The 60,039-nt window shown below is 34.0% G+C and overlaps 4 protein-coding genes across 6 annotated transcripts; 2 read left to right on the top strand and 2 right to left on the bottom strand.

The window, feature by feature from the left end:
- The first annotated feature begins 7,869 nt into the window (after window positions 1-7,869).
- Window positions 7,870-10,104, top strand: LOC114751904 (josephin-like protein). 3 transcript variants are annotated; one of them, XM_028940598.1, is made up of 4 exons: window positions 7,870-7,958; window positions 8,836-9,009; window positions 9,391-9,820; window positions 9,931-10,104. In XM_028940598.1, the coding sequence occupies exons 2-4, from the start codon at window positions 8,911-8,913 to the stop codon at window positions 9,939-9,941; spliced, it is 540 nt and encodes a 179-aa protein (XP_028796431.1). In that variant the 5' UTR covers window positions 7,870-7,958; window positions 8,836-8,910; the 3' UTR covers window positions 9,942-10,104. The 3 variants fall into 3 exon arrangements, with proteins under 3 accessions (XP_028796431.1, XP_028796429.1, XP_028796430.1); XM_028940596.1 differs by having other exon boundaries at window positions 9,391-10,104; XM_028940597.1 differs by lacking the exon at window positions 7,870-7,958 and adding an exon at window positions 8,078-8,110 and having other exon boundaries at window positions 9,391-10,104.
- Window positions 10,105-11,074: 970 nt separating this feature from the next.
- Window positions 11,075-11,743, bottom strand: LOC114751905 (uncharacterized). The gene has a single exon (XM_028940599.1). It carries the CDS (start codon window positions 11,551-11,553, stop codon window positions 11,281-11,283), a length of 273 nt encoding a protein of 90 aa, XP_028796432.1. The 5' UTR covers window positions 11,554-11,743; the 3' UTR covers window positions 11,075-11,280.
- Window positions 11,744-29,168: 17,425 nt separating this feature from the next.
- Window positions 29,169-33,544, bottom strand: LOC114751903 (exosome complex exonuclease RRP46 homolog). The gene is made up of 8 exons (XM_028940595.1): window positions 33,439-33,544; window positions 32,987-33,100; window positions 32,660-32,760; window positions 32,122-32,142; window positions 31,200-31,272; window positions 31,048-31,115; window positions 30,262-30,394; window positions 29,169-29,565 (listed from the first exon to the last, which is right to left on the bottom strand). The coding sequence occupies exons 1-8, from the start codon at window positions 33,542-33,544 to the stop codon at window positions 29,450-29,452; spliced, it is 732 nt and encodes a 243-aa protein (XP_028796428.1). The 3' UTR covers window positions 29,169-29,449.
- A 14,980-nt stretch (window positions 33,545-48,524) lies between these two features.
- On the top strand, window positions 48,525-50,123 carry LOC114751902 (probable inorganic phosphate transporter 1-7). The gene has a single exon (XM_028940594.1). It carries the CDS (start codon window positions 48,525-48,527, stop codon window positions 50,121-50,123), a length of 1,599 nt encoding a protein of 532 aa, XP_028796427.1.
- The last annotated feature ends 9,916 nt before the right edge of the window (window positions 50,124-60,039 follow it).

The following is a 60,039-nucleotide window of genomic DNA, read 5'->3' as shown; positions in this document are numbered from 1 at the left end:
TTGCTTTAGCTCTAGGTTTTGTTTAAATCATCAACTTCATTTTTGCTGGTCTGGAAAATTAGCTTAAATATTCTTTTCTGGTCTATCTATAAGAATTACTGGAGAAAACTAACTTAGAGTGGCCAACAAAAAGAAGGGCATATTATATGAGAGATCAATCTAGATTTCTCCTTGACTATTTGATTAATTATTCCTAGTGATTTTCACTCTCTTAGTAATGAAATGATGAAACAATAATTTTTTCAAGAATTCAAACCTGATAATTAGTGACTTCAAGAATTATGTGGTTAAATAGCCACTTCTATAATGTTGCATCTTGTGAGGCTCGTCTTCATGAGAAAGTTCGCCATGTTCATATTGGCATAAAATTCTCAGGTTGAATTACTCGTCTAGGTTTTTTTAGAATGTTCAGTTTCTGATCTGGACCAAAAAATGGCTTCATTCTCCTTTGAATCATCATGTTTCCCCCTAACATTGATGGAAGCTCTTGAATCCATTGCTTTAGCATTCATACGTGTTTCTGCAGAAGAATCCTGGTTCACCAATGTTTGGGATTCCACTTCTTTCTCTTTACTCCATGGAACCTGTTCAATTAACCCAGGTGCATCAACTAAATTTCATTGCTTTGGAGTTCTTTGATACAAAATGAGGTTGTGAAAATTGTTGATAACAATGATAACAAGAGAGATAAAAGTTTTTAATGGATAAAATTATTAAAAGCCTATCTATTTTTTCTCTTCTATCTAGTTTGGTAGATCAATAACATTTCTTTCGGTGAATGAAAACATGTGTAAAAATTCAAAACAAAGGACATTGTACTAACCTTTTCTTAATTGATGGATGTCAGGTGTCGCAATACCCAGATGAAATAGTATAGAACACAGATCAATAACCTTTTCTCCCGTGGGAATGTTTGCACTGCTTGTTCCGGCTGCTACTTTTGTTAAATCAATGGGCTTCTTTTTTGCCAAATGAGCAGAATTATCTTGAGCATCTTTCTTGGCTTCAATGTCTGACATAGCTCATCAGCATGACTTGTCTAGTAAACAAAAGGTTTTGTGTTTAGTTAATAATCTTTTTTGGAGCATGAACATGAGGAAGAGAGGTTTTAGAGGGAAAAAATTGGCATTCTAAGTTGGACTAAACTCTATTAAAGACTGATGACATGTTTCTTCATCATTGAGGTTAATTGCACTCTTAGATATCATTGAAAAAAGCTAAAGTTCTTACAAATTATTCGAAGCATGCAATCTGATGTTCACCTATCTATGTTGCACGTGATTGACATGTACTCTCTGCTTGAGAGGCAGCAGAATTTCTGATATTTTATTTTTGGGTCAAGGTGCAAATTTGCTCTGAAAGTTTTCATTTAGGAGCACTGGGTATCCAGAAGTTTTTTGAGAGAAAATTTATCCAGAAAGTTTAAAATTGTAGTAATATTGCCTCTCTTGTCAAAAAACTTTTGGGAAAATTTATTCCCAGAAAACTTCCGGATACCTAGTGTTGTTAGGTAAAAGTTTTTGGATAAATTTTTTTTTTTTCTATCAGTTAGTACATTATATCATGTCGATTTCTAACCTGTGAATGGTGTTCACCGCTTGGAGTTGTTTTTGCCATATCCTGCATCTTAGATTGTGGAACTTCCTCTGTGGGTTCTTCTTTGGTAACACAGCCTTTGGTGGAAAGGACAAATTTGATTGATCAGAGATATCAGCCATTGATTTTTGATGCGCAGTCTTGTTATCTATGTGATCTTTGTCCATTGTTGCTGAGTCATTCATATCTATAGCATCATCTTCTTCCTCTTCGTGTAATTCTCATAAGGTTACCCCATTCCTGTTAGAAAAAGAAAAAGAAAAGAAAAAGACATTCTTATCACCCTTGTTACCTTCTATGAGTTTTTAAAGCTGATATTTGGCTGCGGCATATGTCAACTTTTTTAAAATGTCACATCTCAACATATTTGGATTGATAAAATTTGGAGGTTCTGCCCTCTTTCCTTAAAGGGAAGGAAATATTTGCATTGAGCACATATTGTGTCTGTGTTAGTTCATTGCTTCATCTAAATTTAACCTCATTGAAAGCTGAATCACATAGAAGAAGAAAAAATCATGTACCTCTAATCTTTCTGAGTTTGCTTGGGAAGATGGAACATCTAAAGAATTCAAAGGCTGAGCTGTTTCGTTTTGCACCACGGTTTCTCTCCTATCACCAAAAAGGTCCTGATCATAACTTACCGCACAAGTCGGCGTGTCTCCAGGTAACTCACATGTCGATGACACTGAACTCACATCAGCTGAATTTTCTTCATCTATCTCTTGCAAGGGACATGGTGAGAGAACATCCTTATTGGAGTTAATGATTGCTTTTGGAGTACCCTCAAAATCACCAATTCCATGTACATCTCTCACATGGACTGAGTTTCCCCAGATATCTTCACTTCCAGATGAATAGTCTTTCTCATTATCCCCATCATATACTGAAGATTCTTCTTCTGAGCTAAAATGGAGTCGTTAAGTGCTTTGTTGGTGAACCAACTTCTGAAACCTCTACTTGTAAGTCAGAAGCTATGGATTGTGTTGGAGTTTTACGAATTTGCCTCCCAGCGTAGAACATATTTTCATGGTTCTTCTCAATGGGAGCAGCAAGAGATTTGAACAGAGATTCATTTATACTAGTGCTATTAGATATTGGAAATTGGAGTAATTTTTCTGGAGGCATATGTTGAACTCTTGGTTCTGGCTTCTCTGAAAGTCCATCTCTTTGAAAACTTGAGACATTCTGATCAGTTCCTGCAGACCCATTATTCCTATCAGGTTCCTTGGAATTGCTTTGTGGTTTGGGAGATTTCAAACCACTTCCATCACTGTCAAAATTGCCACTTTTGGAGAACAATTGCTCAATTAACCTGTCATGGCTTCCCTTTCCCTTATCTGCAACATTAAAGAGTACTTGAGTTTCATAAAAAATTACTGTTTTTTTCTTGTTTAGGCTTAAATGATTTAACTCAAAGTAAGATCACTGTCAAGTAAGCTGAATTGAGCTGCATTTGATAAAGAACAAGGACGAAGAAGAAGTGGTTGTTACCTGGAAATCTTCTAAATCTGCCTAAATTAAAGCTTTGATGCCTGGAGATTGCCTTGTCTTTCTGGTTCCCTAGAGTGGATTCTTGATGGAAAGTAGGTTTCTCCTGAGACGAATTATAGAGAAAGTTAAAAGTCCTTGAGGGTCGAATTATGGATGGTGCAGAATCAGGCAATTCTCTTCCATCAACTCCAAATCTCCTTAAACCTTTAAAACTGTTGTTTCTTGTTACAAGCACAGGAGCAAGATGATGAGTTGGATTCACACCTTTCTCAAGCTGCATCTTCAATTCTTGTCTTGCTCTACTGTTGGCAATGAGACTCTCCATCCTACATTTTCTTTCTAACTCTGAAAATCCGAGATCCATGGAATCTTTCTTATCATTCTTTGGCCAGCCTACTACATCTTTAATCCTATCATCATCATCCTTTTGCCCTTCATTCTCATCTTCCTTAATTCCTTCCATGATACCAAAATGCACCAAGTCACTCATTGAAGGCTCAGAGCGCAAGGTTTGCCGACTAGGACTCGCAGATTTCTTGGCAGGCAAGCAATGATCAGAAGAACCATCTCTAGATCTGTCAAGAGAGTTATGGCCTTTGTTCTCTGAATTTATCTCAGAAACAGCATTGTCAAATTCAGTATTACCGCCATGCAAACCCCATTTCTTGTCTCTGCAACTTTTTCTTCTACTCGTGTTATAATGTGAGGAATAGGTATAGTATCTGTCAAGAACAAAGTCACTTCTGCAATACTTGCCGGCGAGCCTCGAATGCTTCAAGTCACTCCTTCTCCTCTCTCTTTTGACATATGTCAGCTGGGGTTGCTCAGAACTCCAGAATATTCTGATGAAAATGGCAGTGACTACAATAAATGGGGACAAGTAAACCAGGAAGCTGTAAATGTAAGAGAGGAATATGTAGAGGATGAAGGAGACTGAGAAAACACCAGACACTACTGGATGCTTCTGAACAAATGCGTAGCTTGTGTTGCAAAAAGCCACAATCATTTTGCACAAACGAAGTGAAATTTCCTTTGCATTCAAACCCATCTTTTCTTGTCTATCCTCTAAATGTGAAAAGTGAAACTTAAATTGATCTGAGGCTGATGGGTTGTTTTCTGGCACATCCTAACAATAGAAAACTCAACAAGTTAGCCTTTATCCGATTGGGAACAAGTAACTGTGATTATATATGTTTGTCAACAGTTATCTCCATTGATAATATGAGTAAAAAAAAAAAAGGTTTTCTACCATGGGAAGACATTGAAATGCAGAGTAATGCAGCTTTTTTGTGGTTTTCTTTCCTGGGTTCTTGGAATTTTCCGGGAAAGTGTAGAATTTTAGAAGGAATCAACGCAGAGAGAGAGATAAAGTTGGACTTCCCCAAATTTTGGCGAGTAGTAAGAAAAAAATTGATAAAGCGGTTTGATCTTTTCCTCAACAAATGGCTAGCCATTGAACAATGTCTATTCATCTTTTTTTGGAAACTTTTGCTTGGCTCACAGTTTCATTTGATCCTTTAATTCAGGAGTTTTTACCATGTATTTACCTACCAGTTGTAATTAACTTAAAAAAGGGACAACATATAACATAACCAATATGCCCTGTCTCAAGCTATATAAATAAATAACTATGCAATAATTAAAATCATATTTCAATCTGAATACTGAACACAAATGTTTTATTTATTGACAAAACCTATTTGCCTTAAACCTATTTTGATGATCTCTACCCTCGAGAGGATTAGTCTCGAGTTATTGGTTGGGGATACAGCCTAATTTCTACTGAAAAAAAAATCTATTTGCTTTAAATTTGCGAATTTTTTTGGGAAAATCACTAACAGGTCCCACAAAAGGCAATTTATTACTTTGAGGTCCCATGAAATGTCAAAATCACTGACAAGTCCCAAGGGACCTCAGAGTAATATTTTCGTTTTGTAAAATGACATTATTGCCCCTCATATTCCATATTCACATTTACTCTGTCATTACGATTTACAACCTCAGCAGCGACTATTAACAACCTAATGAGAGGGCGTTAACAACCCTAGCAGTATCCGTTAACAACTTACTTTATAGAATATATAACCTCCGCATAAGAGTAAATTATAACCAAATAGTAATACAACAACTTTAATACTAAAATGGGAAGCTTTTTGATATCATTAAGAATTTTAACCAAACCCAGTAGGATTATAGCAACATTTTAATGCGAAGATCCATTTACAACCTCAATGGTGAGTATTAATAACCCAAAGAGAGCTGTTGACAATCTAGGCAGTATCTATTAACAATTGACTTTATAGGATAATATAACATCTAACAACTATATAAGATTAACTTTAAGACTATTTACTTATAGTTTAGTTAGTTATAGCTAGAAGTTATATTATCCGATAAAGTTAGTTGTTAACAGACATTGCTAAGGTTGTTAACAATTCTCTTTAGGTTATTAATACTTACTGTTGAGGTTGTAAATGGATTTTCGCATTAAAATGTTGCTATAATCCTATTGGGTTTGGTTAAAATTCTTAATGATATCAAAAAACTTCACATTTTAGTGTTAAAGTTGTTGTATTATACTATTTGGTTATAATTTACTCTTACGCGGAGGTTATATAATTCTATAAAGTAAGTTGTTAACCGATACTGCTTAGGTTGTTAATGCCTTCTCATTCGGTTGTTAATAGTCGCTATTGAGGTTGTAAATGGATCTTCGCATTAAAATATTACTATAATCCTATTGGATTTAGTTAAAATTCTTAATGATATCAAAAAGCTTCCCATTTTAGTGTTAAAGTTGTTGTATTATACTATTTGGTTATAATTTACTCTTATGCAGAGGTTATATAATTCTATAAAGTAAGTTGTTAACGACTACTGCTTAGGTTGTTAATGCCCTCTCATTCAGTTGTTAACAATCGCTGTTGAGATTGTAAATGGATATTCGCATTAAAATATTACTATAATCCTATTGGATCTAGTTAAAATTCTTAATGATATCAAAAAATCTTCTCATTTTAGTGTTAAAGTTGTTGTATTATATTTTGGTTATAATTTACTCTTATGTAGAGGTTATATAATTCTATAAAGTAAGTTGTTAACGGATACTACTAGTGTTGTTAACGCCCTCTCATTAGGTTGTTAATAGTCGCTGCTGAGGTTGTAAATCGTAATGACAGAGCAAATGTGAATCTGGAATATGAGAGGCAGTAATGTCATTTTACAAAACGAAAATATTACTCTGAGGTCCCTTGGGACCTGTCAGTGATTTTGACATTTCATGGGACCTCATAGTAATAAATTGCCTTCTGTGGGATCTGTTAGTGATTTTCCCATTTTTTATCCATAATAATCATGCCTCATTTGTGTTTTTAATTTATAATAATATTGCGATGTATAATTAACATGATGTTTGATTGCCAAAAACTAAAAAGAAAAAACGACATGATGGTTTTATGTACGTAGAATTAAAAATATTACTGAAGCTCGTATTTTGGTTACGTTAATATTTTAGAATGATACCTTAAATATACATTCACAATTTATCTATATTTAGACTTAAATTTTAATAGTTAAATAAAAGATAATTTAATACTTACATGTGTTAAAACATTAGATAATATGTGTGCGTGTGTATTTATTTTTTGACTAGCAGTGCGCGTATGTATTTAAAGTCACTTAATTTAATGAATATAAATAATTTTTTATAAGGTACCGGAAATATCGCTCGTCAATAACAAGGAAGTCCTTCAATACAATGATCCACCGATCTAATCTTAAATATGTATTAGAGCCAAGATCTAGTTAATTAATTTGGAGGGATTAAAAAAGTTATACAAATTGTTTTAAAATATTATATTTATTATTTTTTTAAAACTAATTTACTTGGCTTATAAACAAACATACTTTTCTAGTCCTATTAAGAGCTTAATTGTATTCATAACTCACTTCGTTAAATTCTTAGCATGAATATACTATTTTTTCTTTATTTATTATCATATGGGTAGTTATTTTTTTAAGAAAAATGTAAAGTGGAATAAAATTAAAAAGTTGTTATATTTTAGTAGAGAGTTAATGCATTTTAAGATTTTTCTTGATCTATATAAAATATGTTGAAAGTACTTTAGAAATAAATATAATCTAATAATACATATAGGTACTTTAAAGAGATCGTATAACATATATTATAATTAAGTAATTTTTTAAAATTTTTAATTTCTTCAAATCAATCAATCTTATATTACCTCTGGTCTTTAATATAAGATATTATTTGACTTTTATTTTGATCCTCAATATAAGATCTCAATTCATTTTGTCTCTCATATTTATGTTTTTTTCCAAGATAATCCTTCTAACAATGATAGTTGTAACTAATACATTTTATTAGTAATGATATTTTAAGAAAGACAAAACTTATTTATTACAAATAACTAACTTAACTTATTTTCTTAATTTTCTCAAATTGATTAACTAGTTCTTATAATTTGTGGAAGAAGTCATACATATTATTCATAGTAAATTTTCTTATACACTCTTCGTCATATAACATAAAATGTAATAAAGATAAAAATAATTTTCTAAGTAAATATATTTTTACATCCATAATTAAAAATAATTAATACCAGCATTTAATTTTTAGAGATTTAAAAAAAAAAAAAAACAAAAGAGTGAGCAGTCGGCTTATAGTTATCTTTCTTCTTTTATTTTCACCTTTAAATTTGACAAAAGTGACTTCTCTTTTCACCTTTTGCTGCTTCATATTGAGAAACCATTTTGGGGATTCAGCTCGCCCTAGATTTTCAGTCTCTTGATACTCTGTATCCAGAATTTGGGTATTTTCATTCCTAGACCCTAGTCGATCATTCACTGGGGTGAGTTATTCTCTTGTTCAACGGCATCAGTTTTCCCGAATTTGTTTCCCATTGGATTTTCTTGCTTCTTTGCCAAATGGCCTGAGATTGAGTAGCTTTTGAGCTTTTTGCATCGGCAACTTGAAATGATCTTATCATCCTATCCAATTGAGGTCTTACTTGTTGTTTAGTTTCACTCGGATTCTTCATTGCGTCTATAAAGCTGATGATGTATGAAATAGAAAATTCAACTTTGCCGGGCTCTTGCACTTTCGAGCCAAGTTTTGTGGTTCTTGAATTTCCCCATGATTATCAGAATGCTGGAGAGGTCTTAATAGTTGTTTAGTTTTACTTGGATTCTTTATTGCATCTTTGATTTTGATGACGTATGGAATGGAAAATTGAACTTTCCCGAGCTTTTGCATACTTTCGGAGCCAAGTTTTGTGGCTCTTGAATTTCCCCATGGTTATCAGAAGCTGGAAAGGTCTCATTAGTTGTTTAGTTTTACCTGGGTTCTTTATTGCATCTTTCATTTTGATGACGTATGAAATGGAAAATTGAACTTTCCCGAGCTCTTGCATACCTTCGAAGCCAAGTTTTGTGGTTCTTGGATTTCCCCATGGTTATGAGAATGCTGAAGCCGAACGTCATTTCTTCCTGAGTTCATTCATTAACCTTAGAATCACTTGCATATTCGTACAAATCTCTGTTTTCTGGGTGGATTAGAAGTGATTTGTTCATAGCTGGCAAAAAAAAGAAAAAAAGAAGAAATGATTTGTTCATAGCCATTATGTTTAACTTCAAATCTAACTGTATGGTAATGTATTTTGCTTTGTTGAGTAGCATAACGTATCGTTTCAATAATTTAAATATTCTCTTTTAAATGGCTATCTGCAGATTCCAGTTTTGAAGCCCATAATATAGATTTTTGCAATTCTTCCTTTCAAGTTTCTTGATTTCTCTGAGAACCGCATGGTGGATACTGGAATGGCAAGCGAAGATTCCCAAATATATCATGAAACTCAAAGGCTGCAGTATTGCCTAATTCATTGCCTGAACAATCTTTTTCAGGTGCCTATTTTGTGCTCCCTTTCATATCTATAGTAACTCTTTTAGTTTCGTTGATTGTTTCATGAGAAGTAGCCGCAATCAAATCAAATGTAACCTTTATTCTTGAATTTTAAATGGATAGAAGTTTATCAGAAACTCTTCACTGAGTTGCCCTAAGGTAAGATGATCCAGTTTGTTAAAGATTTCCTAGGATCAGTTGGGAAGTATGTATTAGAACGCAGTTGATTTTCTTTTTCCTCATAGCAATTCCTAGTGAAAAGAATTTCGTTATTTTAGAAATTTCTGTAATTTTATTTCTTCTTCTTCTTCTTCTTTTTTGTTTTTTGTTTTTTTTGTTTTGTGTTTTTGTTTTGTTTTGGGGAATTGCTTCTCTTCCATCAGGAAAAGGATGCCTTTACTCGGGGAGGCTTGAATGCAATTTCTGAAAAACTTACGTCCGATGATCCTGAACGAGCAGACTGGACGCCATTATCAGTTGTTTTTAAGCCCCATCATAACGTCCTGACTGGAAACTACGACATAAATGTTCTGATTGCGGCCTTGGAAGAGAGAGGGAAGAGTGTAGTCTGGCATGATCGTCGTAATGGAGCTTCCTCCATTGATCTCAATGCACCTGATGAAACTTTAATGGGGATTGTGCTTAATGTCCCAGTTAAGAGGATTCTTGGCCTTTGGAAAAGCAGACACTGGGTTGCATTGAGGAGGATTGATGGGGTGTGGTATAACTTGGACAGTGATCTTGCTTCACCAGAACCTTTCAAAGATACAGATGAAGTTTGGGGGTATTTGGATGCTGTCATTGCTTATGGTGGTGAGGTTTTGCTTGTCATGAATGAGAAACAGTCCTGAAACCCTTCACCCTTTTTGGCTTTAGTTGTTTTAATGCAAGCTTGACTGTAGATTGTGTTCATTTGTGTACAGTACCAGCTTGATGATGGGTTTTTGGAGTATACAGCTACACAACTAAAAGAAAAATCTTAGCCCTGTTAATAACAGGAAATCATCAGGGCAATTTTGTTTGTGAAAGATATTTCAATAATAAGCAATAGAGGGTTCCCAGAAGGTTAGCCCTGGTGAATGCTTTGACTTGAATTGTCTCTCATCACTGGCAAGGTGTTTTGACTGGTTCTCTTGAAGAATAAATTTCAGGGATTTGTGTGATTCATAATATTAGATATCGTTGTTAATGTACATAGAACTTGATAACGGATCGCTGACAATTGAGATTTGTATATCATCTTCAGGCAGATATGATGCAATCATGGAATTTGACTGTAATCCACACATTGTGGTTGTTGATATTTGAATGAAAATCCTTCCAATAATCCTTTGTCAAGTAGTGACCATCTTCCTATTGCAATTTTCTTGCCATTCTACGTGTTCACTTTAGGCTATAATCATATAGCTGCTCTTGAGGAATGTGTATTGAATTTGATCCGCATATCACATTCCGCAAGCCACAATCCACAGCATGGTGTCTTGAGTTCTAAATCTTGAGCTACTTACAAACAGATTAACTGAGTGATTAAGTTATGGTTCTATATACATAAGCCACCAAAAGTTACTCTGCAATCTGTTTAAACCATTTATCTAAGCAAAGAGAAATGTTATCTTATCTTAATCGATTGATGAACAATTTACAAGGTCGAAAGCATTGTATGTATCCATTTCATATTTATATTTATTTGACTAATGCATTTAGTTTCATGTTGAAAATCCCTATAACCATTAGGGATACCAAAACTAAACACACTCTTTCTAAGCATTCCAAATACCCCTTAATATAAAAGATAGTTAGTGAGTTAGTTTTGATAAAAATGTAAACTTTTAATCTACTTTATTTTTTATATTTATTTTTTTCTAAATTAATTTATCAAACTCATAAAATAATATATAATCTAATATTACAGGAGATCAGGTCAAATTTGTTAAAATGAAGCAAGTTAATTAACTTTCTTAATTTATCCAAATTAATTAAAGAATTTCCACATGCACTAACCGGAGGAGCTGGATCCTCTGCACATAGTTAATTAGCACTGTTTAGCTTCTCTGTTAGTGCTCTAAATGAACTGCAGTTTTTGCTATTACACATTGTCATTTGAACATATTTAACAGAGACCAGTTTAAATTTCAATTTACTGTCTGAAAAGAAGACCAAAATCAGCATGCAGCAATATCCTTAAAAGAATAAACATAAGTTGGGGATGCAAAAATAATGGTCAAAAGCATAATACAGAGGAACAATAAAGCAGGCAATTTGAGGCCTTGTCATCATTTCTTGGCAAACAATCCTCCAAAGCCACCATTCTTCTTTTGGGGCATGGCGACAGAGTTTCTCCCGCCACCGCTGGTGGTGCCTCTACTCTTTTCCTCCACCTTGTTGAGTATAGGATCAGTCTCAAGCAGCTGGTCTTCCTTCTGCAAGCCTCCCAAAATCCAATCCAGAAGACCTTTCTCCTCTTTGCCGCCGCCTGCGCCCTTTGCAGCCGCCGTCGCAAACACTCTCGTGGTGGCCGGAGCAAATGACATGATCACAGAAGCCATGTTTTAATGCCCCGAGCTAAGCTTTGAACTACAAAACCTGCTTTCTCAGAGAAATTACAAAAATGGGGAGGTTAATAGCCAACAATGATAATATATCACTTGTGGCTGATTGGTTCTGTGAGATGAATACGAAGCGTTGGATTAGATTTTGAAGGTAAGTGAGAAGGGAGAGGGCATGAGGTCTCCACAAGCGTCTTATCTTAGACTCTTTGTCCCCAGATAGTGAGGTGAGGCTGTGGATTCGACGTGTGGCCATCACAAAACCAGTGGGGTGGGGCTGTTTGTTGGGTTTTATTTTCGCTTTTGCAACTTGCAAATACTAAGCTAGATCTTACTTCACATATAGAATACCCCCTACAATATTCAATGAATTGAACAAATTATTTAATTATAATATACCTAATATGTTATCTCTAAAATATCTCTATATGATCTTAAATTATATATCAATTTATAAATTATGTAAATTAATTTGGAAAAAATGATAAAAATATGATAGACAAAATTGATTGAGGTTTTATATTCAGGAAGACTATGTCAACCTCCAAAGTTGACATGATCTTCTTAAAATATTCCTATAAGATTATATTTTGGTTTATAAATTAGGCGAATTAATTTAGTGAGAAATAATAAATATGAAATATAAAATAAATTCAATTAGATGAATTAATTTAGGGGAAGTTTTCATTAAAGGACCTTTGTGGCAACATAATTTTCATTCAGGACCAAACAATTCTGAAATTTCACTGCAGTTTTTTGGGGGCAAAATGAAATTAAATTGAGAAGTAAAATGCCCAGATTCCCTTAATGTTTGAAGAAGGGGAAAAAAAAAGATCTAATAGGCTTTTACTCTCGTAATAAAAACCAAATTTTCTCCACGGTATGAAAATTGGTCTGTGTTTTCTGTGCTATGTTATCTCAACGTTCTTGTTTCACATTCTCTGGTCCTGTCTTTGATGGTTCTTACCCACAAAGTCCTTCTCCATCTCTTCTATTTCATATTACCTTAGGGAATTTGTGAGTTTTACAATCATTTATTTGTAATTACCTTTAGGAGTTTATTTTGTATAGAAAGATACAGGTTGAATGTGCGCATATGGCTCCCTCATGTATCAGTTTTCTTCTGAATTTACGATAAATATGGCTTGCTTTTCAGGTGGAAGAGTGCAGTTTGAGGAGCCAACTTATGCAAATCTATTCAATCGGCCACAAAGCTAAAATAGTACAGTTATAAGCACAAGATATTTTCATTCTTGGTCCATATTGTGCTGCTATTCTACTTGTGCAATATGATATCCACTGAGACAAAGTAATCACGGCTGAATTGTGGTATGTGCATATACATGATGCAGATTTGTTCATAGTTGAAGAGACGGAATCAACAGTACGAGAAGCCATATGGATCTATTTCTCTTTGTTGTGTTTAAAATGTGCACAAAATCCTTCTCCATTTCTTCTATTGTGTATTTTATGAGTCTAGTTTGAGTTGTCATGGTGTTCTGAACCAGTGAGAAATTTTTTTACTACTAAGATTTGAGATAGAATTATTCAGTTGGTTGAGTTTAGAGTCACACCGTTGAGTATTAAGGGTGTGTCTTTCAGTTCCTCTCATGAATTGTATTGTGAATTTGCAAATTTCACTTGTTCATAGAAATGGTGATTTGGTATTGTGAAAACTTGTATTTCTGTTATAAATTTGCAAACTCCTATTGTAAACATATACTGCGTTTAATTATTAAAAATTGATTAAAATTAGTACTTGAATGATGTGCAACGACATATTATATATGGCTAGTGGCAGTGGTACTAAATGTTTACAACTTCATTCATTATTTTGGGTTTTTATTGTTGCACCTGCATAAATGTATTGATAGTTCTTATCCTTATGCTATAGGAACAACACACTGCACTAAAGTCCGAGTTATTGCTGTAGTTAGTTACTCATAGAAGAAATACGAAGTTAGCTATTGATGCAAAACTATTTCAACAGATAAAGGAACAACTGAAAAGAAAGCAATGACATAGTAGTTATATCTGAGATATAATTTAAACTACTTTAGAATATGTTCAAATTTGTGTACAAAGAATTTGTACAATTTCAGTTTTAAGGAATATGCATTATGAGTATTTTTCATGTCAATTAGTTCTAATCTTTTGCCTATCCCCGCCAATTTACATGTATATGATGTACTATTGACAAATGATATTAGGCAATTTGTAACAAGGATATATTAATTAACAACTTCATGTTCTTGAAATGTGGCCATCATATTGACAACTAGAATTGGAAAATTTGCAAGACAGATACATATATTAACAACAAGAATATATCCATTTGCAAGTGAACTAGTTAAATTGAAGAAGATGAACATGATAATTCACAAGGCTGGGAGTGTGATGACCGTTCTTCCAAAAACTCATTTAGATTAAATCAAATAATTTATTTAAAAGATTAACTATGATAGAAAAAAAAACCTTAAAATTATAAAACTATTATCATGGTTAAAAAGAAAAAACTTATATCACATAACATCAATTATTAACTTTGGGCCTTGAACCTCCAAAGTCTAAAAATACCATCAACTATTAGGCCAAACAAAACTTATACTTTTAAATATACAAATTGATAAATCATTTTAAAATAAGTTATGAAATCCGTTGATCAAAGTCAATGCTTTCAAAAGAGTGTAACATGCAAAGTTTTAGAGGCCTTTGGCCTTCTAATGGCCCTCCCATCAAATAACATAGCAGTAATCAAAAGTATTAGTTTGCAATATCAAAGTAAATGAGCCATATATGGCAATATATAATCAATCCGCACATAAATAAAAAAAGAAAAAGAAAGAAGGGAGGCTATACAAGCTATACAGCATACCTAGCCTCCGTAGCCTTCCTGATAGATCATCACCTGAATTATCATCTGAAGATAATAGAAACCACGAGGTGAGATAAAAGCCTCAGTAACCAACTTTCCAACTCATCATACATACTAACATGTGCTTATGGGGTGTCAAATGAGACAGTAATTAATTCTCAAAAAATATAGATATATTAATAGAAATATAAAACACGTATATTAAGATAATCTCTTTGCTAAAAAAAGAAGAAGATAATCTTAACCATCCAAACCCTCACCACGGGGCCAATACACAAATTACATAAGTCTATCTCTCATTTTGGGGGATGAATAAGAAGCCACAAAGGCATATCCCTCACTATAGGGGATGAAGGAAACCAACTAATGTGCACTAATGGCAGCCTTATCACGTGATAGCATAGAACTCAACTCAAAATCCAAATAAAAACCAATCGTTTGAAATATAATGAGAGATATTTCAATCTTTTCTCAATATAATCCATAACATATAAATTATATATTTTTTCAAACAGCTCAGTCACAATTCCAAAAGTCCTATAAGACAATTTTCATAACTCAAAAGGTATAATATATCTACTTGAGTTTCAAATAGCACATCATCATTCTTAAATAACAAAATACTCACAAATAACATATTAGCATATATAACAAATGGAAAGTAGTCACTTCTTGCCAAAATAATAAAAAGGATTATTACAAGGTTAATCCCATACTCAACCAATAATTAATCTACATAATTAATATGAACACATATTAATATAAAATTTTTAATTAATTAATTAAGCTTATATATTTTAGCTAAATTTCTAATTTAATTTAATTGTATAAAATTCTTAATTTATAAGTTAAGCTTCAAACTTTAAAAATTCTCTTATAATATATTCTCAACATTTTTAACATTCAAAATTATATTCTCAACATTTTTAATATTCTAAACCGATTAAAATGTCAATAATATGTCAAAAAAATCCAAATAAATTATTTAACTTAATTTTAATCAGTACAAATATGATATATATCATAAATAACAGATTTTTTAACTAAAAAAGTTAATTTAAATACCAAAAACTAACAAATGGGTAAATCTAAACTGATTAAAATTAACTACTCATTCACTTCTAAATTCCTATGGTCATTTATTATCAAAACTTAATACTTACTCCATACCTAAATCTTAAAATATTCTCTAATCACTATAATAACATCGTCATTAGAAAAATTAAAATATATAGGAAATATTCATGAAAAAATTTTGATGAAAAGAAGTAATTTTATATACTTAAATTATCTTTAAAACTTGTCCTCTCCTTCATAATGATTGCCGATATACTCCTTGCTCCTTCTTCCACACTCTTTCTCTCTTTCTCTCTTGCGCCTGATAGGAAAACTGAATTGTGGGGGTATATTTAATATGCCCATACATTTATTAGGGGGAGCTTCCCCCTAATAAAGTCTTTCCAAACTTTCCTCTGAATTTTTTGTGGAAAGTCAAAAATTATTATTACTTTATTATTTTATTATTTTTTTGTATAAATCCTAAAATAAAATTTAGGATATTACAAGGAGGAACTATTCACAAGTAGAATTAGGTGATTTACAATACAAATATACCCATTAACAATAGAAATATATCCATTTGCAAGTGAATTTATTTAATTTATGAGAACAATAATTTACAAGTCTAGGAGCAATGGTTTACAAGTGAAATTAAGAAATTTATGACACAAATATGCTCATTAACAATTTAAATACATTCATTTGTAAGTGGATTTATTTCATTTATAAAGTTGAACAAAATAATTCACGAGTATGGGAGCAAAGGTTTACAAGTAGAATTAGGAAATTTGCAACATGGATACGCTCATTAACAACATAAATACGTCTATTTGCAAGTAAATTTATCTTACTCATAAAGTTGATAAAACAATTCATGAATCTAGGAGTGACAGTTCACAAATAGAATTAAGACATTTACAACATGGTTCTATTTACAAGTGGATTTATTTCATTTATAAAATTGAACAAAACAATTCACAAGTCTGGGAGCAACAGTTCACAAGTAGAATCAAGACATTTACAACATAGATCCGCTTATTGACAATATAAATATATCCATTTGCAAGTGGATTTATTTCATTAATAAAGCTGAACAAAACAATTCACAACTTTAGGAGCGACGGTTCACATATGGAACTAGGATATTTGCAACACAAATACGCTCATTAATAACATAAACACACCCATTTGTAAGTGGATTAATTTGTTCTGCATTTATATATTTGCCAGCCAATTTCAATGCAGTACTTTATATATCGTTTTGCCTTCTAAGGTCTTTACAAATTTGCCTCCCACATGAAAGATGCAAAATAATTACTTTCTATTGCTGCTAGCCATATATAATATATTGTTGCACATCATTTAAGTATTAATTTGAATCAATTTTTAATAATTAAACACAATATGCATTTGTAACAAGAATTTGTGAATTTATAATAGAAATACAAGTTTTCACAATATCAAATCACCATTTTTCTAGACAAATGGAATTTGCAAATTTACAATACAATCCATGATAGAAACTAAAAGATTTACCCTCAACCCTTAACAGTGTGAATCTAAACTCAACCCACTGAATAATTCTATCTCAACTATAAAAAAATTCTACCATAACAGCTCAAACTAAACCCATAAAATCCACAATCGAAGAAATAGAGAAGGATTTTGTGGATATTTTAAATACAACAGAGAAAAACAGATCTATATGGCATCTCGTGCTGTTGATTCCGTCTCTATAGCTATGAACAAATCCGCATCATATATATGCATATGCCACAATTTAGCTGTGATTACTTTGTCTCGGTGGATATCATATTGAACAAGTAGAATAGCAGCATTGCAAGGACAACCACAGTATGGAACAAGAATGGATTAGCATAGGCTGGCTACTCAAACTGCACTCTTCCACGTGAAAAGCAGGTCATATTTATTGTAAATTCAGAAGAAAATTGGTAAATGTGGGAGCCATATGCGCCCATTCAGCCTATATCTCTCTATATGAAATAAACTTCCTAAGGTAATTATAAATAGATGATTGTAAAATTCACAAATTCCCGAAGTTGATATAAAATAGAAAAAATGAAGAAGGACTTTGTGGATAAGAACCATCATAGACAAGAAAATATGAAACAAGAACGCTGAGAGAACAGAGTACAGAGAATGCGAACTAATATTTACATGACAAAAGAAATTTGGTTTCTAAGAGTAAAACGCTATCAGACCTTTTTTTCTTCTTGAAACACTAAAGGTAATATGGACATTTTGCTTCTCAATTTAATTTTATTTTACCCCCCAAAAAACTGTAGTAAAGCTTCAAAATTATTTAGTCCCAAATAAAAATTATGTTGCTACAGAGCTCTTTTAATGAAATTTTCCCTTAATTTAGTAAAAAATAACAAATATGAAAGATAAAGTAAATTCAAAGTATATATATTTAGCACAAAAACTAAATTTTTTTAATTAACTCCTAAATTAGGGCAGGAGAATGAAGTATCGAAAAAATTATTTCTAATTGAAATGCCATTAGACTAACATCTTGGATTAGATGGTAGACCTCCCTAGTTTTTGTAGCTTGTCCTACGGACCGTTGGGGTTTCATATGTCAAACAATCACTATCTGTGTCGTACATTTTTTGCTACCCTTTTAAAAAACTTTGGCTCAAATAAAAGCAATTTGATTCTCATGCTAGCTCCTTCAAGTCTTCAACAAATAATGAAACAATCAACAACAAATATCAAAATAATATATATTTATATATAGAGTACTGATTTGTAAATATGAGTGTGCAATGCATGGGAGGCTCACCTAGTTTTATTTGCCAATAGATGGTTTATAATTTTTTTTTTAAAAAGGAGCGAAATGTTGCATTATTGTATTCATACAAGGTTTATTCTTAATTTAAAATAGGATCTGGCAATATAAGATGCACAAATATTTTAGAAAATTAAAACCGATTAAAAATAATTAAAATAGAGAATAAAATTTAAGTTTCATATCGAATTCAAATATAGAAAAGGACAAAATCGTAATAATTAAATCGAACTACAAAATTAAACAGACAATTCTAAAGGAGGGGAGGCCAGAGAGCCTACAATGCTGCAAATCAACATAATTTTTAAAAAAAATAATCGTTAAGATTTCTTAATTTATTTTGTTAATGATAGACCATAATTTTAAATTATAAAAAAATATTACTTATAATTTTCAAATTTATCTTTTAAACATTTCAAAGCTACAAAATCAGTTCAATGATATATTAATGGTGTTTTAAGTTTGTTATTATTTTCAGTCCAAAAAAATTTTGTTATTATTTTCTGGATAAAATATCCTCGTAATATGAGTAAGGTTATGGTGTACTTAGCTCTAGAGAGATAGAGCTTCTCTAATTCCCTTAATCCTCTATTTCCTCTTCACTTCTTTGTTCTCACTTTTAAATCAATTTTAAACCGTTGAGATTTAATATTTTATAAAAATAAAAAAATATTCTAATAAAGTATAAAGTTAGGATCACATTTTAATAATTTAAATTTATTTATATACATCTTTTTTTATTTGACATTTTAACAATATCTTTTATAACGTACTAAATATCAACTATGTAAAGTTGACCATATGTTGTAAATAAAAAAGTGGAGAGAAGGGAGAGATTCTCTTCCCACCCTTGGAAATTATGAGTAATAATTTTAAAAATTTTCAATAGCAAATTATTTTTTGATCTTTAATTAGAATCTTAATCATTGTTTGTATGAGTTGACTTGAGAGCAAAGAATTTAGATTATAACTATATGCAAATGCAGCTTCAATAATTCAAAGTGAGCCCATTATATGATTGCTTAGAATTGTCTAACTAAGGTAATCCAACAATACCACTTACAAACAAATTTTCGACAAATCTTCATTGACTGTCCTCTTTGCTCGTTCTAATTCTTAGTGTCAAGTTTGGATGCGCTTAGTTTGAGTGATTTTGCACCTCATAAAATGTAAAAAGTGAAAATGATTATTTGTAATGAAACCAAACATTAATCAAACTTCTCATGGTATCAAAAGTAGTAGCTAAGACGCTTGCTTTCCTGTGCTCTTGTGGTTTCTAGCTATCCTTCTAAACCTTAGGGCACGAGTTCAAGCGTGGGCATCCAAAAAAAAAGTTGTAGCTAAGACTAGTGCATTCCATTAATCACAGAAAATGAAGACAAAGAGAGGTACCCTAATTTTAATTTCAACTCTCCATTAATTCTTTCGTTCCCTTTTTAGAGAGTATCATCCATATGTATGCCCTTAACTGAAATCTATATATTCAGCAAAACATACTGTTACTGTACTTGGGTCTTAACTAGCAACATAAAAAAGTATGCTAACAGTCTTGTTTGGTTCTTTGAATACTTGTCAAGCGGGGTCCATCTAACTCTGTGGAATCTAAATGTCAACCAAGTAAATGTAAGAATTGCGGAAGGTCATGAGTTATTATAAGGAGCAGTAATCCAGAGGAAGTGAGCATAAGATGCAGCAAGGGAGGGGCTGTTAGTCCAAACAAAAGGATTCAAACAAGGCAATATGGGCAGCCAACAAGTGCTTCCTCGCTCTCCTCTTGAACTCTCCGTATTTCCTGTAAGCCTTTGCGTCTCTAACTACTCCATTCTCCTCCTTCACCTCTATTGCCCTCTCAAGCCACTCGGCTGCCCTGTTCAATTAAAAACCAACCCCTTTAAAACTTATGATCAATACATATATATAACACTAATTAATCAATAAGGTTCACATCTGCTGGGCAACTAGGAAAAATTATTTATTTGATTCTTATAGTTTTACCTCGATTATAACTTAAGCCTAAATATTAACATGATACAACTTAGCTCATGTAGTTTAACTATTTAAAATAAAAACGCTCACATTTTAGAAAATAAAATTATATGCTTCATGAAACTTAAGGATTAAAACTATAAGGACAGAGTAAATTAAAGTTAAAAAACTAAATTTCAATTGAATTAAAAGTATAGAAAGTAAATAACACAGTATTAAAGTTTAATATCGAATCAAAATTATAGAGTGAGTCCAAGTCCATTCCTTTCTAAAACCGTGTCAAACATTATTGTTTTTTTTTTTCAGCCAATTAACTTCTTTTTCTGCCCCAAATGACTTTTGAAGCTTCCTAATGCTATCCCAATTCCCAAGCATACGCTAAACTCATAAATAATTCAATGATTAGGAAGATAATATCGTGTTTGTTATAATAAACTAATATATTTAAGTCATTCCCTTGTATACTTAATATAACTACAAAACTAAAGTCATAATATTTACAGAAATGATGAGAGTGATTTGCAGACTCAAAAACATCAAGGTTGACATGTGGGTACCTGTCGTAGTCGCCAAAAACGACATAAAGAAACTGTGCATGGGTCGCCAGAAGCAGAGGATTATGGGGTTCTTTAATTAATGCTCTCAGATACGCCTCCTCTGTTTCAAAATGTTCTTTGTAACAATTGTCCCGTTCAATTTCAACCCCGACCGGTGCAACGAATTGTTTCATGGTTTCCCTGTCCACTCGATCTTCCATCTCCCATGCTTCTTCTACGATTGATCTCCACAGACTCTCCTCTTCCCTCAGTTGCATCATTTTTTCTTCTTGCTCCGATAACTGAGCTCCGCCGTCGGGGAGGAGTGTGCGGTGGTTAACGTTCAGCTGGTTGAAACAACTGTCGCCGTCTTTCTTCTCGTCAGAGGCTTCTTCATGGGAACAAGATTGATCTGTGGCATTACTGTCACGATCATCGTAACCATCGTCGTTGCCGGCATTTCCGGGGAATTCTTTATCGGAAAAAGAAAATAATAATCTGGCCGTGGAGGTTCCGCTTATGAGTTTAGATGTTGAAATTGTGGATTCGCAAGATCGAGACCGCTGAAGCACACTCGGACGATGATCGAATTTGCGCGGGAATCGGCACACAAGAGGCTCGCCGCCGTTGCTGACCTGGCACCGTTGTCTGGAGGAAGGATGGGGAACAAGAACTCGCCGTGACCATTGCAGAACTTTCACGCTCATTTCTGAGCTTGTGTGACGAACGAAGAAATTATTGAACGAGAGAAGAAAGATTGTATTGAAGTTCATGAGCAAAGAACAGAGAAGGTAAGAAAATTTTCTCTAATGAATGAAGGAAGAAGAAGAATCAAACTGCTCCGAAACTGGTTATTAAAGATTAACTTTATAAAGACGATATAAAAGGAATTAATCTATGGACTCTTCTTCTTCTTCTTCTTGACAAGCAACTCCAGTACAACAGTAAAACTCCGTTCGTCTTTCTTCCTTTTAATTCAAACGAACCTGTAAATAAATTATCAAAACAAGAAAGCAACAAGATTAACAAAAGCTTGAATTAACAAATTTTCCCGGAAAGCACAAGAGAATGAAAGAAAAGGGAGTATATATTATATACGTACGATACACAGAAGTGGTAGATGATAATGTAGAAAGTTGCAAAATTCTCTGGTAGGATATGAGGAAGAGGAAATACAAAGATTCTGGGAACGCTGTAAGTACTAACGTCTGCAATATCTGGAACGGGGAACGTAATGAAAGAAAATCTGCACACAAAAATGAAAACAAATATCATTTTTTTTCTCTGATGGATGACACTTAAAAATCATCTGTGTATTAACTCCTATATATATGCAGGAGTTTTCAGTGCCAGTTGATCTATAATGGTTTTTTTTTTTTTTTGGTTCAATCAATGAGTTCAGTTTCATTTCACCTTTCTTGCAAGTATTACAGAAAAAAAACTATTTTAAAAAAAATATTAAGGAATAGTTAATAACAGCTTTTGTGGGTCCACTATTATCATTAAATTGGGAAAAAAAAAAACTACTGGTATTAAGCTTGTAAAAATCCATGTACCTTGGCGTTTTCAGAGAAAGAGCAATTTTGTTATTTGTTAATTAAGTTTAAGAAATACATATTATCGATATATGACTATTGAAGAAAAGAATAAATGGGATAAAAGTACATAATTAGGACATGCATAGACCACAACATCGGATATTAGATATAAAGAAGTTTTAGATAATTTATTTTACGATAAAATTACATTTTTGCCTCAAAAATATCTATAAACAAGGCATACAAAATATTATAGCACGTAATCTTTTATAACGGAGAAAATGTTACATTTATCATTACGTGGATTATAAGTGCATGTCAAGAAATTGTTTTACCCAACGTTGACTCGATATCAACTATTAGAAAAAGCCAACATTACACTGGTTTTAAAAAATTATTTTATCATATTATTTGACATTTTTGTCAATTTTTTTTGAATGGAAATCTTGATATTATTACTCAAAGCAAAAAATTACAATTAAACCTCTTCATCATTATCCGCCTTTGGATACAGAGGTGGAGGTTGATCAAGAATACAAAAACTATTAACTGTAGTATGAGACAATTTAGTTAGAAAATTCACAGTACGATTTCCTTCCTTGTGAATATGATGGATATGAATTACCCAATTCCTATGAATTAAGATCCTAACATCATTAACAATACCAAAAAAAAGGTGATCACTTGTGCAACCCCAAGTTAACATAGCAATAGCTTCTATACAATCGCTAACAAGATTAATTTTCCTTAAACCTCTATTCCAACACATGGTTGGGCTATAAATGATACTCCTCCGGTCCTTAATATAGGATCCAATTGTTGAGTTGGTTTTGATCCTAAATATAAGACCCATTTCTCATATTTATCAATTGTCTCTAAATTACCCTTATAGATACTCTCCCAACCATAACCAAATAAAAGAGGAAGAGGAGGTATTAAAAAAGATGATTATGGTGTTTTAGGAAAAATGTGTCATATTTCTTATAATTAACTAACTTACCTAACTTCCTTAATCTAATCAAATTAGTTAAATAGGTCTTATATTAAGGACTGGAGGAGTACCAATTAACTCTGGAGGAACACTTGCAAGTTTGCAACAGAATCCACTTATCCAATCATTGGACCCCTTCTTTGTGACCCCTCTACATCCAAACATTTTTGTCAAATTTTATATAATTCTTTTAGGAATGCGTTTTGACTTTTTGTAACAAAAATATATTTGAACCTTTATTTTAAATATTTAATTACTTGTATGGTACAAAATTGGGTGCTAATTTACACTAGTTCAAACTTGCTAAATTTGATGGAATAAATTAATCCGTAACTAATTATAGTTTTAATTAACTTTTAATTATGTATATATATCTTTTCTTGTTATGGATCTCTACAGTTTCCTTAATGATAAGTATTAATCCACATGTTTTTTTTGCCTTGATAAATCCACATGTTAATAATTTATTAATTTCTGAGAAAAATGATATGAAATAATGACAAACTTTAACTTAAACATATACTTAGATTAATTTTCTCAATACAAAAAAAAAAGATTAATTTTGTCACAAGAATTTAAATAATATCAAATTCATCTAAATTACAGATTATACACGGATACAAAGGCAAATATTAGCGTAATTTTTCACTTTTACATAACAAGAAGCCTCATTCCATTAAAAGGAGTTAGTTACATGAATCGTGTTGACCTATCAACTAACAAATATTTAAATGGATTGCTAATCAGGTCTTGTTTAATGACTTTCTTAAACATTCTCTTCGCTCTTCCTCTTATCTTTTTTTTAAAAGGACTTATATTATCCAATCTACGCTCTCCATCAACGCCTGCAGGGACTCTTTTCTCTTCAATAAGCAGCAGCACGCCCGCTCTTTTCTTTCTTTGATATCTTTCTTTGATTTAATCATTTCAAATGCCACGTACTTGTCTCACATCTACATCCATATTGCCCCAACTTTATACTAGGACAATTTAAAACCTAACATTCACTATCATATAGTATAATTCGTCGAGAAACAATTCAATAAAACTCTACCTTTATATTAATAATAAATAAATTTTGTTCTATCATTTTATTATGTGGGATAATAAATATGATAGTCCTTGTAATTTTATCAAGTTTTGAATTATGTCCTTATTGATTTTTTTTCTTTTTATTTAATCCTTATTGTATGCTCCGTTAATAAAGTTAGTCCTTCCGTCTAAAACATTTGAAGATGCCGTTAGTTTGAGCTAAATAAATCATAAGCTCACCTTTTTCCTTAACACAAGCATCACCTCCTTTCTCAGCCCTTCCCCCTCTCCCCCTCTGTAACATCCCGATTTTTGGCCTAAAAGTATCAGAAATAGCCTGAATGAGATATGCTATCAGACCGCTTTTTAGTAGAGGTCTTAAAGATGAGAAAGGAAGTTAAAGCAGTTTTAGGGACTAAACTGCAAAATGAAAGTTTTAAGAGGCTAAAGGGTAATCAAAGTTAGAGGCTCCAGTAAAGTCTCAAAGGCCTAGAAAGAGAAAAGAGGCTAGATACAGATCAAAGGTTAAGTTAGAAGCCTCAAAGAGATGGTTTTATGAGGTTGAGCCTAAGCAGGGGTAAAACCGTAAATTCAGAAAGTTACGGCCATCAGGGGTAAAAATGAAAAGTACTTAGAAAATTCTAAGAAAATCCCAGAAAATGGGAAATAATATTCTAAGGCTCTTTGTGAAGAGAGATGACGAAAATACCCCTGAGGTAACTTAAAAGGAATTTATAAGTTTATGGCTCAATTTGAGATGTAGAGTAGATTTAATTGTTTGAGTTATAAGGAAACCTCAGAAAATTATGGTAAAATGGGGATGTATGACCTAAGAGACTATAGAAAATTATAAAATTAGTCTCATCCCCAGAAGACCAGCAAGATGGCTTTAAGAATACTTAAAAGCCAGTTGTCGAAAAAGGGCATTTTAAAGAATGATTTTTAAGTGGGGCTACAGGTTGAGTTATGACCTGAGAAAATTCACAGATTTTCTCTAGAATATGAGGAATTTTATGATATTTTTGGATGAATTTTTGGAGATTTGGATTGAATAAAATACTCCAATCAAATATTAAATAATTTTGTTTCCTAAATAGGAGACAAAACCAAAGAAAATATCTAAGAGCCATCATGACGATGCTGAGTCAGCATGCTGAGTCATCAAGCGTAATCATGACATCGACGAGTCATCATGCTGAGTCACCAAGCGTAATCATGACACCTACGAGTCATCATGCTGAGTCACCAGAAGATATTTATGGACAGCATAAAAATCAGAACGTAGTACGGGAATATTTTAGACAGTCTTTTGTCTACCTGTTATAGTGAAATCTCTACTGCATGACTCAGTAAGGTCAAGTAGCCTGTCAGCAAAGCTAATTATTTTCATCTATGCTCCTCTAAGATGGCGCCATATGTGTACCTTTTATTGGCCAGAATTTTAAGAAGTTGTCCCAACGGTACAGGGTAAGTCAGGACCCGAAAAGTATATGATATGGTGCAAGATTGGCTTGATAGGTGGAGAAATAATTAAGAAAATATTTTTACACGAATTTTCCATTTATTTTATCCCTATTTTTAATGCCATAAATGATGAAGGACATGAAAGTGACAAGTGTACGGTTAGATGAGAAAAAGAAAATATTACGTGTACGGCTAGATGGAAGACACGTGTACGGTCGGATGCAAGACACGCGTGCGGTTGGATTAAAGACATGTGGCTTGATGATGTAAGCATGATGTCATCATGATGAGGTAAGCATGATGTCATGGGACACTTGTCACCGTAAGATCAAAAGAGAAAATGGACGGTCCGGATCGAGCCACGTATTTTTAAGATCAACGGTCCAGATTCAGTCTGCTTTTCTATAAATACCCCTTCCCCTCCCTACCATTTCGTCCAAGCATAAGGAATCCATGGGGAAGCTCTTGCAAAATGGTTTCTAGAGAGAGAAAGAAGAGGGAGAAAGAAAGGCCAAGTGGTTCCAAGCCAGATCAAGCTCTAAAACAAGGTATGTGATGGTTATAGCACCTGATTTCATGCCTATTTCGGATTAGTTACTGTGTGTATCTGATTTTGAAATTTTACATGCTTCAAGTACACTCTATGAGCTTTAAATCCATAGGTAGAACACTTCATTTGGATATGTGTACGATTTATGGTGATTTTTCAAAGTTAGGGTTTGAAATCTGGAAACAGTGTTGAACTTTTGGAAGAGTTTCGCGTTCCGTACATTTCCGGTGCTGTTTGGCGTGGAATTGGTTCCTGAAACTATTTTTTCCTTAAATTTAACTTAAGGAGTTTTCAGTGAGACTTGGAACCACTCAATTTGGATTTTTCTAGAATTAATTATGAATTTTCAAAGTTGAGCAAAAATTCTGGAAATTCTGCGTGAACAGTACCCGAAGCAAAATTTCCAGATTTGGTATTCTTGAATCTACGGCCATCTAAAGTGGTCCTCATTGACAAGAAATGGATCTTAAGGATGGGAAATGATAAGATTTATGTTAGAAAAGTTGGAAAGAAAACCCTAAGACTAAGAGAAAGGGTTGAGGTTCAAGAAAGCTAGTCTTGAACTTTATGTAATCTAGTGGTCCTAACGGATTGTATGATCAATGTGACTGTGTTTAGGACCTTTGGAACATCCAAGAGGATGTTTGGTGATGTTGATCGAATGTCCACATGGTTGGAAAAACAAGGGAATCAAAGGAAAAGCAAGGGGAAAGCCATGTTACAAGGTAGTGAACTTACCTATACTGTGTGCTTAATATGTATGCTTGCATGATGTGATTGTGTTGCCATGATGTGACTAAGCTATGATGAAATATTTGCAAAGTTATGTTTGCAAGTTTATGTTATGTTTTGCCTTGACAATATGTTATGGAAGCAAGAAATGCTTTAGCTTACTTTCCATGGCATTCATGTGTTAATGTTATAACATGTCATGCATGTGCATTATGTCTTGCATGCTTATGGGTAGTGTTTGCTACTGAGATTCTCCCGAATCTCACCCCTCCCTAACCAACCATTTAGGTCAATCAATGATGGGCAATAATGGCATGAGAAGCAAGGAGAAGTAAGCGGAGAATTATTCTTGTTAATGGATGAGACTGTTGATAAATGTATAATTCTACTATTTTGTGAACTATGTTATGGATGCCAATGATGCCATGTATTTAATTATAATATTTATGGCATGAATGAAAGTGTATGAGCATGAATGGGAAAGAGTAAAGCCATGTTATGTATGCCAAAGAAAATAAAAGAATTAAAGAGATGTTAAGGGATAAAACGTAAGTCCTGGAGCAGTGAGTTTGTAGCTCAGTTTGACCTATCAAACGAGTGAGTTAGGTCATAAGATTTGGCAATCAAAGAGATCTAATGTTTCTCTTTAAAATGCGGGGCTAGTTTGCCTGATTCCGATAACCGAGCAGAAAGTTATGTCTTTCCAAAGTTAGGCAAAAATACAGTAAAATCCGAAAATGACCAAATGAACAGTAACTTTTTCAAAGGAAATTGAGCTCGAATTTCAAGGCAATCAGTTCAGAAACTATTTTTCTCAAAATTTATCCAAAGAGCTTTTTGTAGAACTTGGAATCACTCAATTTCAATTTTTCTACAATTAGTTATGAATTTTTGAAGTTTGTCACATTTTAAGGTGACAATGAATAGTAACCTGTAAATGAAAATTTTCAAACTTGATTTTTCATCAATTGTAGCCTTCAAAAGTGATTCCAAATGCTTCCGTAAGGAAAGTTAATTGATTTAAACATGAGGCGTTACACCCCAAAAAAAAAAAAAAAACTCCACCAGTCTCCTTCATAGCAAATACCGTTACCTCTTCACCATTAACCAGAGACCTCGTGCCTTCTCCAAGCTAGAAGCTCTTCGAAAAGAGGTCAAACATGGTGACTGCGTTTTGTTCCACATAAGCCTTCTTTAGGAGCGCCGCTATTACTGTCTTTTTCTCCATCGAGGCTTTGGTTAAAGCAAAATCAAGATCTTGACTTCCATCAATGACACTCTAAAATAATGTCATAAAAAGAAAGTAGTATATAAACATTGGAAAAAAAAAAAAAAGGATCTTTACATTCTTTTTTAAACAAGAAATTGAAAAAGAGTTGAGTTTGAACTTATTGCGTCTAATGGTATTTTTTGAATAAAAAAACAATGGGTTAGAGAAAGAAGACCGAAAGAGGAGAAGCTAGCATTCCAATCAACAATTCTGATATTGGGATAATGCATTGTGTCTTTACAAATTTCGATATTTGCTGTGAGGTTGTGTGGCGAAGATAATTTGTTACATGGAAATATGGAGATACAGTAAGGTTGTTTGAATTGATTCATCATTATCTCTCTCATTGAAGTTGCAGACAAGACATGGGAGGTTGGCTTAGCAAGAATGGAGTGAAGCTTGTGCAAGAGAAGGGTGCAAACGATGAAGGTGCAGAGAGAGTACACAGACGATGGGCTTCAGCGAATATCTTGGTCAACTTTAACGGCATCTTCAATTTTTTTTGTACGGAAGGACTAACCTAATAAAAAAATAATAATAAGGACTGAATAAAAAGGCAAAAATAATAGGGACCTGATTCCAAACTTGATAAAACTATAAAGACTTTCTGATTAATTTTCCCTTTTATTATTAAAAAACGTTTTTCTTATTTTGTATTTTATTAGCAAAGTTGTCATCTTCCTAAAAGTTGCATTGGACTGAAATTCATCATTTGTGAACTAATTAATCAAAACTTTTATAAAACTTGAATCTTTCCACCCGTGCATTCATGGGTGTCAAGAAAAGTCACTTGCACTTTCCCAAACAATAAAAATCTTATACATATTTTGGTCACAGTTACACATGTTAGAACCTCCCAAAAAAAAAAAATCAGATTCCATTAAATACCTAACCAATGAGGACTATATCATTACACTAACACTTTCAAGGAAGATGTTTTGTCTGCTACTGCAAAGCCTAACGTACATGGCTCACAAGTATGAAGCTCAGTAACTCCCAGTTAGCAAAAACAAGCATGGGTCAAACATATCAAAGCACAACCTGTTTGGTATCAACCGGCTTTAGATGAATCTCCAGATAATTGTGGCTGTAAGCTCTTCCTCAAGAATTCAGACATCTTCGCACTGGCAGCACGCCCTCTTTCTAGGCAATGGAGATAATCATCCACTTGAAAGAATTCAGCCAAAAATTTCAATCAGGTCAAGCATTAAAAAGATTAAAACAACAAAATGAAATAGAAAAATAAAATCGTGGGATCATATGTTATAGTCTTCTAAGAGTCATTTACTAGGTGAAAAAGAAACACTTTTTTTTTTTTGGGGGGGGGGGGGGAGATGGAATCTGAACTCCTAATTTGGATTCCAGCGAAAGTACTTAAAGAACAATGATCATGTCCTGGATCTTAGGAACACGATAAGATTGTCAAATGCATCGTTGGAAGTATAAGCACTGGTCAGAGATGTATTTTTTGATAAAAAGATCAAATTTCATTAAAGGCAAAATGATGACACACGTTGAAGCTCAACCCATGTACATTAGAGGCTGAATGACTAAAGAATAGAACAGAAAACACAGAACAAGAACATAGAAAAATTAAGAACAAAATAAAAACTAAGCAAGAGGTGCTGACTGCTGAAAATCCAAGAAAGAAGCAATGGGCTAGATCCCATAGGACCATAATAGATGTGATATGGCTCTAACATATCCGAACATGCACAGAGAAGCTCTAATCGAGAAGTTGATTTAAAACTATCTCCATATCGAACCAGATAAAAGCCACAGCAAAGCAAGAGTGTGAGCCAAATGAAGAGGCCACGATCACTTAATCCTCCATGGAATTCAAAAAAGAAGCAAGACAGATACCTGACATAGCACCATGGGTTACAGATGTAATGATTCCATGTTCCATAGGTTCCTTATCCACCTGTAACGATCCTCCCGGTAGAACTGAAACACATGTATTTGGGAAGACTAAATAGGCAAACGCTTTCATTTTCTGCCATTAAACATTAAATATCAAATTAGATTTATGTACAAGAGGCATCGACCAAGGAACCCCTGTTTTAAAATTCCGGAGACTGAAAATAAAAGTAGAAACAACTCAGACCACATAATTAGCTACCCAGTAATGACTGTTGTATAGTAATAAAATTATAAGAAGCGAAACTAGAAAAGATTACATTGACTGTGCTTGAGGTTTTCAGTAAACTACATTTTGATTTCTTATCCTAAAAAATAAACATGATTCCCTCACTCTAAATTTTGATAACACATATCCTAACAACTTGCAGTGAACATGACTTTCAAAGTGATTCCTGAACGAATTTTAGTATCAACGTATCTCAATCAATTGAAAAAAAATATAGGCACGAGTGAGGGCCATCTGTACGGCAAGTAAGGTAGTGGTGACATCTATTTGCATAATTGGTTTTTCTTTGAGAATGTATTTGGTCAGATTCAAAGAACACCTTTGGGATTTTTTCCCACCAACACCAGTACTTAGAGCAGATACTTTGATTGAATAAAAAAGAGCCAAGAAACAGTCACAAACTTTATGTAAATGAAGACCAGATTCAGGTAACTTAGCTCTAACTAAACATAATGCGCTACTGAGTGAACAATGTTTTAGTCGGAAAAAATGCTACTAACCTCCTCTTCAAGTTTGTTAGGGTCCAGTAGAACATAGCCACCATCAGCCACAGAACAACATATAGCAACTGTAGAGACAAGCATGGGAAAATGAGAAATTCACTATGCTTCAACAGATGAAATTACAACGGTATGCCATAAGTTTTGGTTACCAGCAAGATGCTTCAGTGGGATTCCAGCATCTACAAGGGCAGCACATGCAGCATTTATTGCACACGGAAGAAGCTACTTATTAAGTCAAGAAAAAGCAACAAAAAGTTGTAGATCAGAAACAAATACATTAAACATTCTTCTCCTTTGGATATCAGTTGGATCAAATTGTGTAAATGGATATCTGATGGTTGTCAAATTTTGTCGCTTCAATTCATAGTCAAATAAGGTAGGGTTGACCCCCCAAGAAAGTCACTAATCACCAAACTGAAGCGAATTGTAAGCATTGAACCTCAAGCACAGAAGTCGTAGAAATGATCATAAGCTAGAAGACAAGGCAGAATAGATGAATCCTTCTATTGCTATCCATCTATTTCTATACCCAAAAACTTCTTCTCAAGAATTAAAAAGAAAATGGCTAGATGAAAATAAGCCACGATATGAATAAGAATGAGTTTGGCTAAGGAGAACAAATTGCAACCATGCATATATCTGCTAAGCAAAAAGGATCTTCAATAAGAGAACTCAACATTGTCGTGCATGCTGCAAGGGATCCAAAGATGAACTCTGGCATGTTGACAATAATTTCAAAATAGAAATTAAGATTTGCCTCAGTACAAATCAGGAGAAACAGCAAAAACAGTAATGATGATATTAACAGCTAGAAAATTTGACAGGGAATTAAAACGAGGGTTGGAAAAATCATAAAATCTTTACAATATCTGATAATGAGTTGAAGAGAAGCAGTTCAAACATGAATTAGTACAGGCCACTAAAATTTTAATCGCAACTTGTAAAAGTGAAATATAGCACTAGTTAAAAAATAATAATAAAAAAAAAATCTATCAAAGTGTGTGACGTAACAATTTAACTGAAATAGTCACCAGCTGCATCATAATGTAATTATATATCGCAGTAGGATACAGCACCATCATCATGGACGACCTGCAGTAGCAACAAATGATATACAATCATGCCATGACACTTCAGATGATACATTATTTATGGATAACTTCAGAATAACATACACATAAAACTTAACAGTTGTTACATAAAAAGGAGGAAACTGGAATAGACTAATGAAGAAGTCAAAAGAGCCAAATTTGTTTCACAGAGATTAATAAGCTCAATACAAACTACTAAATTATCTTCTGTCACCACTCACATGCTAAAATTTTCATCAGAGCTCCCTTGTTTTCCTACTGTAATGTAAGAACAAATTGCATTATTCATTTTAACTTAGGTGCATATATTAAGTAATTGTAAAGGATCAAAATATATTTAGGCAATGCTAAGAGACCAAAACAATTAATAAAAAAGGTTGGGCCCTCTCAAATTTATTGGAAAACCAAGTGTTTGAAATCCAGGTAGATGCTTGTAGCTTTTTCCATAAATATATTCAGAAGTATGTAAGAGAGACAAAACAAAGGGATCCTACTCCCAGGGTTAAAGCAAAACTGACCTGAATTATAACTGAAGTTGTGGTATTTGGATACATGCTTCGAATGCAAATGCTTTCAAGAGATTTCTTTAATATCATCTCAGACTCCCTCTCCAATTTTCCTAAGCCATGAACATATTCATCCATTCACAAAAAATCAGAAGAGATGTGATGACTCATTTGCCTCCACATGGAATATATTGTCAATATAATTCTTTACCAAAAATGATTTATAATAAATTGTACTTCGAAGTTGCAGAAGAAAAATAGGCTTGGCCACGTTAATAACAATACAGTTGTTAAACGAACTTTTTTTTTTTTTTTGAAAAACAAAATAGCAATTCTCACCAATCTGTCCTGTCTTAGGCTTCCATATAACTTCAATGCAAGCCTTTTCGGGATTTTCAGTCTTCCTAGTCCCAGCTTTGGGTCCATAAACTGCAGCAAGAACCTTGGTCTCCCCTAAGAGATGAAATCAAATCCAAGATAAGATATCTCAAAAACTATAGTGCCGTGGAGGCAGAAGCAATGTTTTTTTACAATGCCTTACTCAAACACAACAGTCATTTCTCATCCAAAATCGATTCATTTACCCCATCTATACTAACCGACGCCTAAACGACCAATACCATAAAAAATATAAATAAAAATAAAAGGCACTTTGAGGACAACCCCAGCATGAAATGTAACTTTGACTTACATCAATGAAAACACTGAACTGAAAGAGTGATATAGCAAAAGGTAAATGTCACCGGAAATAAATGAAAACGGAAGGGGAGGGATAAGTATAAGGGAATAACCTTGAGTCCAGCTTGCAGAGCCATGGGCACGATTAAGGATGCCCCGAGAGCAAGCAAGGGGCCTCAATTGACTAGGCGAACGGCCATCAGGTCTATCAACTTCCATGGAAGACGAAGATGCCTCAAAGTCACACGGCGCGTGGCACCGAAATTTCAGGTGTGAGATAAGGAGGGGAAAAATAAAGGAGAACCTTAAGACTTGAGAGAGCCGCCTGAGACGGAGATGCCGGAAAGCGTCGCAACGGAGTCCTCCACGAACAGCACTGGCGCGGCGGCAATCTTCTACTTGCAGGAGTAGCACAGCGAGCGAAGCAGGATTTATGGGTTTTAGGAAAAGTTAGGAAACCCGTAAATTCAATTCAAATTTTTTTACCAAAAAACACGCAAGAAAAAAGAAGTTTTTTTTGGCCGGGAAAAAAATGAGTTTTTTTTTCCCCTTTGAGCTGAGAAGAAAAAAGAGTTTTCTAAATAACAAAAAATAGAGGAAAGAAATTTAAAAAAGTAATTATAAAATTATTTAAATATATTAATTTAGTCCTTCTTTTCTTTTTTCCCCCAACAGTTAGTCCCTTAAAAATTTTATTATCTAAACAATGTATATTTAATTACTTTTTTCTCTCCACAGAATAAAACACTAAATAAAAAATAACTAAAAAATAATTTATTTGAAAACTAAAATTTAAAATGATAAACCAAAAATAAGAATGGTATGTTGTGTGGAAAGTCTTCCCACATTTTTTTTCTTGCCAGAAAAATCTTCCCACATTATATTTACAGGGGAGAAAAAAAGATATTCCTATGTATTAGTAGTTTGTAGTTCAGATAATACTGGTAGAATTTATATTAGAAACTACCATCATGTTATAATTTACTACTGTAGCAAACCAGAAAAATAGCCATGCTGCATCCATCCACCTAATATCTATCATCTTTAAAAGTTAAAAATAATAGAGTTAATGCGCATCCATCAGCCCAAAATATATTCTAGATACATCCAGTACCCCAAAGTATATTCTAGGTGCATCCAGTACTCTGAACTTTTTTTTTGTCTTAGTATTAGATGCACCAAAAAATATTTTTAGGTGTTGGATGTACAAAAAAAGAAAGTACTTTAAAATGATGGATGCACCAAAACATATTTTACGGTGCTGGATGTAACTAAAAAAATATTAGGAAAATGACAACAAAATACCATCTGAATTTCAAAAAGGCAAATAAGGCACCTGAATAAGCAAAATGACATATAGGGGACTGGGTACCAATCTGGAATTCAGATTTTTGGCCAAAAGACCAAAATGCCCTGTCTGAAAGTGAGAGAAAGGAGAGAGGAAGACGCTGATGAAACACGAGAAGGAGAGAGGAGGAAGACGCTGATGAAATCAGGAAGAAGAGAGGAAGGAGAGAGGAAGACGTTGATTTTCGATGGGTTCCCACAGCTTAAAATGTTATTGCCTATCATTTCTCTAAAAAATTTTGGTTCTATCTCTGTTCTTCGCATAAAACCATTTTCAGAGAATGTGAAGCTGTGGGAAAGATGAAGCGAAAATCAGAAAACAATGGCAAGCAATTACGTAACGTAACTGCTGTCATATGCCTGCTGGTTTTTGGTAAATCCCACTACGTGAATGGTAAATTTCACTATACATGTAGTTAATTATGAAAGTTAATAGTTCAATGTTTATTGTGACGTACTTTAAATGCACGTTCATTGAATGATTTATTTATGCTTATAAGTTGCCTTTCCGGTGAAAACAGGTTTACAAAACCCATTGAAGAAGTAGTCACTTTCACTATAAAAGTTGTAAATCCCAGTATATGTTTTGTAAAATTCAACGTGAAATTTTATTGGTTTTTAGAAACAAGTTGCCCATCCCTTGAAAATGTTGCAAAAGCCATTTAAGAAGTGGTCATTTTCACTATAAAAGTTGTAAATATCACTGTGTGTTTTGTAAAATTCAGCGTGAAATTTTATTGATTTTTAGAAACAAGTTGCTCATCCCTTGAAAAGAGGTTGCAAAACTCATTTAAGAAGTGGTAATTTTCACTACAAAAGTTGTAAATATCACTCTATGTTTTGTAAAATTCAGTATGGAATTTTATTGGTTTTTAAAAACAAGTTGCCCATCCCCTGAAAACTGGTTGCAAAAGCCATTTAAGAAGTGGTCATTTTCACTATAAAAGTTGTAAATTTCACTATACATGTAGTTAATTATGAATTTTACAAAATACATATTGTGATTTACAACTTTTGTAGTGAAAGTGACTACTTTGTTAATGTGTTTTGCAACCTGTTTTCAGGAGATAAACAACTTGTTTGTAAAAACTAATAAAATTTCATGCTAAATTTGACAAAACGTATAGTGGGATTTACAACTTCCATAGTAAAAATGACCACTTATTCAATGGGTTTTGTAACTTGTTTTCAGGGGATGGGCAGTTTGTTTCTAAAAACTAATAAAATTTCCTACTAAATTTGACAAAACACATAGTGAGATTTACAACTTTCGTAGTGAAAATGATCACTTCTTCAATGGGTTTTGTAACATGTTTTCAAGGGATTGGCAACTTGTTTCTAAAAACCAATAAAATTCCATACTGAATTTTACAAAACATAGAGTGATATTTACAACTTTTGTAGTGAAAATTACCACTTCTTAAATGAGTTTTGCAACCTCTTTTCAGGGGATAGGCAACTTGTTTCTAAAAACCAATAAAATTCCAGACTGAATTTTACAAAACACACAGTGATATTTACAACTTTTATAGTGAAAATGACCACTTCTTAAATGGCTTTTGCAACCAGTTTTCAAGGGATGGGCAACTTGTTTCTAAAAACCAATAAAATTCCATACTGAATTTTACAAAACATAGAGTGATATTTACAACTTTTGTAGTGAAAATTACCACTCTTAAATGAGTTTTGCAACCTCTTTTCAGGGGATGAGCACACTACAAAAAAATATGTCAATTGTAGCGATTAGAGTGATAAATTTCTAGCGGTTTTAACCGCAACAAATCACATTTGTAGCGGTTAACAAAACCGCTAGAAAAACAGGCGTAAGAAAAAATTTCTAGCGGTTATGGCAACCACTACACATTATGGTCAAAACGCTAGAAACTTTCTAGCGGTTTATAACCGCTGGAAAATATATAAAGGAAAAACATTTCTAGCGGTTATAAAACCACTAGAAATGTGCCCGGAATAAAATTTCTAGCGGTTTTATAACCGCTAGAAACATGCTAAACAAAATCAATTTTGCCGGGAAATAAATAATTTCAGTAGTGCGTGGAAATTTCTAGCGGTTAGAGAACCGCTAGAAATGTTTGGGAAATTAAATTTTCCCGCCAATTAAATTTCTGGAATGGCGGCAAAAAAATTTTCTAGCGGTTTGAACCGCTAGAAATTTTGGCGCAAAATTTAAATTTGACAAAATATTTCTAGCGGTTCGAAACCGCTAGAAATGTTTACCATGCCAGAAAAAAAAATTTGGTTTTTCATATAATAATTTTAAAAACCATTAAATAAATTATGTTGAAGAATTTTTGTTAATTTGTATAATTAGTTATATGTTACATTTTATATATTTAAATTTTGTAATAAACAATATGTAATTAAATTATGAATGTGTCAAAAGAAGTGAATTTAATTTAATAAGATAATTTAATTGAATATTTAATAAGATAGTTGAATTGAAGATGATATATTTTGTAATATTGAATCTATAGTGTTAGGTTGAGGAGTATTTGAATCAGTTGAGGAGGGCATGACAAGTGTGGAGAAGAAAAATCTGAAAGAAAAGGAGAAATAAATATGTTAGTAAATTTTAAATAAAAACAAATAAAAGATACAATGAATTATAAAATAAAATTCACTTACCATACAGTAAAAAGAAAGAAACCACCATATGAGATAATAAGAAAAAAAGAGAGAATTATGAAGAAGAATAGGAGAGGAAAGAAAAGAGATGGAGTAAATAAATGTAGAGAAGATATGGTATTTATAGAGATCAGCGACATATTTGTAGCGGTGATTTTGTAGCGTTTCATTGCATTTTGTAGCTGTTATTCATTTTCTAGCGTATATATAACCGCTAGTATTTTGTAGCGGTTTTATTTGTAGCGGTTATTAACCGCTACAAATTTAATTTGTTTTATTTTTAAAAAGCTGAACGAATTTTAATTTATAGATATATATTTGTAGCGGTTAATAACCGCTACAAATTTAATTTTTTTATTTTTAAATATCTGAATGAATTTTAATTTATAGATATATTTGTAGCGGTTAATAACCGCTACAAATTTAATTTTTTATTTTTAAATATCTGAACGAATTTTAATTTATAGATATGTATTTGTAGCGGTTAATAACCGCTACAAATTATAATTTTGTAAAATAAATTTGTAGCAGTTATTTAACCGCTACAAATTAAACTTTTTTTATTTTTAAAAAAATGTACGAATTTTAATTTATACATATGTATTTATGGACGGAAAATTTTTTTAATAATTTATTTTGGATGCTACTATTCTCCATCATCATCCGGCCTGAAAGGACACATTTTAAAAAAATTTGTTAAATTTATAATGTATTTGGAAAAAATTAGTAATTAGTAGTTAATTATTTAAATAATTTAAGAAAAGACGTGTACCTGATAATTGGCAAATTATCATCTCCTTGAGGAAAGAAGTCTTCAAAATTCGAGGGTTGGAAGGGTTCACTGTCGTAAATAATGTCACCATCACCCATATCATAAAGATCCCGTGGCTTGAGGTGAACGATCATATTCCAGTCTTTATGTTTCTCGTCCTCGACATAGTAAATTTGGTGTGCCTCAGAAGCAAGGATATATGGCTCATCATCTTCAGATGCCCTATGAATAAGTCTAGAGAAATTAACTGAGGTGATGCCCAAATGGTCAGTAGCGAGTCCCCGTGAAGTTGTCGTATTTGCCCAGGAGCACTTGAACAGTGTCACGGTGAAAAGCTGGTAACTCAACTCAATAATGTCAATTAGCTTTCCATAGTAAGTGACGCCTCCAAAGCGCATATCGCCATCACTACTGCTAGCATAACATCTCGTTCCGAATGTCCCGCAAACTCCAGAGTTTTGTGTGAGCAATCCCTGATCACGTCCAACCGTACAGAACTTGAAGCCGTTGACATTGTACGCGGTAAACCTTCGTGCATGGTCTAACGGACCGAGAGAAAGAGCTTTGAATTCATCTGTGTATGGGCTGTTGTCATTACGTATTCGACGTGTAAACCAACTGGGAAACTCTTTGTGGACTCTTTTATCAATGTCAGCAGAACGCGCACGGCCCCGTAGCTGACGCCTGAGATAACTCCTAAACTCACTATAGTAAAGTGTAATTTGTTAGAAGAGTCAGTAAGAAACAAATATAAAGTGTAAAAGCTAGTGAGCTTATATGATATATATACTTACTGCATGAAGGGTTCAACTTGGCTGCAATTTATCAAAACGTGTCTGTGTGCCTGGAGTTTCTCTGTAGGAGTGAGTCTGAAGAATTCATATCCTCCAACTGGTTTCCCAACAGGAGGAAATAAAGTTGGCGTGGAAGGACCAGGAGGAGAATCATCTACGCGACGCGGGCGGTTAAAAGATGTCTCCATGTCATCAAAGTACCTCGAACAGAAAGTTAGGACCTCATCTCCGGAATAACCTTCTGCTATTGACCCCTCAGGCCATGCCTTATTCCTAACATATGATTTTAATTTTCCCAAGTACCTGTAAGTTAAAATTGCATTAATAATTACGAGTAAATGAAAGAACAATGTGAAATTTAAAGAGGCGGGAATAAAAGATAATCTAGTACCTCTCTATAGGGTACATCCATCGATAGTGAACTGGGCCAGCAACCTTTGCTTCTCGAACAAGGTGGACAGTCAAGTGAACCATAACAGTAAAGAATGATGGAGGAAATATCATCTCCAAGTGACAAAGTGTAAGAATAATTTTATTTTGCAGCTGATCAAGCTCTTCCGCTACCAAGACCTTCGCACACAACTTCTTGAAAAATGAACATAATTCTACCAAAACCACCGATACATCAGAAGGAAGTGTGTTTTTCAAGGCCAATGGAAGTAACTGTTGCATAAGAACATGAGAGTCATGACTTTTCAACCCAGTAACCTTTCGAGCCTGCAGATCGATACACCTTGAGATGTTGCTAGAATATCCATCTGGTACTTTTATGTTCTTCAACGTCGAGAGGAAGATATCCTTGTTATGCTTTGTCAAGGTGAATTTAGCTGGCTGAAACTTGTCGTTTTCATCAGGCCAAGCCTCTTCACGAATTCCCCAGGCCCGTAAATCTTTTCTAGCTGCGAGATGGTCTTTGGACTTTCCAGCTTCATTGAGCAACGTATATAGCACATTATCGCACACATTTTTTTCAATGTGCATAACATCCAAACTGTGTCGTAGCAAATTAGATTCCCAATAAGGAAGAGTGAAAAATATGCTTCTCTTTCGCCATTGCATAGGTTGCGTATCAGATGTCCCACGAGATCGTCGTCCCAATCGTTCGGGATCCACACTCTTACCAAACTCGACATGAACATCTTCTAACTGCCGCAAAATATCCATACCAGACAAAGTAACAGGAGGATCTCTCTTCTCCTGTTTCCCATCGAAGCGAATCCGTTGCAATCTAAGTCTGTGCTTGGAATCAAGGAACCGTCGATGTCCTATGAAGCACCACTTGCGACTGTGTGGAAGGCGACATGGCACAGAATCAAAATTGCACTCAGGACAGGCCAACCCAGTATGCACATTCCAGCCAGACAAAGTTCCCAAACCGGGAAAATCACTTATTGTCCACATCAAGGCTGCACGGAGATTGAATAGTTGCTTGTCATGTGAGTCATATGCCTCAACACCATTCGTCCATAGGTCGATCAATTCGTGTATCAACGGTTGCAGGTATACGTCAATATCATTTCCTGGTGCTTTCTTGCCAGGAATGATCATGGAAAGCAAAAAGGAGCTCTGCTTCATGCACATCCAAGGTGGTAGATTGTATGGAATTAACACCACCGGCCAGATACTGTAACTTGTGCTCATGTTTCCGAAGGGATTGAAACCATCGGTTGCCAATGCAAGACGTACATTTCTAGGATCATTGGCAAAGTCTGGAAATTTCGCATCAAATGCTTTCCACGCCTCCGAGTCTCGTGGGTGCCTTAACCTACCATCTAGATTTTCTCAGTCGCGTGCCACCTCATATGCTGAGCCATTTTTGATGACATATACATTCTTTGCAACCGTGGTTTCAAAGGAAAGTATCTAAGAAAATAATATATTAAAAATTTAAAATACCGAATATTTAAATACTAAATATCGACTCAATTTAAAAAATTGATGACATAATCAATTGTTTTAAGAATTTCAAATATCGAATATTTAGAGACGGAACAAGTAACACGCTGTAATAATTTGTACCTGAGAATTTTGGCCGGTTTCTTCTTTTGCTTCTTGCCCTTCCGTACCGACTTATAGCGTGACGTCTTGCATCTCGTACAAATCTCTTTGTTGGCATCATCTCCCCAGTATAGCATACAGTCGTTTGGGCATGCATCTATCTTCTTATAGTTCAAGCCAAGCTTGTTAATAATCTTTTTTGCTTCGTAAAAAGATGGAGGGAATTCAGCTTGGGGGAAAGCATCTCCCAGTAATTCCAGCAACATGGACATCGCCTTGTCAGTCATACCGCACAAGCATTTGATGTGATACAGCCTCACCAAGAATGACAACTTCGAATACTTTGTGCACCCAGAATAAAGAGGCTTGTCAGCTTCGGTCATGAGGTCAAAAAATTCCCGAGCAGTTTCGTTTCTTAGAAACTCCGGTTGAGGTCCCTCTACTTCATCTTCGTTGGGATTCGGGCTTTCGTGAACACCAAAAGCATCACACACAGCATCATTCACGGCATCGGCTTCATCCACTCGAACTCCCATCCGTGAAACTACTGGAATTGACTCAACACCCATATCTAGCCGTTCCCTATGTAGTTGCCAAAATACGTACTCTCGCGGAAAAGGCTTAAAGATTAAATGTTCCCTAACAATATCTTTGGGATGCCACTTTTTGAAATTACATTTAGGACAGGGACACTGAATCTTACCATTTACGGCAGCATTGGCGAAAGCAAAATCTAAGAAATAGTTTAGACCAGCCAAGTATTGCGGAGTCGACCGGTGCAAGTTGATCCACGACCTATCCATCACTAATAATGCTCAAATTTCATGAAAATATGACACAGGAAGCTCAAAGAGAAGTTAAAATGAAATTCAATTGGAGTGCTTCAGCTTATAAAGGAGGCTGGTGGAACGGTCATTTTTTTGTAGCGGTTACAAAACCGCTACAAATTTGGAACAGTCATTTTCCAGCGGTTATTAACCGCTAGAAATTTAAAATATCGGTTACAAACGATAGAATTTCTAGCGGTTTAACGGGAATTTTGTCTCCAACGGTTTTGAAATTTCTAGCGGTTTTATAACCGCTAGAAAATTACGTAAAATTAGGTAATTTTCTAGCGGTTTTTATCAACCGCTAGAAAATGAGGTAATTTATTTTCTAGCGGTTTTTATAAACCGCTAGAAAATTACCTAATTTTCTAGCGGTTGGTTTATAAAATCGCTAGAAAGTTTCACGATGTAATAAAATTCAGTTGAATTTTCTAACGGTTTTAGAACCGCTACAAATGATATTATTTTTAAATATTAAATAGAAATACAGCGCAATAAATTAATAACATTACAAAATAAATATTTATTAAATTAATAAATGATTATAGAATTATTTTGATTAATTAACATGTTTAACGTGTTTAATAAATTGTAATGTTGATGTTATAATAAATAAATAAATATTTCAATATTAATTAATACGTGACATAAATAAAATTATAGAAATAAATAAATAAAGTAAACAAATAAATATAAAATTTAAATAAATATCTAAATAGTATATAAAACCATAAAATCAAAATTCTAATAAAATCCCATACAATGAAAGTAAGATAAATCATGGGTGAGGGGCAGAAGCAGCATCATCGTGATCATCCTCTGCTGGATCCTCCGGCTAGGGGTGGGCAGGCTGCTCAAACTGCTGGGACTGGACTGGCAGATGGGGGGTAGGGGCGGGATTGGTGGCAGGTGTAGGTCGAGGATCTCAGGAATCGAGATGTTTGGAGCTATACTGACCACCACATGACGCAGAGCCGTAGCAGCTGCCAAGAGTTGGTCAAGCTGCGTCTGGAGCTGACGATCACGCTCCTGCAGCTGACGATCACGGTCCACGATCCTGGCCTCCATCCTGGCCTCGAACTCTTGTCTGAGCTCCTCTCGCAATTCCTCTGAGGATGAGGAACCCGGCCGCTTTGCACTCGCATGAGAGCTCCCGGTAGTATATGAAGGGCTAGTGCCACTTGAGCAGGGCAACCTAGTCGGTGTAGGTCCAAGTCCAAGCCCGCTAACTCGACCAGGGTGCTGCAGCCGGCCACGACCCGCTAAAAGTGAGGCGGTGGGATCCAAGGCAAACCCCTGAGACTCACGCAACTCGGAATCGACCTGAGTTATCCGTGCCTACCAAAATTAATATAAAGAAGTTAATTATAATATAATGATATCTACACTGTGATATTATATTAATATTTAATTTATTACTTACCGCTATCTCCTCAACCTCATCCAACGCACACCCGTCTCGAGGTCTATACACCATCGGCCACATCTCGTCATAAGTGGCTGTGTATCCCCGCTCCTGTCGTATCTTTTCCCTCTGTAAATGAAATTAAAGAAATAATTAGTTACAAATTAAATACATATACATATTTAATAAATTTATTTCAAGTACTCACAATCTCGTCATAAGTGATCGCAAAGCTCCTGGATCTAGCCCTATGACGTATCGTCTGATGCCTGACGCTCCCAGCATTTCTCCTAGAAAGAGCCTGAAGCAAAATGTAAAAAAATTAAATTAAATGAGTCAAGTCGGATAAAAAATAAAGAAATTATAATTAATACAATATTATCATACCATCTGGTCAGCCGTCATCCTAAAATAGACGTAACTGGACCAGTCTTGGTCCGGGACTCCACCAGGTACATCTACCAGTATCTCCTGGAGGGGCCTCGTCCCGTCACCTTTCTTCTCCCTCCACAGGTCGGCCCTCCTGTTCTTCCATGCCATCCCAAGCCTCTTGATCGTGTCAGCCCTCAACTCCTCCCCCAGAATAAATTTACTCTATGATTAAAATAATAAATTAACTAAATAACAAATTATAAACAAATAATTAAGCAATTTCAATAATCAAAAACAAATAATTAGTTTTTAACTAATTTAAAAATATTATAAATAAAATATAAATTAATCAAAAACAAATAATAATTAAACAATTAAGTAATTTAAATGAAAAAATATTTTTACTCAACTAAATTTAAAATTATTATAAGTAATAAATTAATGAAATCAATAACAAATTATTTTCATTTAACTACTTTTAAATAATTTAAATAAAAATATATATTCATTTAACTACTTTTAAAATATTATAAATAACAAACAAATTAAATAAATAAAAAATTATAATCAAACAATTAAATTATTTGAAACAAAATATATAATCATTTATTTAAATTAAAAAAATTATAAATAACAATTTTATATTACCTTCATCATTTCCCAACCTTGCTGCTTCTTGTCTGAGGTGATCTTCTTCCAGTCCTGCACGTAGATGGCGAACAACGTCCACTGTTGACCAAGGAGGCGCACGTACTTGTTGTACAATTGGCCACCTTTCTTCGTCAGTTGGCCCAACTCATTGAGCGGCACAACCACTCGTCCGCTCGTCATCATAGACAGCTCTCTGGCTGTCAGCCTCCGATAGGACCTGTTCCCCTCAGTGTCTGCAAAATTTAATTAAGAAATAAATTATATATCAATAAATTAATACAATTTCTATATAAATTAAATACTGATCAAAATTTTAAAAAGTTAAATAAATACTTACCGACAAATTCCACCCCATAACCAGCCTGACGTCTCGGAGCAGGATGCTGCGCAGCCTGGGGATTCTCATTCCCCTGATCCTGCTCCTCCTCCTCCTCCTCGTCAGCAGCATCAGCATCAGCATGGGGTTGCTCATCCCCAGTAAAATGAGCCTTCTCAGTCCGCTCAACATCATCCTGCTCCATAAAACTGAGGATATCCTCCTCGCTGAGATCGTAGTCATGAATGCTGGGGAATGGCTCACCAGCATCATGATGAACCTCACTGGGTCCAGCTCTCTCAGGATCAACTGGGTCTTTCCCGTGTCGACGACTCATCCTAATAACAACAAATAGTAATTATTTATAAATAAAATAAAAAGAAAAATTATTTATAAGCTACAACATAATAAATAAAATAAAATAAAACATAAAATAAAAATTATTTATCAATAAATTACTATTTTTACCTGAAAATAAGGATCTGCAACTGAATCAGAACTTGAATATGTTTGTAGAGAAAATTCAGCAGAGCTTCGCTTCCAGAACGATTGAAGAAGTGAAAGTAGGGGGGTTTATATAGACCGAGAATTTCTAGCGGTTTTCGACAGAACCGCTAGAAATTTCTAGCGGTTTTGGACAGAACCGCTAGAAAATCCCAACGGTCACAAGTGCCTCGGGAATTGGCAAATATTTCTAGCGGTTCGGGTAAAAACCGCTAGAAATTTCTAGCGGTTTTTACCTGAACCGCTAGAAATTTCTAGCGGTTTATACGGAAACCGCTAGAAATTGCTAAACTCCTCGGGGAATTAAAAATATTTCTAGCGGTTCATGCATCAACCGCTAGAAAATTTCAGTGTCTAGCGGTTTATTGGCCTGACCGCTAGAAAATAAACGCTACAAATTTGGCGCCAAGTTCCCGCCAAAACCCGGGAAATTTTCTAGCTCTAAATTTCTAGAGGTTAGGTGGTAACCGCTAGAAATGTACGGGCAATGGTCAAACCATCGGTAATTTGCAACGGTTTTTCTAAAAACCGCTAGAAATGTTCCGCTGCTAATTCTACGTTTTGTAGTGGCAACTTGTTTCTAAAAATCAATAAAATTTTACGCTGAATTTTACAAAACACACAGTGATATTTACAACTTTTATAGTGAAAATGACCACTTCTTAAATGGCTTTTGCAACCAGTTTTCAAGGGATGGGCAACTTGTTCCTAAAAACCAATAAAATTTCACGTTGAATTTTACAAAACATATACTGGGATTTACTACTTTTATAGTGAAAGTGATTACTTCTTCAATGGGTTTTGTAAACCTGTTTTCACCGGAAAGGCAACTTATAAGCATAAATAAATCATTCAGTGAACGTGCATTTGAAGTACGTCACAATAAATATTGAACTATTAACTTTCATAATTAACTACATGTATAGTGAAATTTACCATTCACGTAGTGGGATTTACCAAAAACCAGCAGGCATATGACAGCAGTTACGTTACGTAATTGCTTGCCATTGTTTTCTGATTTTCGCTTCATCTTTCCCACAGCTTCACATTCTCTGAAAATGGTTTTATGCGAAGAACAGAGATAGAACCAAAAGTTTTTAGAGAAATGGTAGGCAATAACATTTTAAGCTGTGGGAACCCATCGAAAATCAGCGTCTTCCTCTCTCCTTCCTCTCTTCTTCCCGATTTCATCAGCGTCTTCCTCCTCTCTCCTTCCCGTATTTCATCAACGTCTTCCTCTCTCCTTTCTCTCACTTTCAGACAGGGCATTTTGGTCTTTTGGCCAAAAATCTGAATTCCAGATTGGTACCCAGTCCCCTATATGTCATTTTGTTTATTCAGGTGCCTTATTTGTCTTTTTGAAATTCAGGTGGTATTTTGTTGTCATTTTTCCAAAAATATTTCAGGATGCTAGATGCATCACAAGATATTTAAAAATGTTAAATGTGCTTGAGAAAATACTTCCATGTGTTGGAAGTATCTTGAACCAAAATAATACCCTCAATTTTCATTGCCTGACAATTAACCCCTAATCATTAAAATGACCATCTAACGGAATGGATGAGACGTCAAATTATTTAAAATTGCTTGACAGATAATATGTAATTTTTGTTATTTAGTTAATTTACCCCAACTTAAACTCACAATTAAACTTAAGGGTATTTTTGTCATTCTACTCTTAATAATAATCCCTAATTGTCAATCTCCCCTAATCGTCTTGCATAGCGCCTCCCAACTTGCAGCGCTTTTTTCTTCTTCATTCTAAAAATCATCTTCAGAATATAACTCTTCTCACTTGATTCTCATCAACAATATAATACTTCCATAAATTGGTTATGTGCAAAAACTGACGAAGTGTAAATGATTTTCTCCATTATCTTTGTCTCATTGCCCCAAACAAATTTTTCACTGAGTACAATTAAAAGATAGGCAGAGAAGGAAACAACTTCACACAAAAAATATAAAAAGGACAATTTCACAAAAAAAACCCACAGTAGCAAATTAATATCGTTCAACTCCCAAAAAATTTCAAAATTTCGGTTCATTCTCTTGGACCAAAATGATTTTTTGAAATACAAGTGCTTATGTTTCTTATAACTGTGGTGTTGATTGATATTAATTTGTTACTGGGTTTATCGAAATTCTCCCGTGAAAGAAGGATGTGATGTAGATGATTTTTGGAATGGAGATTGGAGCAGATTATTAGACGACGTGGCAAACAAGAAGAACTAAGAGAGGGTGAAAAAGGAAGACGATCAGGAGAGACTATGAATTAGGGATTATTATTGTCAAATCATAAAAATACCATATAATATAATTATGACTTTTGAGTTGGGATAAATTAATAAAATCATAAAAATTACATGTCATTTGCCAAGTAATTTTAAATAATTTGACATGGCATTCATTCTGTTAAATTTAATGACTACTTTAATAGTAAGGAGGTAAATGTCAAACTACGAAAATTGAGAATGTTATTTTTAAACTTTTAAAAATGGGGGAAGAGGATTAAAGTGTTTTTTTTTTTGGGGGTTGTAATTTTTTTTGCTACAAAAAATGGGGGGTTATAATTTTGCGAAAAATACAATAATACATAACGATCATCTACAAGTTTTTTCAGGACCATCCATCTACTCCTCCAGTCCTTAATATAAGACCTATTCAACTAATTTGATTAAATTAAAGAAATTGGATAAGTTAGTTAATTATAAGAAATATGCCATGTTTTTTCTAAAACACCATAATTATTTTTCTTAATATCCTCTCTCCCTCTTCTACTTCATTATGGTTGAGGAAGTATCCATAGGAGTAATTTAGAAATAATTGATAAATATGATAAATAGGTCTTATATTTAGGATCAAGATTAACTCAACAATTAGGTTCTATATTAAGGACCGGAAGAGTTTCTTTTTTTTTTTTTTGGGAAACCATCAACCAACAATTTTAATTAAATAAGTGAATGATGTATATTGTTTTCAATTAATATTCATAATTTAATTTAAAAGATTATTTTGAAATTTTTTTTGCCAAAAAATATTTTGAAGATTAATGATTTAGGAAAAATTAGGTTGACAAAAAAAAAATAGATTTAGGTAAAACTTGAACTACTATTGCAGATTAAAATCTTTTTCAATTTTTCTAAAACAAAATCTAAATTAAAAAATATATTGATATAGAATCTATAAAAACAAAACAAAACATTCTCCTCAAGATAGGGATAAGAGAATCGTTGATAATAGTATCAAAGATAATCAAAGTAAAAGAGAAAAAAAAAGAATATAGAAAATTTAAGATAAATACCAAAGATTTTAAACCGTTATTTCTGTTATATTACTATTATATCTCATCTTTTAATTGATCTTTTCCAAGTCCAAATTAAATACGAATATATCGCCTACTTACCCTATCCATATATATTATTCGGTAACGTAGATCTAAGTAGTGATCTCTCTGAGCTTCACAGTTCTATCTGTGAGTGTGTGCTATTAGATTCTTGGTCTTGTGCTTTAACTTGTGTATTCATATCTTTTGTCGATTTTCTGTTTAATGTTTCAGATTAAACCCTAAAAATGGCTAAAGATCAATTGAGGGTTCTTCAAGCTCTTGATGCTGCGAAAACACAATGGTATCACTTTACGACGATTGTGATCGCCGGAATGGGTTTCTTCACCGATTCCTACGATCTGTTCTGCATTTCCATGGTCACAAAGTTACTTGGCCGGATATATTACTACAAAGAAGGCTCTCCTGAACCCGGTTCGCTTCCGTCCAATGTCTCCGCCGCCATAACCGGCGTCGCCTTCTGTGGAACCCTAATCGGCCAACTCTTCTTCGGGTGGCTTGGAGACAGGCTGGGAAGAAAACGTGTCTATGGCATAACCTTAATGCTCATGGTTGTTTGTTCTATGGGATCTGGTCTCTCTCTAGGATCGAACCCTAAAGCTGTTATGGCCACTCTTTGCTTCTTCCGATTCTGGCTCGGCTTCGGCATCGGCGGCGACTACCCTCTCTCCGCCACCATCATGTCGGAGTATTCAAATAAGAAGACTCGCGGGGCTTTCATCGCCGCCGTTTTCGGGATGCAAGGGTTTGGGATTCTTGCCGGCGGCACTGTCGCGATCATCGTCTCTGCAATTTTCAAAGCTTACTTTCCAGAACCACCGTATCAGACGAATCCAGTTTTATCCACAGTTCCAGAATCCGATTATGTCTGGAGATTGATTCTCATGTTCGGTGCTGTCCCAGCGATTTTAACTTACTATTGGCGTATGAAGATGCCTGAAACTGCTAGATACACCGCCTTGGTCGCTAAGAACACGCAGCAAGCAGCTTCTGATATGTCCAAAGTTCTTCAGGTTGAGATTGAAGAAGCAGAAAGTGATCGGAAAGTTACTGAGAATAATTTGAGTGGTAAGAATAACGGCGATAATCAGTTTGGGTTATTCTCGAAGCAGTTTCTTCGTCGTCATGGGCTTCACTTGCTTGGAACCACGACGACGTGGTTTTTTCTGGACATTGCGTTTTACAGTCAGAATCTGTTTCAGAAAGATATATTCAGTGCGATTGGTTGGATTGCTGATGCGAAGACGATGAGCGCCATTGAAGAGGTCTTCAGGATCGCCAGAGCTCAGACGCTTATAGCCATTTGCAGCACTGTGCCGGGATACTGGGTCACAGTGGCTCTTATTGATCGGATCGGAAGGTTCTCGATTCAGATCATCGGCTTCTCCTTCATGACGGTGTTTATGTTTGCACTGGCCATTCCTTACCAACACTGGACCATGCCGGGAAACCAGATATGGTTCGTGGTAATTTACTCGCTGACGTTCTTCTTCTGTAACTTCGGGCCCAACTCTACGACATTCATCGTGCCGGCGGAGATATTTCCGGCGAGGCTGAGGTCTACATGTCATGGAATCTCAGCAGCGGCGGGCAAAGCCGGAGCAATAGTGGGATCGTTTGGTTTTTTGTATGCTTCAAACACCATTGGAGTGAGGAATGCTCTGATAATTCTGGCAGTGATTAACTTGTTAGGGTTGATGTTTACCTTTCTGGTGCCGGAGACCAAGGGAAAATCACTGGAGGAGATTTCCGGTGAAGGAGGTGAGGAAGATGAAGAAGAGGCTGGTGATGTTCCTAGAGACTACAGGATTGAAAATATGGCTTAATCTTGCGTGGGATACTCATCCTTTCGGCTTTAATTTGCTGCTTAATTTCTACATAAAATAGGCATATTTTTAGTTGGGACAAAGCTTGTAAGTTTTAACATAGGACTAGTTTTATAAGATTGCATTTAACCTGTTTGTTTTGGCTTCACTGGACCTGTTAATAGGCGTTCAACATGTTAGTAAACAAATCTTGTTAACCTGCACAACCAAGATGCACCCATCTTGGTTCAACCCATCAACCCGTGAGCTGACCAATATTTGTTTTTGTATTTTTAAAATTTTTAAAAAATACTATAATTATATTATTATATATAATATTCTATTTAAAAAATTTTTGAAAATACCTATATGGTTTATTTGATACTTTCAATCAAATATTTTAAGAAAAATAAATTTTTTTTTTGGGATATTGTATAAGAAAAAATATTAAAAGATACAAAAATTTAAAAAACAAAGGTAAATTATTGTTGATGAGTTGGCAAGCCAACTGACGAACCTACCTTGGTGGGTTTCAGCCAACCTACTTTCAAACAATACTTTCTAACCTAACTCATATGAGTCCAACCCATCACAAGTTGCGGATTGCCCGTATTGCCACCCCTAGGCTTCACCTCTTCAAAACTATAAAACCAGAGTCTTAGCGATTTTCATAGTTACATGCACTTAATTTTATATAAGATTGAAGGTATTTTCTCCATTTGCAATTGTTTTTAAGGTGATTGGTTAGATAAGTTTGATTAAGTAATTAGGAAGTTCTATGCTATCACACTCCTTAATATATATATATATATATATATATATGGGAACTAAAAAGTTAGATAAATTACTTAATTACAGTATCTCCTCCCTAAACTAGATTTATAATACTCATCCGGTCCTTAATATAAGATCTAATTGTTGAGTTAATTTTGGTTTTAAATATAAGACCTATTTCTCATATTTCTCAGTTTTTTCTAAATTAAACCTATAGATCTCCCTTAGCTATAATTAAGTAGAAGAGGGAGAGAGGATATTAAAAAAGATTATTATAGTGTTTTAGGGGGAAAATACCATATTTTTTATAATTAACTACCTTACATAATTTCATTAATCTAATTAAATTAGTTAAATATGTGTTATATTAAGGACTAAAGGAGTATTAGATTATATATCAATGTAAAAATTAATAAATTAGTTTGTGAAAAATGATAACTATAAAAAATAAAGTGGAATGAGATTTTATATAAAATTTAACCTCAAATTAGTTTTTATATTAGGAATAAGAAGGAGTAACTATTAGGCTTATGAGGTGAAAAAAATTAATATTTTAGATATAAGACACGTTATATTAGAAAGGAAGAATTACAATGAGGTCCTATATAAGAAAAAAATTACAAAACAAGTCCTAAAGGTTATTATTCTTCATTTTAGAACTTGTCATTACAGACTGCTCAGGTTGTTATTGGACATTCTAGTAGTTATTTCTCTTGCACGGGACTTGATTGTAATTCTCCCTATTATAAAACACACATGATAACAGAGTCCTTATATATTTCAGAATTTCAATGTTTGGTATGTGTTTTTTCAGTTATAAGTATATCCTTAATTATGTCTTATTTTCTCTATATTAAATAAAAGTACTTTAGTTCATTATGTGAATATTTTTATACAGATGAATGATTTCTATGATTGGTAAGTATTTTCTCTGTATTTGTATACATGGATTGCCCGGAAAGACTCTTCCCCCTGCAAGAGTCTCCAACGTAGGATTGGTAAGGTTGGATATAAGTCACGCCACATGTGGCTTGGCATATTTAAAAGTAGAATGTGATGTAGGCCTTTTTAAAAGCATATTTCTCTTAGTAAATCAGGCATTGATCTATAATAAATCTATTAAGACTGTTAAACCGGCTTAGGTCTGTTATAATTTTTTTTGTACATACTATAATTTTAATTAATAGTTAATTTCTCCATTTGACTCCTGTTTTTTATATAAAGTCGACTGTTTTGATGGAGATTGGCATGATATACACTACTACAAAAAAGATAATAATTAACGGTTTTTTTGGTCATATTTGGCAGTTAAAAACCGTCAAGTATGCCAGCATCATATATTTGTTTGGGAAATATTTGATGGTTAATAATTGTCAAATATATTTGGTAATGTTTAATGATTCTAAAGTTAAAATCATCAAGTATTTGTTACAAATACTTGATGGTTACTCAAACAACCATCAACTATTCTCGATTACTCTTAAAACCGTCAAGTATTAGGAGAATACTTGACGGTTACTACTAGAACCATCAAGTGTTCTCCTAATACTTGGTGATTTTAGACAATAACTATCAAGTATTTTTTTTTAACACAAGTACTGCTTTTCTAGTAGCCCCCCTGCAATATAAAATTTCATACAAAGCAGTATTTTTTGAAAGACAATACCAGGCCAGCATCCAAACCAATATACAGCAAGCAATAACTCAGTCATATGAATGGTTATGTACCACACAAAAAATTTACATTATATACATCTTAATAACATAACAAACCAAATGTCATACAATTGTGTCAAGTCAAATCAAAATTTTCACTACTACAAAAAAGAGCTCTCACAACACCAATTGACCGTGGTTATAAGAAAAAAACATTGTAAAAAACATGAGGGTGCCATTTTTGTAATTATAGGGAAGTAAATTTTACTTTTCATGGTGGTTATCCAAAAAACCGACATGAAAGTTCTTTTTGCGGTGGTTTTCTTAAAACCCACCGTAAAAAAAACTGCCATAAAAAGTCTATCAGAATTTTAAAACCCCATTTATCGTGCGAAAGTTTTCACTTTTCAAAATTGGAGCTCATAGTTCCCCATTATCGTTCGCACTTAATTTTTTCCATCCTCCTATCTTTGCTGGTATTTATCCTTTCCTTCTATCATCTCCTCCATGTTCTTCCATCACCGTCGCTCTTGCAGTTGCTGTTACCATCGCCTCATCCTCTTCATTCTTATTTGTGAGTTTTTCACCCTTTCTCCTCCATTCTTTCCATGGGTTTCATAGTTTTTATGGTTTGGTTGTTTTCTTTGATTAAAGATATCATGTTTATTCTGAGTTTAAATAGATCTGATTTTTGTTCCTCTTCCTTGTTTAAATATACTTTAATACTTGAAAGCTTGAATAGATCTAATTTCTCTCTCCCTCATTTTGTATATCAAAGTTTAGTAGCTTGAAATTCATGAATTTTATCATATTTGAGTCTTTAATTTTACCTTTATTAAATCTTAGTGGCTTCAATCTAGTGGTTGAATACAAACCTAAGTGGTACTATTACGACGGGAAAGAATCTACATTTGCTCCATGAGAATTATTTGAACTTGTGACAGAATATTGGTTGATTGATTCTCAAACCCCTTCCTTTGGGGCTTTGTTTTCCCGTTCCATCTTGATCAATAGGATGAAAGGTAAACTAAAAAAAAAAGCTTTTCATGCGGTTATTTAAATAACCGCCGTGAAAAGTCACATACCACGACGGTTCTTAAACTGCCATGAAATCCTCTATATTTTACGTCGATAGCATAGACGTTGGTCTCAAAACCATCGTAAAAAGCTTATTTTAACCATCGTTAAATGTCTTTTTTGTAATAGTGTTTAATTTGGACAAGCATAAAAAGCTAAAGCAAAACAACAATTCCAAAACCAAAATTTGCCAATTGCTAATAACCACAACAAAATTGAATTTACTAAAGCAGTCTTCTACTTTCCTATCTATTTTGTGCCCACTGAGGGTACAAAGCCATTGCTAGCTCTTCAGTGATTTCTTCCATCTAAGTGGATGAATACACTGTGCAATATGTGTAGGCAAAGTACTGTATGCAAAAGCAAATTGAAGTTAGATATAAATGTAAAGCTACACATAATTCTAAAGCATATATAAATTGAACTTTAACAAATACATATTACTTTTGCAAGGATTGTGTCGGAATTGTGCATAATTATTTCCTTCATGAATTTCATCATGCAATACCCACATTCAGAGCTTTTGTTTGGCTGACGTGGGCACTACAAAGAATTGGGAAATGAAATTATATTAGTGAATAATATAAATAAACCATATCTGGTAGAATAGTAAATAATCGTAATGAATACCTTCACTTTCTTCTATGGGAAGACTTTGTCGAATTGGTCGTTTTTGACTGGGGGCAGGGTAAGGCTTGATCTGCGTGGTATAGCCACAGAGCCCTAAGCAGACAATAAAATTTTATATTAATGACTCTCAAAAATTATATTGAAGCAAGAAATTAAATTAAATACGAAAAATAGATATAAATTTTATTTATTAAACAATGAAACCATAAATGATCGATTGGTCAGATCCCTATGAAGAGAATCAAGATACCAAATCCATCACTTTGTGGGATTGACCACAATCAACATCTAGTGTCCCCTAAGTATAAGAAAGACAATTAAAACAATTACAAAATAATTAAAAATAAAAGAATTTATGAAAGTTCAGTATACTACTCTTGACAGTAATGTGACAAAAACAAAATCTCCCTTGTCTTTGCTACCCTAAAAATGAAGATATCCGCCAAATCTCTGGATAAGTCTCTCCTTTTCATATCAGGGCTGTGGCCAGCAAAAGTGTGGGGGCTAATAATCTTGAACTTGTAACCAAGGCTACTAGGGATTATAAAATTCTTGTAAAGATCAAGAAACAAACAGATCAATAAAATAAATGTTCAAGTAGTTAAGTATTTAATAAGAAATACCTTATATAAAAGTTACAGGCATTTGTGCTGGTCATTCCATACATTAGAATTTCCTTGAATACGTCATTTGTGACGTAGTCTGACAAGGGTTGATCATAGATCTTTGGCCCAGACTCTAGGGGAATCATTAAGGGATCATCATATTGTAATCTAGCCTCAACTATATATTCCTCAAGACAAATTTGGAATCTTGATGATATCGCTTGAACGGGCTCAGAGGGCTGCTTCTGTGGCGATGATAATGAGTGATCGCCCAATAGGCTCTTCTTCCCCTTAGACTGACAAACAAACTGTTAGTAACTAAAACAGAGTTTATTTTAAATCAATTGAAGGCTTCAACCTATACATATATACCTTTGAAGGATGTCTTAATGTAAGAAGACGGCCAAGCCAAGCAACAAACTACCCACTGCAAGAGCCACTGTCTCTGTATCTGGGGTGGGCATCGAAAGGTCATAATTAGGATCAATAACAGTGTTCAACTGTGCCCTCACATAATCAGCAGGGAAAGGCACATTATGAATCATGCTCTCCCCTAGTAAATTGAACATGCAGCCTATTGCAACCATGTGATATTTAGGACTATCTACCACACACTGAACGTCCGCTTTACCCTGAAGAAACATAGGAGAAAAGTTAGTGTGATATGAAAATAATTGAATGTAATTGTACAAACACAAGAAGTATTATACCTCAGGTAGCAAGGGGAATGTGTAGCTGTTTTTGCCACTTGGGCTGAGATTCAAAGCCAGCTGTGGTGCTTGATTCTTGATCAATTGATCGATTAGGAGCACTTATGCTTTAACTTGCTCCTTTAACTAGCATGTTCCATCCTTTAGCTCCATAAACTCAACAGAGAAAGGCGTACATGATGAAGAGGGCTTTTGTTAGTACCTGAAGTAATCCCTCTTGGTAACTCCATAATCGACGCCTCTAAGAAGACTAGGATGGTCAGGAGTTCCCAATGCCCTCCTCAATATATCCTGGTTATCTGCAAAATATGCCTCTTGTGAAACTTCCTGGGACAAACTCTCCTGTGCTACAAACATTCTTAGTACTGATACTTTAAGATATTTGATAAGAATGTGAGGATTATTTGATTTAGAACAAAACTCACTATCTTGTCTATAACCTCCTTGACGCAGGGATTATCAATTTGGCCATCTTTATTTTGCCTGGCCAATGCCCACAGCATCTGACGGGATACAATGGCGTCTAATCCCTCATTCTGAGTCACCTCTTCCTTGAGACCCACATAACCCAAGTGCGCTTTTTGATAAGGATATTCATTTTTCTTTACCCTTTCCTTATTTTGGGTACTTAATTGCTACAAAAGCAAAGTAGATTCTAGTTAAACAGTATATAGATTAAACAAAATAGACTATTTAATTTAGAATTAGGCATAAATATTAATTGAAATTGACTATCACGACATGACGTCACAAAAGCAGCACAATCATCTAGTTTGACCAATTCCCGTATCAAGCTGGGAACCTTAAACTTATCGGCTGTGGAAGGATCCTTCAAGTACTTGTGTGTCACAAAATATCAGAAAGAGCACAATGCCCTTCCAACTTTTCTCAAAACAAACTCCTTCCTACTCTCATCTATATTAAATCCAAACTACAAAACACATAAAACAACACATTAGTATGCAGCAGTTTGTAAGAAAATGAAATTTGAGTTTTTATAATATCTTATCGATACATCTATCCAAATAGCATCCTGCATTGAATGAACAACCCTCCTCTAGTGCTGCACAGTGATGGGCACAGTGGTTCGTGCTACTGCCCCAATATAGCTAATAAACTTGTTTGATCATATAACTTGTCCTTACTTATTCCACTGTACTTGAAATTTCTTTCCTTTCGTCCTTGCTTTCACCACCTCTTGCATGACACAAAGCTCCCTCTGTATGCATGATGCTTCTTCCTACAACTGTCTCTCTTGGTCGGAGGCATTCCCGGGTTGAGATGGATTGTCAGTACTAGATCTATTATTGTCTGTCATCTGCAATGAAATTCAATTCAAACAAAATGAATCAGAACCCATTAAATGAAAATAAAGTCATTAATGACAAAATTGACTTAAACAAATTTAAAACAAATAAAAATTAACTAAAACAAAAATAAGAGAATTTACATGCATGTTTAACTAGATCTTTTCCTTTTTCTACTCTTAGCATTTTGTATATTCTTCCTGGTTTGAATTGTTCTGATGTTCTTGCGAAACACTTTTTTTCTCTTTGAAATCCATATTCCGTCATTGTAATCATGCTTGATGTATATGGATTCATCTTCATTTAAAAGAAATTCAAGTGATGTCCCTTAAAATGGACCATTTTCAACTGGATTGTCTTCATATCCCATCTCCTCATTCATTTTATTGGTCAATAAATTAATAGACCATCCTTTAGTAACCGGGTCTAGGCCATAGAGAACTTGCGTAGCCTAAGAAGCCAAAATGAAAGGCTCTTCTTTGTATCCTTCTTTATTCCAATTCAATTCTATGAACCCTAAGTCATCAATTCTCAATGTATTATTATTGTCCACCCACTTGCAATTGAATACCGAAACGCTAAATTCAATGTAATCTAACTCCCAAATATCCTCAATCACCCTAAAGTATGACATAAGTGCATACATAGGATTTTTATCTTTGGCACTCGATATATGCATGGTATTAGCTACAAAAGTTATGCCATTATTTTGCTGTTTACTCCAATCATCTTGCTCTTTAGTATAAAAAGTAAACCCATTGATGAGGTAGCTTGTGAAAGAAATCATATGTTTGCTTGGTCCATCTACCAACAACTTTAATTTCTTCGAAACTGAATTAGGATCAACATTATACTTGCCATGCACGTGCTCTCTCAACAAAGCTATAAATTGTTTATTGTGTTTTGGTGTGCCAACTTTCAAGTTTATTGGGATTATCCCTCTTAAGCTCATCAATATGCTTGTCCACATAGTCCTCAATCTCTTTAGAGTTGTACAATACATATAGATGTGCTTGCTCTCACTGCTGGTTTGAAATAGTAACAACTTTCTTCTTGTAATCCCTTCTCCATCCATCCTTCCCCCATGACGACATAATAGAATCCCAATATCACTTGTATTTTTTAAGTACCGGGTACAAAATTCAATAGCCTCTTCACAAATATATTATTCTACAATACAACCCTCTGGCCGATTCTGATTTTTCACGTACCCTTTCAATATTTTCATGTAACGCTCAACTGGATACATCCATCTTAAATACACTCGGCCACACAGTTGGACCTCTCTAACTAAGTGGATGGTTAGGTAGACCATGATGTCAAAAAAGGCTAAAGAAAAATACATTTCAAGTTTGCATAACGTAACTATAATTCAGGTTTGCAATCTTGACAATTTACTGGGATTAATCACTTTACTACAAAGAGACTTAGAGAAAAAAACATAACTTCATGCTTGTAACTCACATCTTATCAGGTAAAATAGCATGTATTGTCATTGGAATAAAGTTTTCTATCAAGACATGGTAGTTATGAGATTTTGAATCTTTTAGCTTCAAATCCTTCATTAAAACAAGGTTACGAAGAGTAACCTTTCGACACTTTTATTGCAGGAAGAAACTCACAAAAGCTACTTTTTCCTTTTTTAGAAAGCATGTAAGCTGTCAGACGAAGAAATATACGAGTTCCCTTATCCTCTAGTGCCAAATCCTCCCTTATCCCCATCTCAACCATATCTAGCATCGCATTTATACTATCTTTAGTCTTTCCTGAAATATGGAGTAATGTGCCAAACAAAGTTTCACATAAGTTTTTCTCAATATACACAACATCAAGAAATGCATCACATTCAGGGTCATCTAATACGGCAACACAAAGAAAATAGATATCTTCTTCCACCCACTTGTCCCAATGTGCCTCACAAAAGGTTTTTCAAATTCATAATCTATATCTTTCACCTTTTGAAATACGTCCTTTCCAGTCAACAATGTAGTGCCTTACTTTCTTCTGAATTTTTATTGAAATATTTTTTAATCGCCGGTAAGAATGACCATGATGCAACCATCTATGATATCCCATATATGAATTTTTCATTCTATGCTTCAACTTTATGGAATCTGTGCTTTATTCACAAATAGGACAACTAAGTTGCCCTTTAATGCTATAACTTGAGAGATTACCATACGTAGGGAAGTCGTTAATTATGCTAAACAAGATGGCTCTCAACTTGAATGTTTTTTTCTTATATGTATCATATATATCAACTCTATTCTCCCACAATAGTTTCAAGTCTTCAACTAATGGAACTAGATATATATATATATATATATATATATATCTATATCATTTCTCGGTTGCTTTGGCCTAGAGAATATCATAGACATCATCGAATGCTTACGCTTCATGCATAGCCATGGAGGAAGGTTATATATAAACAAAATCACAGGCCATGTGCTATGAGTGCTGCTTTTCATCCCATACAAGTTCATCCTGTCGGTGGCTAAAACAAGGCGTAAATTTCTATCTTCTTCCCAAAATTCAGAATACTCAATATCAAACTTCTTCTATTCTAGAGAATCGGCAGGATGCCGAAGCATGCCATCTTTAATCCTTTCATCCGTATGTCACCTTGAATTTCTCACATCTTTTACATTACTATAATCTTGGCACAATGGGAAAATACCATAATGCCTTTGTAACAGCCCTCGTAACAAGTGGTAATTAATCATTTCCAAAACTATAATTAATTCTTTGAAGATCAACAAATAGAAAAGAGCTAACCAAAAAAATTTAGGTAGTAACTATGGTAGAAAGAATAAATCATACAATGAAGAACATTACCATAGTTATAAAAGACTTCACTAATTACTTGGAAAAGTCACCCATGGTAAAAAGAACAAGACTAATCAAATAGAAATCTACCGTAGTTATTAATAATTTATATCTATAATCGAGCAGTAGCCATTATTCCATAATAGCAAACATAGTTAAAGTAACAAGAAAATAATCAACACTTGGTTTTTCAAGTATGTATCAAATCCATCATAAAACTCTAAGATCCCACAAATACAACTAAAATCAATCATGAATAGACTAGGGCATTTGAAGTCACTCAAAATGACTACCACTATTGCCTACAACAATTGCAATCCCAAATAAAATTCATATATATATCAAAAGT

This window comes from Neltuma alba, unplaced genomic scaffold (genome assembly GCF_004799145.2).
Source record: "Neltuma alba isolate B1F8T4 unplaced genomic scaffold, ASM479914v2 tig00007154_pilon, whole genome shotgun sequence".
NCBI lineage: Eukaryota > Viridiplantae > Streptophyta > Magnoliopsida > Fabales > Fabaceae > Neltuma > Neltuma alba.
The sequence above is the reverse complement of the archived record's forward strand: the minus strand, read 5'-3'. Positions and strand labels throughout refer to the sequence as shown.

Excerpts from the sequence above, each read along its gene's own strand:
- LOC114751904 (XM_028940596.1), top strand. The coding sequence starts at position 8,911 with ATGGTGGATACTGGAATGGCAAGCGAAGATTCCCAAATATATCATGAA. Across the intron at positions 9,010-9,390 it reads GCCTGAACAATCTTTTTCAG|GAAAAGGATGCCTTTACTCG; the intron begins GTGCCTATTTTG and ends CTCTTCCATCAG.
- LOC114751905 (XM_028940599.1), bottom strand. The coding sequence starts at position 11,553 with ATGGCTTCTGTGATCATGTCATTTGCTCCGGCCACCACGAGAGTGTTT.
- LOC114751903 (XM_028940595.1), bottom strand. The coding sequence starts at position 33,544 with ATGGAAGTTGATAGACCTGATGGCCGTTCGCCTAGTCAATTGAGGCCC. Across the intron at positions 33,101-33,438 it reads CTCTGCAAGCTGGACTCAAG|GGGAGACCAAGGTTCTTGCT; the intron begins GTTATTCCCTTA and ends TTCATCTCTTAG. Across the intron at positions 30,395-31,047 it reads CTAACAAACTTGAAGAGGAG|AAAATGAAAGCGTTTGCCTA; the intron begins GTTAGTAGCATT and ends GTTTAATGGCAG.
- LOC114751902 (XM_028940594.1), top strand. The coding sequence starts at position 48,525 with ATGGCTAAAGATCAATTGAGGGTTCTTCAAGCTCTTGATGCTGCGAAA.